The sequence below is a fragment of the Gavia stellata genome, chromosome 5 (assembly GCF_030936135.1).
Source record: "Gavia stellata isolate bGavSte3 chromosome 5, bGavSte3.hap2, whole genome shotgun sequence".
Classification (NCBI taxonomy): domain Eukaryota; kingdom Metazoa; phylum Chordata; class Aves; order Gaviiformes; family Gaviidae; genus Gavia; species Gavia stellata.
In genome coordinates this window covers 47,913,975-47,970,287 of record NC_082598.1, presented here as the reverse complement: position 1 = coordinate 47,970,287, position 56,313 = coordinate 47,913,975, and the positions used below count along the sequence as shown (strand labels likewise).

At 38.1% G+C, this 56,313-nt stretch overlaps 1 protein-coding gene across 2 annotated transcripts; it reads left to right on the top strand.

Moving 5' to 3' along the window:
* Positions 1-7,679: 7,679 nt before the first annotated feature.
* On the top strand, positions 7,680-53,398 carry GUCY1B1 (guanylate cyclase 1 soluble subunit beta 1). 2 transcript variants are annotated; one of them, XM_059817478.1, is made up of 14 exons: positions 7,680-7,715; positions 8,098-8,171; positions 25,077-25,177; positions 26,209-26,327; positions 31,233-31,430; positions 40,083-40,313; positions 41,763-41,879; positions 42,709-42,842; positions 44,263-44,460; positions 45,767-46,004; positions 46,867-47,007; positions 48,172-48,326; positions 48,642-48,768; positions 52,147-53,398. In XM_059817478.1, exons 1-14 carry the CDS (start codon positions 7,713-7,715, stop codon positions 52,168-52,170), a joined length of 1,860 nt encoding a protein of 619 aa, XP_059673461.1. In that variant the 5' UTR covers positions 7,680-7,712; the 3' UTR covers positions 52,171-53,398. The 2 variants fall into 2 exon arrangements, with proteins under 2 accessions (XP_059673461.1, XP_059673462.1); XM_059817479.1 differs by lacking the exons at positions 7,680-7,715; positions 8,098-8,171 and adding an exon at positions 23,875-23,894.
* The last annotated feature ends 2,915 nt before the right edge of the window (positions 53,399-56,313 follow it).

Genomic DNA, 56,313 nt, shown 5'->3' with positions numbered 1-56,313 from the left:
ATTATTAGTTATTATTCTAACCTCTTAAACTCTTGGGGTTTGGCATATCAAGCCAAAATAGTCTTTCTTCAAGCTACTTGCCACTGAGTCAGATTTTGCTGTCTGAATACTTACAGGGAGCAATTACATTAGAATAAGATGCCATTCTGTTCATTTTCTGAACTTGACTGGTCCATTCTGAAGCTTGATACACTGTTTTATCCTACTATTTTGCAGTAGAAACTCATACAGAATATGTATCATCAGAGCCTTGAGAAAAATCCTTATAAGGGACTAGCTCTGAGAACATTTTAAAAGCATATTTTAATTCAGATTTCCTGTAAGCAGCACTTGAACAAAACTCGAAACATTGAATCCTGCTATTGCTTGAGGTCTCCTATATCCATTCAAGATGCTTAGAAATAATTTTGTGACACAAAATGGAACCTGAAAGTCTTTCTATATATTATATATATACACCTCTCTCTCTTGCATGCGCCATATATATGCATGCACATATACAAGCATATGTATTTGTAACATTTTTAACAGCAGTGTCTCAAGGAATCAAGAACCATCCAAATCTTGGCAACTGATCTTTGCAATATTTTGGTTGGAAAATCCTGTTCTGTTGACATAAATACCCCGAGGCTAGTAGCAGTCCCATGTGGGTGCTCCTGGATTTAAAAATGTGGGAGTATTTGACTACTGACTCTTTAGTAGGCTCACGATATTAAGCCAGTAATGACTGAAGTCAGTAGGAATCTATCCATCCCTGTCATCTGTTGAATATTAAAAAACAAACAGGCTTTTAAATAAAAAGGATTTCTTTCTCCATAGCTACAGAATGGGAGGGACTCTGAGGAGTTAATTTCCTTTTGTTGCCGGGAAAGGGCTGTTGCTGGACTGGATGATGGCTATTCTCAAAGCCAGATTTCATGTAAATCTGTCATTCAGTAGGATGTTCATCATGGCAGTTCCTGACACCTTCCTAAGTGTATCTCTGTAAAATAAAATGGGCCCTAGGCCAAAGTTCTTATTACAGATCAAATTCATCTTCCAACATTACTTTTTATAACTCTATTTTTTAATACACCCTAGGCTACATAACCAGCTAGGATAGAATGGCTGTAGAATTCCTTTTTATTTCACTAACTTCTTTTCTGAAAAGTTCAAAACATTCCCATGTCTATTCTGCCTTAGTTCAGAGAATAATCCTGATAAGGTGCTTAAGTGTACACATAAAGCAATATGCTTGAATCTCAGTGAAGTAAATAGGATTTAGGCATGTATTTAAGACAACGATTCAAAAAAGTGCCTTAAAATATACTTGTGTTCAGACCTGTTCTGCAAAAAACCCCACAAGTCTATGTTTAGCTTTAAGCATAACTTAAGAATGTAGGTCTCACTGAAGCTGTTCCTCTGTTAAAGTTTTTTGCTGAATGAATATTTATTTGATAAGGGACAATTATTTTTAACTCAGCTTTTCACTTAGATCTTAAATAGTCCTTTCACTTTTTAACAAATCTTTTCACTGAAATGAAAGCCAATGGGAAAAAAAAAAAAAGGAATCGGAAAGCCAATAAGCAAATTGGTGAGATAAACAAAAGGAAGGCAATTTAACTGATATAATACTGGGAGATTTTTGCAAGGAAATAAAACAGTTGTTTTTAAGCTGATGTCTTGTATAGTATTATGTTGTATGATATTGTGAAAGTCTTCAGAGACTATGCAATGCTAGAGAAATATACAAATACCTTAGTATTATGTCCAGAAACAGTTTTGTTATTATGTGAATTTTTATTTTATTAGTTCATGAAGATTCTCTGGGGCTGAATCCTGCTCACATTTACACCATGTGATGGAAGATACGTTTTTATCACACTGCAATTTCTTTGCTAAAGAGGTGTAAATGACCCTTGAAATAAATAAAAAGTGCGTCCTTTGAATCATCACAGTGACATAGCTAAAGTAAAAGATATAGCAAAAGAATTAAACTAATTTTATTTCATTCAGGTAAGACCTGATAAGATTTCAGGGAGATGTTGGAAAAAAATTCTTATTGCTGGTGTCAGAGGAAGTGCAATTAGTGTGGATCTGATATTTTCTTTCTGAACTACTGTGCAAAGGAACAAAGGAACTCGCAGAAACTGACAAAACAGTGAAGTGCACAGATAATCGAGCCCCAAGACAGATCTACTTTTTCCTGTGAAATCTTAAAAAGGAAGAATTCAGACCTCCCCCAAACCCACTTTATTTTTCCCACCATTTTCTTTTGCATTCTCTGCAGAAACAGCTGCAACAAATAGTACAGGAGGCAAAATCAGTACTTCCAGCTGAAAGCCATCAGAATTAATGGGAATTTCTCCTGAATCTTGGCAAGGGGAACCTTTTTCAAACCCCACCCATCCTATAACCTAGCAGGCCACTCTAGCTGCTACCATTCTTTATGCCTCCTCATTGTTTTGCAAAAGCAGTGGAAGGGGAGGTTTTGTTTCCTGCAACAGCAATAATTTTTGTGGCTATTTGCCATATAGCATACAAGGGACTGTGTGACTTTCAAAGCCCTGCTCCAGTTTATCAGAAGTCAGCCTGGCAGGAACCAAATTTAACTTTGAGGCTGTTTCTGAAATGAAAGCTAGGACTTTCTTTTTTACCTCTAAAGCCTGCAAGATGTGTGCCACGACAGTCTTTAGAGACTTCTAAAATTCTCTGATGGTATGGCTGCTCACCACTGCATATGATATAAGCTTTTCTTTTTTTTTTTTTTAATTTCCCAATCCCATTTGCATGAGTTCACTGGCAGTCCTTTTCTGCAGAGCAAAGGGAGAGAATAAAACTCACTCTCTTATGTTACTCAGCATTGCTCTGATACTGAAGCACAAATAAAAGATGGAAGATAATCAATGGTTCTGGAACCTCTGCTACATCCAGATGCAACGGTTTAAATATCTGCAGTCTCCTGAGCACAAACAGTAGGATCTGAATGTTAAATATGCAGTTAGGCTGGAACATGAAGCTGGAGAGCCAGTCAAAGAAATAATAAACTGTGAAAGAATCTAAACTGAAGTAAACAACGTTACATAGTTGTGTGTCTCATCTGCTTCAGCAGATTTTTGATGCTGACAGTAAAGTCAAGTTGAGCCGGTGGTTTCCTAATAGAAACAGAAATGAGCACATTGCTTTGCAGCCCCATTATAAGGCCTCCTTTGAAGATCTGTGCTGAAATGGCTTCCCATCTTCTGAGCAGCACAAAGTTACAAATTCTTGTGCCATTACACCAACAAATGCCATGTTTATATGAGTACCCTGCACACACAGCATGTGTGCCTGCCACAGCATGGCAAATAACCTAGAGGAATACATGCAGTAACATCCCAAGGATGTGAAAAGGGGCAGATTAAATCATACTTCCACTCTTCTGATTTTTTCAGCCCAAACAAAACCTGCCAAAGAAATATCGAGGACAATAATGTTCCCAGGAGCTTTGGACTACAAGCTTATGAAAAGAAACAGCAGTCTTTCCACTGATTGCAGAAGGTGTTAGGGAAGATTTGGACATATGACTGGTTTGTTCTGCATTGCTAAGATTACATTCGTCTTACAGGAGGATGTAATAGAGCCTACAGAGTTTCTCAAATCTACAGAGGTTATTGCATTACAGAACAGCATTGACATACTGAAGGCTGTTTCAGTCATAGCTTGTCAATACCAGTATTGGAAAATTAATGTAGTGGTATAGTGAAATAGTGTATAGTGGTACAGTAGAAATGAGTCTTGCTGAAGTGATCTTAAAAAAAAGAATGCATTTCTGCACCTGAGAAGTATTATTATGACAATCCCAAATGTCAAGTCTCAGACCACTATGATTTGAAACAGATAACTAGAAAATACCCATAATTCAGTTTGATGTCAGTAAAGTAACCCAATCTTCAGTAAGTGAAATGCAGCAATACCATATAAGGCAGCATTTTTAGCCAGGATTACAGTAACAATATAAAATGTAAGAGCAAAGTCCAAAGTAAAAAATGCAACTTAATAAAATACTTTCTTTGTTTTATAGTTCTTGTGTATTAACACAAACCATATTGAACTGAATGTAGACGTTCTTGACCAGCTAGTGGTTTGCCCAAAGTTATTTTCTCAGCAACTGCCCTTTCATAGAGCATAAAAGGATCCTATGCTACTTTTTGCTTTCATGGATCTCAAAAGAATTTCCAGATGAAGTTAGCATCTCAAATCAGGAAAAACCATGTGTACCACCACTTAAAAAGTACAGTTGTTTTTCTCCTGTAATCACTGACTGCAACTCTTTTGGCTTTCTGGCAGGAAACTCCTCCTGAGAAACATGATCAGGGGGACATGAAGTGGAGAAGCTCTCTTGTAGGATTTCAGTTACAGAAAACACTTTCTAAAAGGCTCTTTTCATGCCAGCATTCCATCCCATGCATGTCTCAGTTGTAGCTAGTGCCACAGCTACCCTCCTGCTCCTGAATACCAAAAAGCAGCGGGGCAGCAGGTCATGAGCTGTACCTAGGGTACGAGGGCCCCCAAATGGGAATGAGATCGCATGCTATAGCAAATAAGCTGCACGCTTTATGGAAGTGCATCGAATACAGTCCAAATAGTTGTGTGATGTGCATAAGGACCTAACAGTCCTGATACTGATAGGGCTGGGCCTTGAAAACACAACCCAGTATTAACAGCTTAGTCTGACATGTATTTTATCTTGTTGACCTAGAGACTTTACTTCAGCTGAAATCAAATCTTGCCAAAGACCTACCAGATAGTCCTGATTCAGCAGGCATCTGGAACGGAGGCTGGTCCCTCTCAGCAAATCACTTGGTTGAATTCTTTAATTCAGCATCTTCCAAACTTTTAAAAGGGGATCCCTGTTTTAGAAAACTAAGTCAATCATTGTCTGCTTTAACTCTGCCCATGCTGTTTTCATTTCACATTTTACAAATCTCACCTTGGATGCTAGAACTTCCACTTGTATTACAATGGCTTAATCACAAGAACAGTCTGCTAATGCAACCTAGCAAGCCTGAACCAAATCAGAAGAAGAAAGGCAATTTCACAATTGTCTAAAGCAATTTTGACCTTTGCAGATATCAGCACTTTTGAAAAAGTGTCACTCAGGTACACAAAATTGCCAGGATAATCTACTTTCTGAAAACCATATCCAAAAAGAATTTTATGTAATCTCTCTGGTATCTTTTTATGAGCATGAGGGTTTACCCCATATACAGACTGAGCAAGTGGATTCCCTTGAAACTTATAAAGAATGGGGATGTTATTAACACTGATTCTCAACCGAGTTTTCTTGTTCGCTGCCTGGGATGTGCTGTCAGGACTTCCTTGACATTTTGTATCCTCAAAATTATTTTATAGGTGTGTAAAGAGGAAGACCACACATCAGAGGGTAAAACTCCCAGGTGTTGTCTTAGATCTTCCAGTAGTGTAGATTCACTACCAACCAGTATGCACACAAAGACCACAAAGGGCATGTAACTACAACATTTGTATTGTAGGATATGTTTTCCCGTTTTCCCAAAACTTCCCTCCTACCAAATAGGAAAAGTAGATGGTGACCTGATGTACTCAAATCCTAGTTAACTGGTGACAAGCTGGCCCTCCTCACCTATAGGGAAACACAGCCTTTTGTCTGGTTACAACAGCATGATTTATTACATAATTTCTGTTGCCAGTTTCCTGGAGATTGAAGAGATTCTGAGAGATTTGCATCTCTTCAGTTTTTGTTTGGTTTTCTACAGAGATATCTTCAACCAGTAGTTTGGTTATTTTTTCTAAAAAATTTCTTTCCTCCCTTCAAAATTAGCATATTATTTGTATGGTTTTAACCATTTATATTAAAACTTTTGTTCTTGGTCATACTTTAAAAATCTAGAATTGGTTTTCCCAGTAGATTTGGAATGTGTTAAACTAAGTAGAATTGATTATTATGCCTATGTGACCTAAAAGCAGATTTCCCTCTACTGTTTTCAGAATGCCTACTGAGATGACATTTGCCAAATTTCTAATGGCTATCCACCTGTAATTTGTCTCCTCACTTACTAGCAATTTTAACAGATCTTAACACAGATTCAAAAGTTCACCAAGCAATAGGTGAGATTTCAAAAGATTTTAAATGCTGTCATTTGTTAACTTACTTACATGGAAGTTCCAACACACATACTCCATTTTTGGGTTTTTTAAAATTTTTTCATGAGGTATGTGAACAGTTCAAATTTTAAACTTATTTTGCACTATATTACTAAGGACTGAACTTTTGCAATTTTACTTACATCTAGAAGCCATCTGGATCGATTAGCATTTATGGCTCTACTGACTTCACGTAGTAAGGTCTCTGCCCAAGAGCTACTACAGTAGTAGCCCATCAAGTACTCATCCTATAATTCTCCTAGATAATCTCATTATCTCTTGAATATATTTTGATTCTTTTTAAGCAAGTAAAAAAATCAGTAGTCTCCTTAGGTTTTCTATTTCATACACTGAGGCCACGTCTTTAGATGGTAAGAAGGGCTTTAAACTAAATGGGTTTTTCAAGTGCTGCACTATCTTTTTTGTTCCATGTGTATGATAACGTATGATGACAGCGTATTATTTCTCTGCTGTCCTTGGCATGTTGTCAGCAATCCTCTGCTCAAAAAATCCTGTTGTAAGGGTCACACCTTACTTGGAGAACCCTTTGACAACCTGTATGCAACAGGTTACTGATACAATGCAGTGTTTATTCACATTGGCTACTGACGAGGACTCAACAACACAAAACCAACATTACTGAAAGCACTCATTATTATGCTTTTAACTTCACTAGGCTTTGAAAAATGAATGGGCAGAAACACGTCTGCGATCATCTTGCCCCTCAGATTCTTCACTTTTTAGGGGGCATTTATCTTCGTAGAAGCTGAGTGGTTGCATTGGGGTATGAAACAACTGAGGAAGCGCTTCTGATCCTGCGAAGGCAACCACTGCAAGGGCACTGACACCAGAGCACACACTGCCCTGCACGTACCTACCTATGCACTAGGAACCTGCCAGGTGCTTTGATTAATCTTCTGACTCAGTGTCAGGCGAGTCCCAACAACTCCAGCTGGAGAAAAGCATTTGGAAATCTTTTTTGATGCATAGGAAACTCTAAGAGGTTCAAAGGGTTCCCCGCTGAGGCGAGCATCGGGGAAAATAAAACCGAGAGGGATGTAAGTATTTCCGAGGCCTGTCCCTCCTTCCCTCTCCCACACACACCGGCCTGGGGCGACAGCACACACTGTTAGCCCGCCGACCGCCGCCGCCTCAGGACCTGAGGAGAAGCAGGGCGAGCCGCAGACCTGCCAGTGCGCAAAGGGAACCCATCTAGATACCAGGGCAGCCGGCCCAGCCGGCGCCCTCCAGCTCCCCGCTGGGCGAAGGCAGCGGCGCCCCAGACCGCTCCGCGGACGGCGGTCGGCCGCGGACCCCGCGCCCGCCGCTCCCACTTCCACGCGCCCAGCCCCCGCTGCGCCGCCGCATCCCCCGGCCACCCGCAGTCCCGCCTCCGCCTCTGATTGGAGGAGAGCACGGCGGCCGCGCCCGCCATTGGATACTAGAGCAGCGGCCGCGCTCGGCATTGGTTGTCGGCGGATGCCACTCGGGGCGGTGGCGGCCGGGGGAGGTGGTGAGGCGATTGGGACCGATCTTCTGCTTCGCGGCGGTGGGGTGTCGGCGGCACCATGGTGAGCTCCGCCTGGCCTCCTTCCCTACCCGGGCGATCGGGGCTGATGGAGGATGTCTGGTCTGATCTGGTCTGATCTGATCTGATCTGGTTTGGTCTGGTCTGGTCAGGTCTGATCCGCGCCTGTCCGGTGTGGCAGGGCCCGGGCCCGGGTCCGGGCCCATGGTGGGGGGGAAGAGGATGAATCCGCTTGGGAAGAGGGAACCGCCGGTCCCCAGCTTTGTTTTGGGGGGAGACGGGGAGGGGTGTTTCGGAGAGGTTGCTTCCCGCCGGGGTGACCGACACCGGGGTGGGAGGGGAGGGGTGGGATGCTGCGGGGCGGCGGAAGGGGCTTCCCCCCCCCCCGGTGCCTGACTGTGCCGCCGCCTCGCTGTGCCCCGCAGTACGGCTTCGTCAATCACGCCCTGGAGCTGCTCGTCATCCGCAACTACGGCCCCGCCGTCTGGGAGGACATCAAGTAAGTAGTGTGTCTGCGTGTGTCCGTGCGTGTGCGTGTCCCTCCGCCCCGTCGCCGGGGCGGGCCGGGGGCCGGGGGCCGGGGGCCGGGGACGCCCGCCCGCGGGGGTACCAGGCAGGGCGGCCCGTTTGCTGCCCCGCGCGGCTCTGCGGTACCGGCAGGTCTGTGTAAACGTCTGTTGGCTGGCAGCGGCGGGCAGCGGTCCCCAGGAGATGGCTGTCAGCTGTGACAAGACCAGCACGGTTCTTGCCGCGCTTCGTCCCGTTCGGGGCCTTTCTTAACGCCGTAGAGGCCGCAGCAGAGGTGACATTGATCCCCTCCATTATATGAAGTGTATGGCAGAAGTCATGTGCAGGTAAAACGTCCCAGAGACCACGGAAGCCCTTCCTTGGGTCAGACCACCAGACGAACCGTGCAACAGTTACATCTCTTTGCGTTCCTGAAGGAACTTGACATACAGTTTTTAGCTAGTAAACTTTATCTAAAACCGGTGTGAGATTTTGGTAATGTACTCAGCTTGAAATTAAAAAAAGTCACTGATATAGACAAATATGTATAAGAATGTACATATAAGAATGATTTTTGGCCTTCTTGTTTTGAACCTGATTTCTTGTGTCCAACCCTTGCTTGTGTGGCAGTATAGCGTTTTTCCAAGGAGATAACTGTCTTCACTTTAAACTTTTGATGAATTGTGAGATTGCACAAAAAGTTTGAAGTGGATAGTGCAAACAAAATTCTGTTTACCATAAATATGGTAGTATTGATACTTGAGCAAAACTACAAGAAATATTTTTTAAAAGATATAAATGCTTACAGAGTTGGAAACTTACTTTGTAAGGCTTCAGGTAACTATGTAGTTAGAAGAAAGGGTTTAATATGATCTCTTGTTATCATGTTTTAAGGGAGAAGTAGGTTATCCAACTTGGAGAAAGTGGTCTTCTTTCAACTGGACACCTTCTGTACTCCTCTCTCCCATTTCTTTTGGGCCAATTTTAATGTTCGCGTAGCTGACTTGCCATTGTCCTAATACAATTTTTGGAGTTAAAGGACTGCTCTTGACACTGAGATTTTTGTGACTGTGACTTTTTTTTTCATTACTCCATTCATTAAGAATGTGTTAATCTTACATAGTACCATGAAATCAGAGAATCGTAGAAATGTTGATTGGAAGGGACCTCTGGAGGTCATCCAGTCCAGTCTCTGTTCCAACCAGGAGTGTAACCGGCACTAGATTAGGGCTCACCTATGACTTTTGTCTAGCTGAGTCTTTAAAATCGCCAAAGATGGAGAGTCCACAGTTCCGGTTCAGCAGACATTCACTGTTCATTGATCCCTGACAGTTAGTCTATAAATTACTTTTTGCAAATGCAGTTCTATGGATTGTGTACATGAGTCTTCAGTGAATGCCACAGTTCTGTGCTGTGAGTTAAGTGAGCTATTTAAGTTTGTTTTTCTTGCATACCTGATCTAAACACACTGATCTATTTTGAATTGTTGTAGTTTGATACTGGTTTTATGTGACACATGTCAGTTAAGAGACTTAGTAAAAAAAAAAGTGATACATACATAATTTTTTATTAAAATTATAATAAAATATTTATAAAATACAATAACTAATATTTGCTCTGTCCTGGCATACCATCCCTTACCAAGATGCCTTTGAGTATTATGGTCCACTTTTGTCCAGATTACCCACTGAACAGAATTTGTATTTAAGATTAATCCATCTGAGAAGATACAAAGTTTCATCTTCTAGTACAAGATCATGCTGCAGACTGTCAGAACCTGGTCATAATTCCTGATGTATCCTATCTCTAAGATTTTACACTCACCTAATAGAATACTGAAGATAACTGAAGCCTATGAGGAGAATTACTCATTTAACGCTTTGGAGAAATTTAATAGAAAGATATGAAATATTTTGCTAAAGGTCAGCTGTGAAAATTCAGGAAGCTGCTACATCCTGTTTTTGTCTTTCAGCTGAGAAACATTTCTGTCTTGTAGCAGCCCAACAGCTAGGGTATGCTATTAACTCACGGAGAAAATGGCTTTCTGGAAGGAAACTGTACCACACCACCATCTAAACAGAAGAATGGAACATGATCTGCAAGAAAGAGCCAACATATATGCAAGAAGTGCTATAGCTCCTTATGCAAAAGATGTTTGCAACAGGGTATTTATTCAGCAGGACTGATCTTAAAAAATAGTGCATCCTAGAGTTTAGAAACCAGCAAACAAACGCTTACGTATCTCGCTGGAACGGATTATATTGGTTGTGGTGGTTTAGGGGATGGTACAGGGTCAACTGATAGCCACTAAATGCTTAAGTACTTTAAGTTCCTGTGGTGCACTTATAGAAATGTTGTGGAAGAGATTAGATGTTTTACCTTATGTGAGCAAATGCAGACTTCTTGCAAGGCTTTGTTAGAACTGTTGATCTTTTAGGAAACAATGGGAAGATGTATACCAGTTTTGTGGTGTGCTGGGTTGAATGAGTTGAATCACTGATGATTGAATTGGAGGAGTAATTGTTGAAGTCAACAGTTTTTGGCTGTTTAAAAAAAATGAGAGGAACTTTGCACTGTTAGTGTGGTTGAATTTGCAACATGTTAAGCATTTCCATGAAGCAGAAAGGCCTCTGGGTACTTCAGTACAAAATTTGACATCTAAGCTTTTTTTTTTTTTTAATGTTGAGCTGATCACATATTGCTATTTTGTTGTAACTGAAGTCACTGCAGAAGCTGTGAATCGGCATTATAGAGTGGTGGGTGGTGATTGCTGAGTGATTCTCAAATGCCACTGGGTGAATTTGTACTTGATAGAAGTGAAACGAAAACATAGAACTGAATAAACTGAAGTAATGAAAACAGGTCATTCTTCAAAAAAAAAAGTACATTCAGAAAAGTTAAATACTGAATTGAAAGGGTATGCTCCATCGGAAGCATGAAAACTCTTGTCTCCTGTAGCTTCTTCAGTCAAAAGTGACATGCAATGAAGTTCTTAAATATAGAATTTGGGATACCAAATAGTTGAATTTGATGCTTTTATGGGAGTGATGTTTTCGTTGCCATCACTTACTGTTAACTGAGTCAGAATGATAATTTCAAGGCTCCATTTCTGCTATTTCATTTATTTTTCAACGTGCTTGTGAAACCATGATCTATCTGAAAAAGACACATACTGATTTCATTTTTAAATGTCCAGAGTGGAATTCTTGGGAAAGTTAGACTCCCATGATTTTTTTATCCACTTTTAAAATAGAGCATAACTAAACAACGGATTTTTTTTTTTACGCACCAGGCAACTTTCACAAGAGGCACTAAGTTAATGGAAAAATTACAGTATATACTCTGAATTTTTACTGAATATCAATTTTGTTGGCTCAATGGAAATATCGCTTAGTTTTGCTAAAGAGCTAGAATTAAAATGCTTAAAACCCAAAACAATTCAAAGCCATGTATTTCTGAACCAACATTGTTGATCCCAAATAGATTGAATTCAAAATAAGATGAAGAAAGCTGGCATATGAGCGATGAAAGGTAGTCTTGATTTATGGAGCCTTTATTAATTTTTTTAACCACAAAGTCTCAAAAATATGTTTCTCCTTAGTTTTTTTCTGTCTGCCTCTCATGGAATTGAGAATTTGGGCTTGTGGACAGTTTTTTCGTGAAGCCCTAGAAGCATTAGAGGGATTTAGCAAAGCTGGGTGAGAGAGGGTGAGTGAGAGCTGCTTGGGAGAGTCCTTCTGCAGTTGCTGAATTCTGCAGTAGCAGATATTTCTTAGTGGAAAGTGAAGTTGATTCAGCATAATAGTTTCTTTTGCTTATTGGCAGTTGTAAGCTGCGTGTACACTTCTCCTTGTAGTTCACTCCTTCGGTCCTTGGAAGGAGAGACTTAGGACCTGCAATACATGGAGACATGCTTCTTTGTTCAGCACTCCACTAGTTCTGAAAACAGTTATTTTCTTAGTAAATAAACTGTTACTTAGAGCTGTTAACCACATTTTTGCTGAGAAGACACTGTTGATTTGTCCCTTCCCTGCATAAGAGAGAACTTCTCTCAAATCCCTTATTTTGTTTGTTGTTACATCCACAGGACTGTTTCATATTGTGTGGCCACAATTGCAATGACTTGAAAAGGTGGTTCTCAAGACTCCTTTGGCATTAGATACCTTCAATTCCTCTGCAGCCAATATAAATGCTAGCTGACACAAACTAAAAATTGTCAGGCCTGACCATTCTTACATACATGCAGTTGTGTGCTCATGTCTGATGAAGGCCAAATTTGTACTGCTGGATGATGTGGTAGTGTGTGAATGTGATTGATAGTAAGTAATGTGTGTGGAATTACTGTCTATGTACCTGTCCAAAACAAAACAGAGAGATTATGCACATGAAAAAAAATATTAAATCCAAGGCTTACAAAGTTCTGTCTTCTCTGGTATGTATTTGTGGTGGGCATATTTAAATAGGTGTGTGGTTACACATTTTTAAAAGGGCTTCTATCATGACAAAATGTGAGCTCTTCTGCAACAGGTGTCACATCTGGCTGAGCTGAACAGCCAGTATATGTGAAATTCTGAGCACTCCATTCAGCAGCTCTAAAGGTTTAATTGTGTAACAGAAAAGCATTAACAGGGCTGTCTTCTTGAAGCAGTTCCAGGACAGTATGTAGGAGCTAGAGCCATGTTGTCAGCAGGGAATATGTACATAGTCATTTATCCTGTGTTTCCCAACAGTATCCCTCTGTGTTTGATTAAATGAATACAGGGTTTTCCCACAGACTTCTAAATATTAATTTAGGCCAGGTTAGATGCTCAAACTGCGACACTTTCAAATATATTGCCAAGAAAAGGAATGAGATTTCAAATATCATATTAAGAAATGCATTAAAATGCTTCATCACAAGACTGTAGAATAAATTAGTATTTCTCCCACATAGAGGTACGTGAAAGATCTGGTTTTGGGAAATGAAATGGCACAATCAGTCAACTGCAGTCTTCATTTTCCTTTTGTTTCTATGGTAGAAGTCCCCACAAAACCATGTGTAGCCTTATGAGCATGGAAAAACCAGAACAGAATTTGAAAATTCTGTGTTTGCAAAAAGTAACTACCTAGAGGTCAAACCACTTTTTAATTGATTTTAGAAAATAACATCTGTGTTGAAACTTGCACAGTAGCGGAATAGGCATTTTGTGCCCCAAGAGCCCTGTATCCTTTGCTGGCTGTACCTTAGCGTGGGATGCAGAAAGCAAGTAATAATCTTATTTTCCTGGTGCTCTATGCTTGGTGTAGAATTAAGGCATCATCCTGCCTTTGCCCTTTTTTGTCCTGCTTTTGTGGGTTAGGCTGGCATGTGCTGTCCACACATGCTTTTAAATGCCAAGACTCCAGGTCCGGGGAGCCTGCTGGGTAGCACAAGCTTTATATGGACCCGATGGTCTGGAAGTGCACACAAAGGAAGAGGAAAAGTCAATCGCTTGTCCTATGAGGAAGGAAATTTTTGTTGTTCTCCCCCAGACTTCACACATCATCACCTACCAAGGCTCCAGGCTAGTTGACTGATCAGAATTTGTTTCCTGTAACTGTCCTGTTATGGTTAAAATGGTGAAACACTGTGGGTTGAGAAATTATCCTGGAGCAATGTAAATAGAAAGCTTCTCTCCTCAGTTTCAAATTGGGTTCAACTGAAGTGGTAGAAAACTCTGTACAATTTGGGGGAGTGAAATAAACTGCAGGGCTATAATTTGCCTTTAGAAAACTAAACAGACACAGAAACTTCTGCATCATATCAGTAAAGGTTGACATAGGTCAGACTTTAGTGTGGCTTTTGCAGAAAAATGTAGGTGATTTAAGAATACATGTTTATTGGATAAATTTTCAAGGGCATTCCTAGTTAGGTGCATCAGTGTTGTTCCAGGTTGGCTAGTTAAGTCAGTAAAGATAGATGCTTTTATTCATTTATGCATTTAACAATGTTCTTCACTGACTTTCACTAGAATTTAGATACTTAGGAGCTCATTGACAGCATATGATATTCTGATTAATTTTATTTGCTTTTATATTACAAAATAGTAAATAATATAAAAACAAATAATAGAAAATCTACTCAACTCCACCTTTAAGAATATGTATTACAATTTTTTTACAGAGGACAGAATTGCAATTTTTTTAAACTCGCAGTATTTCCTGGGAATTTCTGGCATAGCAAAGACTATCCGTTTTTATGCTTCTTCAACGAAGCAGATAACAGAAAACCTTTTGTAGTTGCAGAATAAAGGCACTAGTTTGACTTATTGTGTCCATATACTGAGTTCAGAATGTCACCTTGTCAAACATGTTTTTTCTGCTTACTAATATGGCAAAACACAATTTACATTTGTTGACAAATCCTGTAAAAATCAAGGTTTTGGCCTGTTACTGTTGTGTAGCACAATGTTTAGATGTAATAATAATTCATACTATATTATAGTCTGCCTCTTCAGAAACCTAGAAAAATACGCACAAAAGCTGTAATGAAAGACTGTTGTTACAAGTTGTAACAATAAGCTCTTAAGGGAGGTTGGCATTCAGATAACTTGTGGCTCTGGTGGTCCATGAAGATTGTGATTTGAGCATAAAAAATAGTAAGTACCTTGCAAAAACAGGTTTCAACACCTGTCTCAAACTGGGCACCCAAAATTAATGAAACTTTTTTGATCCATGGTAGTCTTGCCCATTTAAAATGGAAATGGTATAATTGGCCTCATGAGCTTTGTTGGAGAGCTAATTAATGCTTGTGCATGCAAATAGGATAGGGATCAATTCCACAGGAAGGCTTGTTAGAAAGGAATAATTCTGTCTTCAGAGCTGGATTTGAAAACTATGCTGTAAATCAAGCCTGAGTTTATATATCAATGAATGGGATAAAATAAAATATGGAATAGTTGTGCATTAACTGAGTAGGATCTAGCCTCAGTACTGAAAGAACCAGTAGCCTGGAGGAAAAGGAACAGGTTCTGTGGGCTTATGGGTGTGACTGGTAGGTTGCGTCATGCAGGCGCAGGGAGAGGCAGGGAAATGTGGCTTGGAGCAAACTTCACTAATGTTGCTGTGAGCGGTACGTGAGTCCATCTTCCCAGCTTTCACAAAACAACAGAAAAAAGCTCATCAAATGCTTACGGCTCTTTACGAGACACTCGTTTTATTTCTTCATAGTCATTCTGGAAAATGTCATGTTCTCTAAGTTTTCAGCTGACCGTAGTTTCTATATATGTAGGGCAACCCTTTAAAAAGTATGTAAAACCGTACCATAGTCTATACCAATCTGTCTACAGCATTAACAGTGGCACTTCTGCTAGGAGAGAAGATGGATAATCATCAGCTTAGAATGTGAAGTTTTTGGAGAAACTATATTTGTATATGTAGATACATATGCATATAAATATTTGTGTGTATGTATATATGTGTGTGTGTGCATATTATATCTACATAACCACAATGTGGCCTGGGCAATGAAAAATTCAAACTAAACAGGAGCTAAGAATCAAAGATCTGTACAAAATGTGATGTTACTTACCATGTGTTGAAGCAAGTGAAAAGCCTTCCAGTTATTTGTGGTATTTCTCAACAAGGGCTGATTTGCAGGAGAACCTTGGTACCAAACTCCTTTTAAACATCTAAGTGTAGGTTTGGATGTGCCTAGGACTTCAGGTTTTTTTGATCCTGTTAATGCCTTTGGAATTTCTCCCATCAAATTGCTGGCTTTCCTATTCCTTTCTTACGTACTTCTTGGGAACTGTAGAGAAAGTCCAGGTGGCTAACAAGTGGGTTATGGATTTTACCACATCATAGACATCTATAGCTGTATATTGCAGTGGTGGTAAACAGTCCCCTGTGAATCATCTCTCCTGCTTTGTTCAACTGCTATGAGCGTGCTTGGTATTTCCCTTTCCCAGCCCACAACTGATTTACTATAAAGAATGCTTGCTTTGCAGTTTACCTAAAATTACTGATTCTTTCATGCTCAAAAATATTGCAGACATACTGTGTTGATTATGTTAATTGTCTTCTCACCATGAACACTGATGAAAAAATAGACTATTCACTAGAGTTTTTTATTGGAAGTCCATACTTATTTTGGGTCATGTAGGACTCAGTTATAATTAATTGCAGTGGTCTGTGAAAAATCATGAAAATGATTTTTCGCTGCCTCCTTAGCACTACGTGGGTTTACCCAGTGCTGAAGATGGAGTGCTCTGTTCAATCAATCTCATAACAATTTTGAAAAAAATACAGATTAGTTATAAATAGATGTCAGAAAGAGACTTTGGAAAGCCATTAGTGGTGAAAGGACAATAGATTATTTTTTTTAAACCATACACCTCTTAACATTAATGAGTGTTCATCCAGAAAGTGGCATTAAGTAGGAACATGTATTGTTTATGTTTCTAAGTTCTTATTTCATAGTATTCCAAAGTTCTAAGCAGTATTTTTTAAGTTTTCTTAAAACTGATGCTGAATAGATGATTCTTCATGCTTCTGGAGATTAATATTCACAAGATTTGTAGGGTCAGGACACTACACTTCCTGCTCCTTCAGTTCCTCACAGCAGAAAGACCTGCTTGGAAGTCAGGAGTTTAAACTGTATGGATGCCAAATTCTTTAATTCGTCTGGGAAAGACTTGGCTGAAAGGAAATGTTAGCATGTTGTGAAACATGGTGTGAGTGTTCTTGCAGTATCTCTCAGGTACTTTTCAATTTTCCCAGAACTGGGAAGTGCTTTTAGACCTGTCAGGATACCAGGTGTTATATCACTCACTTTTATAAATGAAAAGTTTAAAAGAGTGTTTTGTAAATACCATTCCTTTTAGTCCACTTAAGTAAAAGGAAGCAAAATAATACTGGCTTTATATTTTTAATAATATTTGTAGTATTTGGAGTAGTAGCAAAGAACTCGTACATTTGTTAACTGTATCTTCTAGGATTATCTTGTTTTGAAAACCTACATTAAACACTCTCATATCCAGCCTGTAAAACTCGAAATAGCTCAGAGCTCTGAAGTCTATAAATACACCTATTTACTTTACCCAGAACGTCATTTTCCTGAACAGATTCCCATTTTTATTTAATCTTGTAACTTAATATAATTTATGGTTTTCCCAGCTGGATGTTTTAAAATATCTCTGGACCATCCACAACATGTACAAGTCTATTTTCTTTTTTTTCTTTTTGGGAGGAGTGAGAAGAGTGGTTCAATATTTTTAATAATTTTTAGAAAAGCATCTTTGTGAAATACTTGAAAAAAAGATGAGAAGCATTTTGAAAACACAAATCATCTGTAAAGTAATATAATGAGCAGTGAGTTGGCCATTTTAATGTAAAAGAAATGCAAAGACAATAATTCTGGTTTCACTGATACCATCTTTAGTTCTGACATATGTAATTCTGTTTAATAGTGTTACTCTTGGAACGGAATTAAACTTGACATGCTCCTATCAGTGAGATCAGAACCATGCTGGGTTTCTAAGTGCAGTAGTGTTATTTTGCCATTAAGATTGTTTTGACTGGTCTCTTCAATATAACAAGCACTTTTTCCATCCTTGGTACACCAAGAAGAGTTAAGCACAATGGTGGCAGAAGTCCCAACAGAAACAATACCTATCATGGAAGAAGTCCTAGAGGTGGTCTTGGAACTAGCTGTTTCTGTGGTGTGTTCAAGGTGACACACCCAGGGTATGCACTTTGGACTGGAGTTTTGATAGGAAGAGAACCAGTTGTGCTTTTGGGACACTAGATGATCTGTTAAAGTGACACCAACAGCTTCTAAATAATAATAATAATGATGATGATGATGATGATGATGATGATGATGATGATGATGATGATGATGATGTATCACAGAGAAGCCTGTGCATCTTCGGGATACAAAGTAATTGTTCCATGCAGTCTTGTACCATCTTTTTTTCCCGTTGGTATCCATTACATTTTCTCAATATTTATTGCATGTAAAGTTCTGTAATGGGAAGGGTTCTTTTTCCATAAGAATTTTTTTTTTTAATTCCAGCTTTATGACTGACTACAGAGACAGGATAGCAAGTGGTACTTCACATGAGTAAAAAAGTTCTGACAGCAGCAACCTTGTTGATTATGGTTTATTCAAATTCCCTTTAAATGCTACAGTCTGACTGCAAAACTACATTAAAATCCACCTCGTGCAGAATGGGCTATATAAGACTAACCTGATGTGGCATCTTGTCCAACTATGTTGCCTGTAAAATCTCTAAAGACGACAAAAGAAATTCTTACTAGATCAAAACAGAGAAAATATTTCCTCTATGTGAAATAAAAATGTGTGCCATCTGTGGCTTAAAAATCTGCAGTGCAAGATCTGTTCTGATTTTAAGAATGGTTTTTGTTGGAATGTTTGTCCACACTTAACATTTCATCCATCTCTGTGAATTATTAACGTTACCTTTGAACTTGAGTAGTGTGTTTTCAAATACTAAACTAGTTTCACAATGGGAAAGATTTTCAAACGGCCCATTGTACACACGTAGTATCACCTGTAACTCTAATCTGTGCTGCTAGACCAACAGCAGTTTGGGGGGGTGTTAGCATGACTGATGGAGGAAAGGCTGCTTTAAGACTTGATCCTGCTTTGATCTAGTCAATAGGAATTTTTCCATTGATTTCAAGGTCAAACCTGTACATGAAAAACGTCTGTGTTATTTTCCATGGTGCAATGGTTAAGGTTCTTTTTTCCCAAGTAAACTTCCTCACATTAACCTGGATAATATAAACATTCTGGAGGAAAGCAAAGGCATTTTAGCAAAGTCTGGGCTGGAATCTTTGTTTCCCACAATTCGAATAGCTTTGTGTAATCATTCAAAATTAGTCTAGAGTAAATAAAAAGGGCTGCCAGACCATAGCGGTTAGGACAGGCATAATGTAGGATGTAAGTTTTGAACCATGAAGTATCACATCCTATGTGCTGACAACAGGAGTCAGTTTGGGCAGGAGCATTAAAAGCCTGGATTTTTTTAAAGTTTTGAACGTAAACTTACTGGGGAGCAAAACACACCCTTCTTCTGTCTGTAGAAATGTAAATTAGACATTAAATGTAAATTCTTTTCTATTTGACTTAGAAGATATTTTGAAAGAAAGGCCATATAAAAGTTAAAAGTTTGCTACTGTAGCACTACTGCTTCACTGAAGAATTAACCAGGGCTTGGGAATTTGCCAGAGCTTGTTGCTTTTGGCTCATTTCCAGTCAAGCCCTTAAGAAAGCCAGCAACATGTTATTGCTGTTAATGCCTTTGTGATCAAACACTGCGGTCTGCAGAAAACATTAGAGCTATGCTAATTTACTCCCATAATTTTATCTGGTCAAAACTGGGAATAAAGATTGCAGCAAAACATTTCAAGGGAAATGCCACAGTTTTTCGTAAAGCTATGGATTATGAAGTTTTCTATGAATGCGGTCACCCAAATGTAAGTTCTTTGCATCTAAGGATGTCATGTTATACTGCAGTTCTAATCCCAGCTCGTGAACCATCTGTCAGCCAGGAGAGGGAAGCTATTCAGATGAGAACAGTTGCAGCCTTCTGGTCTTTTAAAGTTCACATACTCAGGTTTGTAGCCGTACCTTGTTGTTCCACAAAGGCAGGTTTGCTTTCCTATGTGGTACTCATAGATTATGGAGTTAAAAACAGCTGTGTCACACTGGAGGAATTACTGTTGATGGACAGCCAACCACAGCAGCGCCGCAAAGCTGACAAAGCAGCCTCACTTTTAGTATTAGTTATAACAGTTTTCACAGCACTATCATACATTTCTTCGTATTACCCTTATTGTACCAATTCTATAGTGTAAATGTAGGCAGGTTTGATAGATTGGGTAGGGGTCAGGTAATTAGGTGAGAAAACTGCAGCCATGAGGAAACAATTTAGGGATTGCCCATTCACCTGAATGAACATTTCAATGACTTTGTCCTGTTCCCTAGACTGCTGGTGGTCACATCATGGTCAGCCTTTCTGGTGCCAATAGCTGTGATGCTATACTCTCTGATACAAGTTTATTAGATGACCTGCAGTTTTGTAGACTTGCTGAAGGACAAGTGCCTCTGTAAAAATAGAAGTGTTTTCACATTTCATTGGCCGTTTTGGGTAAGCTTACAGCAGCATTTCCCCATCACATGTGGTCTTAAGGCTAATCAAATATTTCAGAGAGAAAGACTTTTGTAAGTTCTCCCTGCTGTCAGATTACTGAGGGAGGCAGAAAGGCTTCAGAAGCTGCAGACCCAGCTCACTAAAGGCAGGGGAAGGGCTTCAGCTGACTTTGCTGAACCTCCTATCCTGTCCTCAGCCACTCGGTCTGGCTACACGTTCTGTATGCACAGCAACTTCTGTGACCAGGTGATGAAGCAGTCAGGGAAATCCATCCAGCAGAAAAATAATCCAGAAGAACAAATGTCTATCTGAATTATATTTCAGCTCAGCATCTAGCTAAATGATTAGGATATACCAGCACAACAGGGCATAGAGGTATGGAGAAGGAATTGTCATGGAAAGGAAAAAAAAAAAGTTCTGGAATATAATAATTTTCAAGCACAGGCTTTAAAAAGGCAGTTTACCTTTTGACACAGGTTTAGATCAGAGATTGTCATGGGATTTGCCATATTTGTAGGACAAGCAAAGAGATTTTTGCCCACATGGTTTTGAGTGAGGAGTGTAATCCCCTGCAGGAGTAAATATTTAATTTGACAAATTTTCTAGAAAAAAATTCCCAAAATGAGATTGGCTTTTGTTGGGTTACATTTTTAAAATTAATTTTCTATGTCTTTTTATAATAAAAAAAACCTAAGAGGCAGGACATTTTTTTGTTTGTTTTGGAGTATTAACCTGCAGTACAAGCACTGGGTCATTTTCCTGTAGTGCTGGAATGCCCAGTAAGATTGCTAATACTGAGGGAGAGTGAAGCCTTAGAGCATTGAGTTTCACCGCAGAAAATTATATCCAAGGAATGCAGATGTGATTGCTAATTCAACTATTTTTTGTTTAACTTTATCAATAAAGTTGTTTTAATGGGAAGTACATCATTAAGGATACAGAGAAGATGGCTGCTGAGTGATCCAAAGCATCTGGAGAAAAACCAAAATAGCTAAAATAATCTAAATGGAATAGGCATTGAAATAACCAGTGGTGATTTTAAAAAGCGGTGGCTCAGAGAAACTGCAGGCATTGAAGAAAAACTTTGACAAAGTAAACTAAAGACAATTAAAATAAAAAAAAAAGGAAGCATGGCTTGGCTTAGAGAAGGAAACAGGAAAAGTTCCAGTCAATGTAATTGGAAAGAAATGTAAGAAGTTTTGAAAGAGATACCAGCATCATCAAACTGGGTCAATTTTTAATAGAGAAAATTCTCACACACAAAAACTGTGTCTACTGGACTATGCAAGTATACAGTTTTCTTAAGGATGTTAATTGCTTTTCCAGATGTGTGTGTTATCCTTTGTGGTTTGGCTGAGATCAGAGAGACTAAAAGAAATCACAGTGTGTTTCAGAGATGTGGGAAAGTTTGTTTACCCTTTGCAAACTTCCCTCCACACTGTATCTGTCTTCCAATTACATATTATGTTATGAGAATCAAAGAATCAAGATGGTTTTCTTTTCTCATATTAATTTCAGTTCAGTCCTTAGGAAATGTAAACTCTACCTTCTTGTCCCTGACTGACCGTATATGCTTCAAGACAATGTTTCCCACTAACAACTCCAGTTCTCCTTCTATGTAAGAAAAGAAGGAGTATGTGGCATGGGAGCTGTTTCTAGGAATCAGTGAGACTTGATATCCTGCAGCCTGATCTGAAGTTTTCAGAAAATGGCCGGGGAAGAGGACCAGAAGTACTATTTTGGAGTATGAAAATAAGAATGGTTTAGGGAACTGTGTGTACACATACCATTTCTGCTTGCTTCTTCATAAATATACTGCTTCTTCAAGTAATAAATAAATTATTCTAATTGATTATTTCAAAGAGATAATAATGTACTTTATCTTTTTATATCTCTGAGAACGCTCTTGCAGCCAGTTTTGTCCTGCTTGCTACTGTCCATTCTTTCATTCCTTTTGGGAATTCCCCAAAGAATTTAAGAAAAAAAATCCAAACATTAAGTTTATTAATGTTTTTCATGCCAATGAGTAGAGAATTATGTTCCCTTTATGTAGAATTATATAGGATGTTTAGTCTCACCTCCCCTATAGCCTTGTCATATTACTTTGGGAAAATTGCTTATCTTGTTTTTAGTTCATTATGCCTATTCATAGAGGGAGTATATGTCAAGTAGCAGTTACAAGACTTCATTAATTAATTTTAAAAAGTAGATATAGTTTTGAAATATAGAAACAATTTTTGGTCAGCAGTAAGAATGTGATGAGCAGGATTAAAGGAAGATGAAGAGGACAAGGAAAATAATGGGTTCCAGACTTCCATTGATAAGTGAACAGTTTATCAAAGACTGATGACTACTAATTGGAGGGTTAAATGACAAGTTATTTCATTTAGGTCAATATAGTACTACTACATGAGATTGGAATCGGGTCTTATCAGCAGTACCGTTTGCCACCTAGCAGTCTTAAGATAAACAAGAGTACTTAATTCTCAGACCTCTCTCCCCTTTGAGTAACACAGAAAATGTTTCTGTTTGTGTGGCTGGATAATTCCGCTACAACTGTAAATGCTTGAACTGTTGTGCAGGCATTATTGTTTTGTATTATTTCATTTTTGAAAGAAATTTTGACAGCTCTAGAAAATTAGAATCTAAGTTTCAGTCAAAGACTTTTGTTTTGATTGATGGTTGATCATGTTATGATGATGGAGACAAAGATTTTGATGTAAAAGAGGATGTAGGATTTTACATAGTAGATTTATAATTCCCCTGAGGACCATTAGAAATTTAGAGCAGTTAGAAATACTGGCTCTTAAACTGTTATGTTTCAGCCTTATCTCAAGGAGCATTTCTGTCCTAGCCTGGTAAAAGCCCTTCATTACCATGGTACTAGTAAATAATTTTTTGCTCATGGTTGTCTTTCATTTGTATATTAGAAAAATAATTATTCCAGTCCTGAGTTCATGAATGTCTTGATTTGCATGACATATGCTTAGTTTTTTATAAAAAACTACCTCATCATCTGCCTTTTTGATATTTTTTCTAATTCTAAGTCTTTTTCTGAAGAACAACTCCCTGTACAAATTGTTTTTTTGGTGTGACATAAGAAGGTGTGATTCAGTCATTCTCTTCTAGGCTTTCATGCCTCTTTGCCTTCTTTTGTCTTTCTGAAGTGTTCTGCACCATAGATCTGTGTTTAGATGAAAGGGGATCTTTTCTTTTTAATGAGGTGGCTGTGACCCTCCACTTGCAAAGACACTATTGATGCCGTGATCATATCAGTTCTGCTGAGCCAAAATACATTCTAATCACATAAATTAGAGCATGATTACCTACAAATGTCTCCTCTCTTGTCACTATTTCTGCAAAGCAGATTGTCTCCATGGAGAGTCATTGTAGGCGAGACCACAGAAGGTGAACAGCTATTATAAAAGGTATACTGAGAAAGGAGGCTGCACCCCTTTGCCAGACGAGGACTTCAACAAACAGAGCATGGCTTCATTGGAGACCACAGTGTGTCCCCTGCAAGTTCCCCTCTCTCTGCTGAAGGAGAATGTGCCAGCGAGTGAGGAGCAAATACAGTATGTGACTTGCACTTGCACAGGGCAGAGTTGAGGCCACGTCCATTGCCACGCTCCATGCGCAGCAGGACCAGCCACACGGGGCAGCTGGCCCTTTAGGGTCCTGGGGTCTGCCTGCCCATGAAGGTGTTCCTTGTCCTCCTCCAGCAAGTTGGGACTCAGCCACCACTGCAGCACCAGTGGTCTGGCTCCTGTGTTAAGCACATGGTGTAAAACAGGGAGGCAGACACTTGTGGGACCTCCCTAGCAACTCACTTGTGTCAAATGCAAAGCTTGGAAGGCACAACAGTTCATTGCCTAGCGATATCAACTTGTTTTCCTCAGGAAAAAAAAAAAAGCCTACAGAGTTGTGCTGCCTTTTGGCCAAGCTGCTGACTCAATGTTCAAGCTGAAGAGAATAATAAATGATCCTGAAAAACAAAGGAGTCCTTTTGTTTTGGTTTTTCACTTAGCAGCAGTAGTAAGTGTCCACGTGACATATGCACAAGTCTTGTCTTAAACCGGGGGTTGAGAATTGTTTACTTTAGTGAATAAATGTGTACTTTTATTGTGCTTTAACTAAGTGGTTACACTTTACTCATGAAGAACTGACATGCAATGCAAGAAGGCGGCCTTATAAAATCCTAGCATCCTTTTTTTTTTTTTATTTCTATCTACTGGGCATGTGCAGAATTCTGAAAAAAAGGTATTTGATTAGGTACCTACATCTGGATTTTAGATTCCTCTTTGAAGAAATGTGCAAATGGTTGTTAAAAACATCCCATGCATTTTGTAAATGAAATGTAATCAAAATTGGAGGGAATGAAAACACTTGCTTAAAAAGTGTTTAAAGAGCCCATCTTGGGCTGGATTATTGGATATTCTCCTATTTTAAAATACAAATTCTGTATTTATTAGTTCAGCACCTTCTTTGTGAGGCTCTGTAATGAAAAATTGTGTTTATTTTCTCACAGCTAATTATTATTTTCAGAACATACGTGGTCTGAAATGTTTGTATTGTACCTCAATGACTCTGAGATACGGAATAGATTTATTTCTGATTTTCTATCTTAGGTAACTTCTGAAAGGTAGAACCTACAAACTGATTTTATTCAAAAGACTAATACCAAATAGTATATAATGAATTTATCGATATAGTGCTTCTCCCTCAACCAAAAAGATTTTGTTCTATTTTCTTTTTAGGAAGGAGGCACAGCTGGATGAAGAAGGACAGTTTCTTGTCAGAATAATTTATGATGATTCCAAAACCTATGATCTGGTTGCAGCTGCAAGCAAGGTCCTTAGTAAGTAAATATGGGTATCTTCTTTGCCCATTCGTCACATAAAAGATAACACCCCCAAAAAAAAACCCCATGTAGCAGAAAGAAACAGGATTTAGCACAGAGGAAGTGAAAACACAGTATTGGTCAAAGAGAGAATTTTTTAAAAATCTCAGAAGAAAGGATTTTTAAAATTTATTTAATTTATTTATATAAGGTATTTTTATTCCTTTTCGTATTTGAAGTGATTTTTATTTCTTCCAAAGTATTCCAAGTCATAGGTATACCTTAAACTGCAGTAGTACACCGCATCCACAGAGCATGGTCAGTATTACAAGCAGTCATGGAGTAAAAATATACCGCTGATAACTACCTTGCCAATACACCCAGGTTTCAACCACTGCTGCAAGAGCAGCCCGTGAATGAATCCTTGATCTCTCTGCTGAACAAGCATGCTGAGTTACAGAAATGTTTGTGGCATGGGCACATCTCATTTCATATCTGCCATTGATTTGGATTGCATTCATTTTCAATCATTGCAGTCTGGAATTTAAAAAGTACAATTATGCCCATCAGCATTATTTTATCTGCAGATCCAAGTGCGGTATGAATTTGTTCTGAATCAGTAATTAGCCAAGAACCCATAAGACTATGATGACTGTAGTCGTTATGTTGAATTGGAGCAGCTGATGTGGTTTCATGCTATTGTAAACCAAAATTAACTCCCCTGAGGCGAGCACTGCTAACAACCAAGTTTCTTTATTTTCAAGTAGTGATTTCTTATCTGTATCAAAATCTAAAATGCTATACATGCATGAAATGCACAATGCGGCAAATTCATAATGGTAATTGGTAAATCCTAATGAAATTCCTGTGTTGAATACTCATTGTTTGCCATGTGGACCCTGAATCTTGTTTTTCTCATATTGTTGACCTACTGCATCTGGGTAGAGTTTAGGTACTGTCTTTCTTATTTATGAATACGAGACTAAAGTAGTAAGCAAAGTGTGTGAAATGCAGTGTTTGGACTGAATCATATTTTCCTGTTTAACTAGATCTCAATGCCGGGGAAATTCTTCAAATGTTTGGGAAGATGTTTTTTGTGTTTTGTCAAGAATCTGGTTATGATACAATTCTACGTGTCTTGGGCTCAAATGTCAGAGAGTTTTTGCAGGTAAGAATTTTGTGCCAAATTATATCAGATACCAGACAGAAGTATGGTCTAGTCAACAGATGATATTGAGATTTGGAGATATAGTTTGTACTGTATAATCTTCCAGTTATTTGTGGAGAGGTGTCTGTAAACTTTCTTCCTTGGTATTTGAGTTCTGTAGAGCATTCCACTGCTCAGCAGTTTTGGCATTGTTTTTCTCTTTCCCTCTCAGTTAATATATTATTCAGTTACCTGATATAGTAATAATTTTCCCATAACATCTTTGACTGTTCAATTTCAGAAAAAAGGAGTGAGAAGGCAAGTAATACGGGGTTGCAGAGACATTCATAAATCTGAAATGTAATTTGAAATTCCAAAGAAAAATTTTTAACAGGAATTTTCATATGTAACAGAAGTATGGAGTACAAGAGACATGAAAAAACCCACCGATTCAAATTGTCTGTGTGTGTGTTAAGAAGACTTTCCTTCTTTATACTAACAGAAAATGTGGTCTTCAGATTCGTAGGATATTTCTCTCCTAAGTTCTCTTTGACTAATTAGAGATGCTGATTATTTCTAATTGTACATTATGAGCTAGGGCTCATACACAGCTTATCTCTAAGACATTATCCTTCATCTATGAACTGAGGGTGGGATAGAGCAGCAGTGTTTAAGTCAATTTTTATGCTTTCCTAACTGCAGAACAGTGTGATACAGCACTGTAAAACAAAACAAAATGAAAACAGTTTTTCAATAGCATGGAAGAAATGCAGTGAATTCTCTAAAGTGTGATTTCTAGAAAAAAAAGGCTTCCCTTTTTTGTCACCTGAAGATTGTTCACTTCAAAAACCACTTCAGATTTAAGATTTGTGATATATATCACTGTTGGAGAGAATTGTGTGCTGTAATGAGTTTAAAAACACTGAACTGGTTAAGGTTTCACGGGAGATTGCCCAAAAGCTGTCAAATCTCTATTGATTTTCACTGGAAATTTAGCAGTCTCTTGTCATCTCTCCGGCAATAAAAAGTTGAAAGAGCAGAGTGCATAGTTTGCTGCATTACTAGAGGATTTACTTCTGTGTCTCACTACCTGCCCCAAAACCTGGATTATTCCAGAGCATCCTAGATGTAGTCAACCCAGATTTCTTGTACAAATCCCACGGACTGTAATTGCTGGGCAGACAGACAGGGTATGTGTGTGCTCCCACATGTGCATACCATATGTGATCTGTATACTGTTGTCTGTCTGTGTCATGTGACATCCTTTGTATTTCATAGCTTCATTCACAGGTGGCTCTCAAAGCAAGCCTTCAGATAAATGTAATTTTTAAAGATGACTCATGTACTGAAGTTGCAGTTAGGGTTGAGCAAGAATAGGGGAGGAGGAAAAAAAGATGTAGTTGACCTGTTGCTCCATCACTTTGGGTACACATGGATGGGCCAGTCCTTCCCTATTCCTTTCCCTCATCCCCTTTTCCATATAGTATACTTATCTTTCCATTCTTTACCATGTGTGATGATGCAAAGACTGGACACGTATGTAGTGCACATCAAACCTCTATAAAAGCATGAACAGCTATATTTATATTATTCTAATGACAGTATTTTAACCTGCTTTGTTTGACTGTCAGTGTTAACAGATGCCATTGGCTATTTTATACTTCTGTAAATTTTAACAGGACAATGTATTACTAGCTGTGCCAGAAGTGTACTTTTTAGCTTTTTATTATGATGGAAAATCCGTGTTATCCGTGATTTATTATTTTTGCATCTTTCAGCAGTCAGATTAGGTCAGGAAACTAATTCATATACCTATTACAAAAATAGGTGTAGGTTGGTTTTAATGTGCTGAACTTCGGTCAAATTCTTAAAATATATAATAGAGTTCCAAAAGGTGCTTCTTGAAGTCTGTACTGAGTCCAGGATATACAAAATAATTGAGGGCTGCAGCTTTTTAAAGCATGTGAAAATAAATCTCATATTTATGTTCTGTTTCCCTTGACATATCAGAGAAAATTTATTTTATTCGTAGATGAAACACAGGTACTTCAAGCTTCATGAAAGAGGAAAAAGATAGCACAACTAAATCTAATATTTATACTTTCTATGAAAAACACAGGCCTGGAAAATGCAAATCGTATTGAAAGATGCTGTGCTAAAGAGAAGCAATGTGAAAAGAGGTACCTCCTAAGAAACCCAAAGTGTGCTTTTATGTTATGTTCAGTAGCTTTCTAGTGAATGAAAATCAAACATTGGAGTAGTGGTTAGTTCTCTCATTTAGGGAATCACTTACATGGCTATTTAGTTGTTCATAATTGCAGTGCAATAAATTTCAGGGACTAATTCCTCTTTCAGAAAAGTTTCCAGATGCTCTGTACCACACAGAGCTAAACAGTGTATGTATTTCAGGTGCCAATCACAACTCTTTTGCTTTTAGACAGGCCAGGATGCGCCTGATTTAGTATCACTGCTTGTTCTTGCTGGAGATCCTTTTGTGTTTCACCATAGAGCTGGTGACTGCTCTAAAAAGCTCTAGAATTCGTGACTCTGGTCCCAGCAAAAGCTCTGGCGTAGATCTGAGCAGTCTAGGAGCCAACAATTCAGGGAGATAGCTTAACCTATTATTATGTGTACCTGACTGCACCTCTGGCCCACAGAAGGTGAACAAACTATAAAAAAAGGCACATTGGTTCTTCCAGAAGCTGCAATATCAATTTAGAATGGATCAAACACAACAAAAAATAGGAGTGGGAGTGACAATGACAATGTCCAAATGACAGGATCTGGGAATGATTTCAGCTCCTCGGTCTGGAAGCACATCTCTGCTGCTTCTTGACTATCTGTTGTGGCAAGGTTCTGAATACAATAAGCTCTTTGCTCACCCCATAATCTGTATGGATAGAGAGAAAAGACACACTGGGGACTGTAAAGCAGCTGCAATACATCCTGGGGCAAGTCCCCCGCTCTTGATGATTAGAGTCAAGACTGAAGGATGTTACCACATGGGCTCACCTGTGACGCTGCTTGGACAGTCAGTAATGGGGTAGTAGCGTGGCAAAGGGGTCTTGTAGAATGGGCTACGGCCATTTGTTAGCAACACTTGTGCTGGACTTAAATGTTAATAATTAGACAATCATCTTATAAAAATTCTGTCCTTAATATTGGCCATTTCCCATAACAAACTCCTTTTGAAATTCTTCAGGTGTTGATGACTGTGTAAATGGAAGATTATTGTCTTTTCCCATGTATCTCCTTAAGAGTTTTTTTTCCAAACGGTCAATATATCCCAGCTGTTTTTGAGGCATGTGTACTGAAAGAGCAGTTCTGCACCTGATTAAGGAGATTGTGGGGCACTCCCTCTGAGCCAGTCAGATCTCTCGCTCTTTTCTCATCCACACTCTTTCAAAGCAGTCTCTTCCAATTTTATTGTCTTGAACCCTGCAAAGTTCTTACAGAATTTGCCTTGAAGTATTATACTTTATGCAACTGAATGCCCACTAACAGCTGGAATGAATTGACTCCCAGATTATTGCCTCTTCAGGTTTTAATTTGGAGGTGTTGATATAGCAACAAGAACATGAACTTGAAACAAACTGAAAAACTGAAGGAGGAAGTTCCAGGCTGAGTGCATCCTACGGAATTAATTTCTAAGAGTCTCATTTCCTCTGGAGGCCTCGCAGGAGAAGAGGCAGCTGTTACAGCACTTCACAGCTCACATGAAATCAAGTTCAGTATGCTTCCACAAATTTAATGATCAACAGATGCTCATTAAAGGTGGAGAATGGCCCAGACAGCACATTGAAAGTATTTTCACCTCACTTCTCCTTGTGCTGGCAGAAAACAATATGCAATGCCTGGTGCTAGCAGTTACCTGGGGGCGTGTCAGAACAACATTTAAAATATGCAGTAATGCTCTGGATTTAAGATGTAAAGGAGTTGTATGAATTTTACAACATAAGTAAATAATTATGTGGGTTGCAACACTATCCAGCAAGGTTGCTCTAGATTGCTTGTTCTGTGTTAAATATACAGTAAATAGCAAACTGGAGCCTTGATAATTGCTTCATAATCAAAGTCAGAACTAGTGTTGTATTCTAAGTGTGATTTTGATTTCATTGTTGTCTTTAATGTCCTTATTAGATACGCATATCAATTTATCATTTAGCTTTCCTCTCCAGATAGCAATTTGTCTGGTCAAAATTTAAAGTTAAATACATAAGATGTCCAGGACATCAGCTGGAAAAATAGAAGACCTCTTCCCTTTCTTGAATAACCTGTTTTGAAACGTTATTACAGCAGCTGTGATATATTCTATGTATTCTGTGTATTTTTTTCAATTATTCTCAAAGAAAGTATGTGTTTGGAGTTGGTCTTTTAATTATTTAAATCTTTACTTTAAACTTTCAGACTTTGTCAGGCCCTGTAAACTTGGGTTGACTGTTACGGTGTCAGAACTAGCCTGTTTCATTGAGAATCAGGAAAAAGATGCATGTTTATTCAGATGTGTATTTGTATCTGACACCTAAATTCACATCTGAAGAAGTGATTATAGGAACTAGAATTTGGAAGGGATGAAAATGGATGAGGTACAGGATTGACAAACACACGCAAGGTCTTTAATCATTGCAGTCTTCCAAAATATAGCATAGTCAAGCATGAATTCTTACGATCTAGAGTAATTTTTTTAATAGTGCTAATTTTGATGCTGTTCATTGTCCAAAATATTGCCACGGTAGATGGAAAGAACATTGTGAACTACCTGAAAAGCCTGCTATGATGACAATCCTACAAATAGTAAGGCAAGTGCAGAGGGAGTGTGATCAGTAGGAGAAAGGAAATGTTCAGATTAGACAGAATATATACTTAACTTTCTTCAGAACTAGTAAGTGAATGCCTTATAAACATGTTTTTAATTTCTTCTTGCAGAACCTCGATGCTTTGCATGACCACCTTGCTACTATTTACCCGGGTATGCGAGCCCCTTCTTTTAGATGCACGGATGCGGAGAAGGGGAAGGGACTCATTCTGCATTATTATTCAGAAAGAGAAGGTCTCCAGGATATTGTCATTGGTATCATCAAAACAGTAGCTCAGCAGATCCACGGTACAGAAATAGATATGAAGGTAATGTCTGAAGGGATGTACACATTGGAAGTTTATGTCATTAGGACAAAATCAAGAAAATCAAAAGTGAACTGATGGCAAACAATCATTTTCATTGTTGCTGTCCTCTGTGAAGCAGTGGCATCAGTACCGAGTCAGGAAAAGCCATCATTATTTGTGTTGCTTTAAGGATGGGTCAGCCATGTGCTGAGGAGGCCAGCACTAATTTACAAACATACCCAATTGGGAACAGTTCAGAACAGTATCCCCTTATTCAAAGAAGGAAATGACATGTACAGAAATCAGGTATTGGGTTATTTGCTGTTCTTTTTTCAACTTTATTTTATATTTGGCATGTATTTCTTACTGTCTACTGTGTTCTGTGAGAATATGGACATTTTGTGTGTCCTAGATTCTTCATCTGTGTGCAAACTGTGAGGCTGATGTGCCATAAAGAGACCTGGCTAGCGACCAGTGTTTTGCTCCCAGCCTGCATGCCAGCTCTGTCCCAGAACGAGGATGTGTTTGTAGGTCTCATACTACCATTGTGTGGGAGTGTGGCTGGATATACGCCTACAGCCCCAGAAGTGGAAAAATGTTCCTCAGTCACAGAGTTTACATAACATCATGTGTGCTAAGTCACTTGAGAAATGGGAAAGAGGCTTCTGCTTTGTGCCCATACAGACCAACAGAAAGATTTAATTGATCAGGACTTGCATATGTAACGATATAAAATAAGAGCTTGATCCAAGATGCAGATATAGCTAGGGAAAAACAGCAAATAAAAGCTTTTTGCTGTTAAAAATATTGCAACTGATATAAAATACTTTTCATCAAGTAGAAAAGAATCTAAGTAGGTACGGCAAGCATTCTTTTTTTTTTTTTAACTATACCCTAGTCATACCGCATTTCTAGCACAGTTTCATTGAATACTTCCTCAGAAAACCCGTTCCAGTTTCATGAGTGTATCACAAAAACATGATCTTGCTCAGATAAGAGATTTACAAAGGTATTCGTACTGCTATATTAGAGTATTTGCCTTTTAGGTTTCTTGTTGTAAGCTAGCTCAGGTTCATAGTGAATGGCTAGTTCTGTATAGTGATGGTGATATACTTGATGTCCTTGTTTAGATTCTACTTTGTAGAAATCCATAGTTCAAACTTTTACAACAGGTGTTAATAATCAGATACGGAAGGATGCAACAGAATCAAAACAAACCTCTTCTTAGGTCCCTGTTTATTCAAAGTGTTGAGACAGACAAGGAGGACCATGTTGGAAAGTTGGCTGCAAGAGTACTGAAACGTTGCTTGACAATCATTTCTTTTGGTAGCAGAGGCAGCTTACGCAGTCCTCCTTCTCTTACTGCTCAGGCTTGTCCTACGACAGCTTCTTCAGCTGTGTCTCTCCAGCTGTTGTGAAGCTATAAAATAAACTAGACTGAGGAAATGAACTGGGTTCAAAATAACGGAATGTTTTTTCTGGGTTATTTTTAGCCACATCTGTTCCTTTATGTGGTTTGGTGTTCTGTCTATCAGAAAGAGTTCTGCCAGCATAGTTGAGGGGTCATGCAGAGATAAAAGTGATAAGTGGGGCAGAGGAGAAATCTGGGTTGTGCAAAACAGCTACCAGAACAAACTTTTGACAAACTGTGTCCTCAATCTGAATGTTACTTTGTTGAGAAGATTGTATTGGACAGTACTGATACCCATCTAGGACTTCTCACAAATGATATGTTTCAAAGAGTTTTAAATGTTGATTCTAAATTTACATCTCATTTTCATTTGACTTTGTTAGGCTTTTCTGGAAATTTTATTGTTCTATTGTAATTAAATAGAAATGTAATAGTATCGGTCAAACCTATGGTAAGTGAGCACAAAGTTTAATTTAAATCCAAACTATTCTTCTGGACCGTCTGGGCCAAAAGCACATAGGTGCCTAAAAATTAGTATTACCTCTAAACTGAAGAAAGTGCATATTGTCTGTATTTTGTTTTGTCTGTTACCCTGTTTTTTCCCTTGTCCTATTAGAAAGCCATGTGCCCTCAACCCTGAACTTTTTCTTGTCTCTGCTGGTTAATAAAGCCTAGCTTTTGACACCTTCAATGGCATTAAATAGTGTTTTAGTCCACACGTATTCACAAACTTCAGTGGTAGATAAGCAGAGAATCATCAGCTACTTGTTTCTGTAAGGTGGGAGTGCCAAAATTTGCAGCTTATCCACACAGACAATAAAAGTCTCCCTCCGCTACTCCACAGGTCAACTATTAATCATTAATGGTACAGAGTGAGGGTTTTAAAGCAGCGTAAGTCTGCCACTGTGGTACCTTGCTAGTTTTACACTGTTCAAAAAAATGAGAACAGGAGAAAAAAATTGACTGACTTCTTTCATCTCAATCCCTTGCCTCATAATTCAGTAAATTAATGCTTTCATGTTTCAGACTTAGTAATGCATTGTTTGAAATAGCACAGCACAGAAAAAAAATGGAGTTGCTTTTCATCCCCTCAGTTTTTGTGGACCAATCAATGCCTCTTCTGTAAAATTTTTGGTTTGGACTTTAGCTAGGATTTTGCTTAAGAAAGAATTTTTTTTGGAACTGATAAGAGCCTCAGTGCCTAGCCCTAAGTTTCTGATGTTATTACGGGAGTTGCCTTCCAACTTGCAAGAACAGAGCTGAGATTCCCCAGTTGTCCTTCCAAATCTCTTTATCCAAAGCATTTACATAACGATTCAACACAGGACTGGTTTAGTAAGCTCTGCAGTTCTCTTTATATAAGTGTAATTTGTGTGTTGTGCAATTTGATGTTTAGTACTTTATTATATACTTTTCTTCTCTGGCTGTTTAGAGCAAATGCTTACATAAATCTGCTTGAGAGAATGCATGCTTCTAAGTCTGTGTTTTCATGAAATTTTGTTGAACTTGTCTTACACATTACCAGTTTCTCTGAAGGTGGTAGCAGATCTTAATTGTTTACAATAATACCATTTATTAAGTGGTTAGATTTTGTTTCGTGAGTTACACGGAATCACAGAATGGCAGAGGTTGGAAGGGACCTCTGGAGGTCATTTTGTCCAACCCCCCCTGCCCAAGCAGGGCCACCTACAGCCAGTTGCTCTGGACTGTGTTCAGACAGCTTTCCACTATCTCTAAGAATGGAGACTCTGCAAACTCTTTGGACAACTGGTGCCAGCGCTTAGTCCCCCTCACACTGGAAAAGTGTTTCCTGATGTTCAGACAGATCCTCTTGTGTTTCAGTTTGTGCCGATTGCCTCTTGTCCTGGCACCGGACACTACTGAAAAGAGCCTGGCTCCATCCTCTATGCACCCTCCCTTCAGGTATTTGTACACATGGATAAGATCTTCCTGAGCCTTCTCTTCTCCAGGCTGAACAGTGCCAGCTATCTCAGCCTTTCCTCTTGTGAGAGATGCTCCAGTGCCTTAATCTTCTTTGTGGACTTTCACTGGACTCTCTCCAGTAGCTCCATCTCTCTCTTGTACTGAGGAGCCCACAGCTGGACACAGCACTCCAGGTGTGGCCTCTCCAGTGCTCAGTAGAGGGGAAGGATCACCTTCTTCAACCTGCAGAGAAAACCTAAGAAATCTCATGATCACAAGAGCAAAAGTAAATATTGAGAAAAACACATTGTTTGTGTTTTGTCCCAAATTGTTTCTTTGGGTGGAGAAACAGCTAAATGGAAAAAAAATGTTTATCACCTTTCTGCAGTTTCACACAGAACTATTTTATAGATACTTACATACATATATATATACACACACATGTACGTTCTTCTGAAATACAGTAGGGCTTTCTTTTTCCGGAATGGTGTCCTTCAGGAAACATGCCTTTTCTTTTAACACTTAGGGTATGTGTGTGCTGAAGGCAAGAAAAAAAATAAAAGGTCCCAGTTAGTCTCTGTTAAACTCTGTTAGCACTGAAAGGAAGAAAATTTGTTTTGAACTTGGATTCACAATTCCAGTTGAATAGTTCAGGAAAGCCTAGGTTGACATTAATTGATTAATTAGTTCAAGTCCAATCTGCCTTATCTTCCCTGATATGTTAATCCATTTTTAGCTAAATAGAGCTAAGACCATATAATTTTTGCAGCAGGTGTGGTCCCAAGAATTGTTGCTGACTTTGAGAACACACTAAGAATATTTAAGTTCCACCAGTCTCAGTATGAGAACTAAAAATCTTCATGGTGCTGGTGACCAGCTTTGGCATGAGATCTCTGTTAGCAGCCTTCCGGCTATGCCTTCTCTTGTTTCACTTGTCAGAGGTTGTTTGTGTATAAATGAGGGTGATGTGTGAAGGTGAAGTCAGGACAGAGATTCCCTCAAGGCTACAAATGGTACGGGTCAACAAGGAATGTTGTACAATCCTACAAAGTCCAAAAATCTGTTGGGAAGACAGACTTGTGCAGCTCTGTTATTATCTGAGAGCAGACTATCAAAATCTTTCTTTTAGACAGCGAAGGTGGTTTACAATATCAAATGAGAAAAGGCCAGGGGAAATCCTTGACAAGATGGTAATTTCTGGCTGTCTCATTACTAATGGCAATATAAAAACCCAAAGCCAGAATGTGACCAGCTGGAGAGCTGACCTAAAAACTGCTTAGGTACTTGTTATGGAGGGCAAGCAGTACTGATCCGTACATTAAAATGCTAGCTGTGTATGAAGGTAAGTCAATCATGGAGCATAATCAGGCTCTAATTCTGACACGAAGGGCAGCAGGAAACTTCACTAGCTCCAGGCTCAAAGGTTCGATGCAGTGAGAGTCTCTGCCTTGAAACCAGCTGCCGAGTGGAGACATCCCCACAGTTTTAACTTCTGGTGTGCAAAGCTAAGAGTGGTACCATTTCCATGGTGAACTGCTTTGCCTCAGGATCACCCTGAAACAGCTGCAGTTAAGTTTGTCAAGTAACATTGCACAGTTGGTTTTGATCAGAAGAGATCAAGAATTTCATCCTCTGTTGACTGTTAAATGCAAAAACCTGACTTTGTATTAATCTTCACAATCTGATGGAAAAAGATCCCTGTCCAAGGACATTCTGTCCCTCCCCCATGGTGAGATACGAATGTATCTTGGGGACATGCTCGTATCTATAGAATTGAGTCTTGTTTTGTAGATACATCAGTGAAAGTTTAACAGATAGCATGTGTTCGTTATACATGCTGTATCACAGTGGTACTGCTTGATTTAATATCTTGTGTGAAGCTCACCAAATATATTAAACCACAAAGTAATTTTAAAATAACTGTTCTCTGGATTGTCCTTCCCTGAAATATTGGTGTGGCTTTTCGCTTGGCTAAGCAAGGACAAACTCTGAAGATACAGCTTCTGGAAAGCACAGGCAGGTTGGCAGTCAGATGTTATATATTCTTTTTGAAACCAGGAGAGTGATTTTTCCCTTCAGTTTTTAACTGCAGTTACTATGGTGATTGAGGTCTTAGACACGGTGAACTGATGTCACTTCACCAGTTAAGACCGCAGGGGGAGGAGGAATTAGACTTGATTCCTGGCTTTGTTGCTTCTGCCACTGAACTTTCATTTGTCAAGCATTTAACAGAGGCTTCTTCAACAATATTTAAATGATACTGAAATTCTGTGCCTTGCAAACTTTGCTTGCAGAATGAACCAATAGATAAGTTCTATTCTAGTTAAGCTTACTGCAGAGTATCTAGGGCAGGTCTTTATGCCAGATAAGTATCTGGGCAATTAGATTGGATCTGTAGGTACAAGGGTGAAGGGACAGAATTTAACATATTATGTTAATGGCCATAAGTGCTCATTTTAAATTTGCTGACAAGGTGGATGAAGTCATGAGATAGGAAGATTAAGATAGTGCACAAATGATGTGAGCAGAAAAGACATCATGAAATTACGTATCCAATGGGAAGTTATTTAAGGATGAATGAGTAGCTTTTTTTAGCCTGGAGAGGGGTATGATTGTGGCTTCTGTTAATAAGGGTCTGTGCACGGATGGCCAGAATCAAATTCAGTAAACCAGCCACGTCCACAGCACATCAGGTTTACCAGGAGTGTGCAGCTGGTGCTGTGGCTATCTTGTAGATTTGACACGTTTCCATGTGTTTGGCCTGTTGTTCATTTGCTGCACTAATGTGATGCAGTAGCACAGTGAGCATTTCTAGATGCCCTGGAGTCTGGTCAAAAATAGTGTTGCAAATGAACTTGAAGATGCCTGGGAAATTTGCAGCTTTGCACTGTTACTAACCCAGTTCTAATCTATAAAGGCTAGGAAGACAGCACACCATGTGTGATGACTGACTTCATCACTGTGTAAGCTTGTAGGATCTGTGGAGGGTCGTGTCTCAAACTTAGCTAGATGTCTTGAAGCATGTAGCAGTTCTATTTTTATAGGAGTCTTTTTTAACCAACACTTGAGTTTTGTTTATTGGTGCATCATTCATTTCTAATAAATGGAAAAAAATGGGAAGTTACAAAAAATGCGTTAGGTGCTGCGTGGTAGCAGAAAAAAACGATAAGTACAGGTGCAAGTTGGTAACGGATGACTAGCATGCAGTGACTAAAATGGTCATTAGGTGATAATATTAATTTCTCTGGAAGGTGATATGCTGTTAATATGGACATTTCCTTAAAAAATATTAGATCTTTAAAAATAAATTTTAGGACTGCTTTGACGAATGAAGACGTCATGCATTTTTTTTCCAGTTACGGCAAGAGCAACTATCTGAAGTAAGATCCAAGACTGGAAATGATCTGGAAGCATAGATCAATTCTAGTGATAATTCCACACAATTTGAAAAAGGCTACTGTGTATAATCTCAGCTATCCCTGGCCCCAATGATAGTAATAATAAATAAAACCCATGGGAGTGTGTATGAGTGATAGAAGGTAAGAACTAAGACTGTAACTGCGTTCTATCAATCCTCAGTATGGCCACAGTCTCTCACAATGTCAGGGTTAATGATTTAAAAGAAGAGGAAGACATGGAGAACCTTTAAACACTGAATTCAGAGGAAAACTAGCTCTTGATCTACTATGTTCCATTTTCCTAGACAAACCCACATAACTTGTTTTCCTCAAATGACCACTACATATTCTTCCCGAGGTTTACCTCTTATTAACTCATAATTTCCCACTTCTCTGCCACACACTGCCATGTGGATTACCAACACAGTTTCTTGAGGAAATTAGGTTTTATTGTCATTAACGTTTGAACTTGTTCATACATCCAGCTTTAGGTACCTACATTAGATGGTAAATTTAGTAGGCTGATCTTTCTCTAAATTACTTACATAAGCAATAGAAAGAGAAGACTAATGCAGCACATGGTATAGAGCACCTAAATCAGGCTCCTGCTCTGAACTGTCCTCCAGAAAAGCCTCTCTTCCCTTTAAATGAATAGTCAAATAGGAGATCAGGGAACACTACCGTCTTAAACTAAGCATCATTTAGCAATAAAACACTGTTTTGTTGGTTTACAGTCCTCTGTTTGTATAGGAACAAATAAAGGAATCAGCACTCCCCAACCAATCAGCTAGCATGGTTGACAGTCGTGGAGGAGAAACATTTAATAAACTAAACATCTTAGGGATCAAGTGCAGTGTTTGTGGATATCCATTCTGTTTTCATATTGTAAGTGTTAATCTCTGTGGTTAGACTATGTGTAAAGGGCAGAATCAGGATGCATTAGAGGTTTTAAGAAGTCTTTTTTTGTTTCAGTGGCTTTAGGATCAGACTCTACATGAAAGAATCAGGTGCAACATGTTCCAGAAAGTTGCCACTAAACAATACTGTGTAAATAGAATTGTTCTGTTCCAGTCATTAAATCTAATTAGGCTTGAGAAGAGGTGAATTTGGCCTCTCAAGGTATATTATATTATTCTATTAGTTATTAGGTTTAATTATACTGCAATACGTGACTTTCACTGCAAACAAAATAATCTCTATTAATTTCATATTTTTTACTAACTTTGAGTAAAATTACTGAAGTGTGAAATGCTATATTCAAGACACTTATTTGAGATTTGACTGATATAGATGGCTCTGGTTTTGCAGTGATTTAATTTAATATGAAATGCAGCTTGGAGAAGATTGTCATTGCTTTTAGTTTTATCTGTGGGTCCTGATCTTGAGTCATCATTGCTTGAATGCGTAAGGACTGTATATTCAAACACCTGCTCCATCCGCCTTTCTTCTGGCTGACTGCGACATGCCCATCCTCTGGTCAGCACTGTTTGCTGTTGTGTTGTAGGCCTTGCAAACAGCTTTCATCAAAATAAGGATTCAAGCGGTCTATGTAATTCAAGACTTGTTCCATGTTCATTCAAGGGGAGGGGAGAGTCCTGTTTTCTGGCACGTACCGGTAAAAGCAAGCATAACCTGAGCCTTGACCCCTGATTTCAGGATGTGCTTTTCACTCAGGCTTTATAAATTGTATTTGAGAGTTCTTCAGTATGTTGTTCATGCAAAGAGCAACTGTGGCTAAGCAAAGGCGTAATTATTCGCCTGGAATTATAAAGACTCTCTAAAATCAGAAATACTTATTAGAATATAGTATTTTTCAAGATGCAAATATAATTCTTGAATTCATCTTTCTGCTCTAAATGTATTCCTGTCTTCATAGTAGCATTCCAGTTATTAATGAGTAGCAGAGTTTCCAGTTTTTCATTTTTTCCTTCATTTTGCTAGGTCATTCAACAGAGAAACGAGGTATGTGACCACATTCAGTTTTTAATTGAAGAGAAAGAGTCTAAAGAAGAGGACTACTATGAAGACCTTGACAGATTTGAAGAAAATGGTACCCAAGAGTCTCGCATCAGTCCCTATACTTTCTGCAAGGCCTTTCCTTTCCACATAATATTTGACAGAGATCTGGTGGTCACGCAGTGTGGCAATGCTATATACAGAGTCCTTCCACAGGTTAGATGATTCTCATGCATGAATGATCATAGAGCTTTCTAATGCTAGATGCTTCACAGGTTTATTTTAAAGATGAATAAAATAGATTTAGGATTCTCTGTCTAAACAGCATTCCTGTGTAACTATATAATATTTACTACGTTGTGCTCCTCTTGTTTGAAAAAGGGCTGTGAAAATAGCGCTAATTCTACAACAGCTCTGTTCCTTATGATCATGCCCATGTGCAGTAAGAGAATAAGCATGCGCAGAGGAAACCTGATCACCCCCACAATTCAGCTGTTAGTTTGATACCCGATTCTTCCTTGTAGCTCACTCCAAGACATATTTGCTATGGAAGTGGCAGGTAACTCTTTAAAGCAGATGTGAGACAGTCAGTGCAGCTTGGCCTGGGGTTCAGGAAATTATCTTGCCCATACTACTATAGAGTGTAGCAGCAGGTACGTAGTGTATATGTATTACTTGACAGTAATGCCTTCAAATACTTAAGCTGTCAGATACACAATAACTGAAGAGCAGAATAACAGAAACTGTGGTATACTTTCTTGGCTTGTGCATCAAAAGCATCAGTATTAACTAAGATAAGCCAAACTATGTTTGTGATAAATATATATATATGTATATATATACACGTGTTCTGAACTGAATGCAGCTGCTGCAATTTCCTGTGGTTACTTACAGTAAAAGAGTACTCAGAGGTCCATTTAATGTTAGGTATTCTGTATATGAATAGAATACCTCAGTTCTTGCCTGAAAGAGCTGACAGTGTTTCTAAAAATAAGCAACAGGTAAAAGCAGTAATATGAGAGAAGCAAAAGGTAAGATGATGAAAACATCAAATGATCTTTACAATTATGTAGGCTAATGTTGCAATTACCATGTTGTTTCTGAATCGACATACTTTTAAAATGCAATTTTACATTATATGCTTTTTTCTGCAATTTGTTTTTGGTGATTTCTCTCTGAATTTTGCAGAAAGATTTGAAAGAAGAGCTTTGTAAGTAGCTCTGCCAGATTTTTCCCAAGGCCATTCACTGAACAGCTATAACTAACTCTTCAGCCTACTGAGGATGGCTATCAGAATCCTTATTATCAGAGTTGATGCTTTAGAGAACATAGCTTATTGAAAAGGGAGTTTGAAGGAGGTCACATAGGAGAAAAACGCTGGAAAGCTTTTTTTACTGTAGAGTGAGAACAGTTTGACAGATAATGAATGTGATAGTCTAACACAATTTTTGAAAGTCATCTTGCAGACTAGAATTGCGCTTTGAAGTCAATATACCTCTGATGTAAAATCCTTAATTTAAAAACCTTGTGTTTTAATGGAGAAATCCATGAAGTATGTGTTCTCTTCCATTCAGTATTGTCATCTAAGCAAATTGAATAGAATTATTCCATGTATGTTTTTATTATAAAACATAACAATCTTTCTTTTTTTTTTTTTAATTCTAGCTGCAGCCAGGAAATTGCAGTCTGTTGTCAGTTTTCTCCTTGGTCCGGCCTCATATTGATATTAGTTTCCATGGGATCCTCTCACATATCAATACAGTCTTTGTACTGAGGACCAAGGTAACTAGAGAATATAGACCTGGCTTTTCTTTAAGTAAGTATGCTTCGGAGAGCTAAGAAGAAGTGCTGAAAGCTCAGAAGTCTTCAGAGAAAATTCTTTGCACAGTAGTACTCTCAGTCCCTTTTGAGTCTTGAGCCAAGAAAAAGTCACAGGTGTGAATTCATGTGCAGCTGTTAAGTTAGAATGCTTTATAGGAATTGTGAAGTACATACACTTCATGTCTGATGCTTTCTTTGCAAGGTGCCAACCCATTGTATGGCACTGTACCAAAGTAAATGTAGAAAGGCAATTACATTTACTTTTGCTTCATAACAATATGGGAGACAAATATGAAATGTGTTCTTGCTTGAGCCCATGTGTTCTGTGTCCTTTTCTCTAGAGAGGGCAGGAGAGGAGGCGGGTGATATGAACGAATGCAGCATGTAGAGTAGCACCTGCTGTGTCAAGGAACCTGTTTATTTATAGAAAACTGTACCTGAGAGAAACCAACAAGATTTCTTAGAGATGCTCCCAGGCACAGATAGAACTTCATAGAATAGACAATACTTTTATCAAACTATTGTTAAGAAATGACGCAGAAGAAAACAAGAAGTTATGAACATGAACATAAAGAAAGCACCATACTTTATGTCTTTGAGGTAGCAAATCACAGTATTAAAATATGGGTAGTGTATGGTGTTCAAATGAGAAAATAATTGAGTTTTAATGTATGCTGTAACTCTATTCCAAACTTTCTGACTGCCTTCATAGTGAAGGCGCTTACATACATGGCCTGGTGTGTAACACACGTACCATTGCCCTTACATAATTGTGACTTTTCATCACCAGGAGGGACTGTTGGATGTGGAAAAGCTGGAGTGTGAAGATGAACTGACTGGCACAGAAATCAGCTGCTTACGCCTGAAAGGGCAAATGATCTACTTGCCTGAAGCAGACAGCATTCTCTTTCTTTGTTCACCAAGGTACTTTAAACCTTAAGAGTTCTATAATACTGATTTTCATTTTACAATTACTAGTTTTAAGAACACTTATGAGAGTAGTACTGCAGAGATTAATTGTTTCAGGTATTGATTTCATTGATTTTTGATGTTGTTGTGGTTTAACCCCAGCCGGCAATTAAGCATCACACAGCTGCTCGCTCACTCCCCCCTGCCCGCAATGGGATGGGGGAAAGAATTGGAGAAAAAGCAAAACTCATGGATTGAGATAAAAACAGTTGAATAGGACAGAGAAAAAAAAGAGAAAATAATAACAATAATGATAAAAAAATATACAGAAGAAGTAATGAACAATGCAATTGCTCACCAGCAGCTGACGGATGCCCAGCCCGTTCCCAAGCAGTGGCCATGGCCCCCTGTTTTTGTTCAGCAAGATGTCATATGGTATAGAATATCCCTTTGGCCAGTTTGGGTCAGCTATCCTGGCTGTGTCCCCTCCCAGCTCCTTGTGCGCCTGGTAGGGCAGTGTGAGAAGCTGAAAAGTCCTTGACTTAGTGTAAGCACTGCTTAGCAACAACTAAAACATTAGTGTGTTATCAATATTATTCACATCCTAAATCCCAAACACAGTACTATACCAGTTACTAGGAAGAAAATTAACTCCATCCCAGCCGAAACCGTGACAGATGTGCTTATACTGAAAAAGGAAGGAGCATTTAAATACTGGAACTTGACTGATTATTAAATAATTCAATATAAACATTGGGATGCTCTGGCCCGGTTTGTACAAATGGGAATTCCTCATGATTCCATGATTTTTGGCAAGTTTTGTCTTTTTTTTCTTACTCTGAGAGTGCTAAGAAATGTCACAGTGATTTGGTTTCCTATGTGGATTCATATATTTTTGCAGTAGTTTTAATGTAATAGAGCAGTGATGATAATAAAGAAGTGGTTGGAATGGGGGGTTGAATGAAGGGCTTCTTTAGCTAAGTGCATGTTGAGCTAACACATCAGATTACATAGTTATGATACGTTAATCTCCTGTGTAAAAGGGAGAGAATGGATGAAGACAGAAAGGGAAGAGGCTACCTTAATGTAATCTCACTTTTATTTGTGTACTGGAGTATGTGCATTTGATACGTTCATGGAACTCATCAATGAGAATTCTGTATTTAAATGCAAAAATCAAGAGCGATGTATTAACATGAATGAACACAAATAAGGTATTTCATAGAAGGGATATGGTGTACAGCTCATCACAAGCTCAGAAGCATGATGGTTGGACTTGATGATCTTACACGTCTTTTCCAACCTTAGTGATTCTGTGATTCTGTGATAATCTTTATTCTGTTATTCAGCAGCCTCCGCTGTTCATTTGAGTTTTCAATGCTCCTTTGGCAAATTTAATTGTACCCATATTATTATATATTTCTCCACGTTGCAGTGTGATGAACTTGGATGATTTAACCAGAAGAGGTTTATATCTGAGTGATATTCCATTGCATGATGCTACTCGTGATCTGGTTCTTTTGGGAGAGCAGTTCAGAGAGGAATATAAACTGACTCAAGAGCTTGAGATCCTCACTGACAGACTGCAGCACACATTGCGTGCACTGGAAGATGAAAAGAAAAAGACGGACACGTAAGAATCAAATCTTGATTTTGAGCTGAAACAGTCACAGCGATATATTATTTATAGCTACCTTCTTCAGAAAATAACAGAATCTTGGAAGGAATATAAGAGATATTCAGGGCTGGTAACTTTGGAGTCAAGAAAGAACATTCTACTTTAATGCTTCATAGGGTATTTCTTTATTTAGATTGTCAAATGTCATCTGTAGTCTAGGCTGTTACATGCACAGGTGTTTTGATAGCTCCTTCCCTGAAAAGGAAAGTTATGAGAAGTGAACTGACAATCCTTTTTGCTTTGTGAATTACGTAAAACAGTAGTTTTGTAAACTTTCTTACATGCAGTCCCTGTAGCCATGATGAATTTGATGAATGCCCAAATGTTACTATTTGGTGGAGTTCTGTAAACCAGCTGTAGACCACTTTGTATTTCTGGACTACTATGCTCACAGGTTAATAGAACAGAAAAACATATTTACAAAATATGTTACAAAGCCTTGAAAATAATCTATGTAAAGATGATGTTTTGCAATAGGCTAATGGTGTGAATTTGATTTTATAGTTACTTGTAGAAATGGATTTGGAGCTATCTAGATAATACTACTATCTAGATACAAGTACATAACAATAATAAAGTATATGCATTGGGCCCCAAATCCATTGCCTTCCTTAGTAACGAGGGACATACACCTTAAGATGGCAGTTAGAAAGTTGAAGGAATACACGAGAGTAGCGTGAAGCTCTGTGTGTGTGATTTGGATTTTATTTGCATAATTTGTAATATGAACAAGTGTTAATATGTCATATAGACTATTAATTAAAAAAACATGCACTAAACCCTAAAAGCAGCATTCTCCAAAGAAGAGGAAGCATTTAGCAATGCAGGAATTGATCGAAGGTGGAAAACTGTCTGATCTCTTCATGGCCTTTTTTGCAGTTTTTATGGTTCTGTGAGCAAAACCAGATTATATGAGCTGACGATATGGCAGAAATGCTTAAGCAATAAGCAAAAATGATCCAAGACACTATTAACAGATTGTGTAAGAAGAATTTGTAATATATGCCTCATTTTGTTGGTAATTTAGATGTATTAATGTGTGTTTGAAATGTCATGGCTTTAGGTATGCTGATGTAGATCAGTTCCTGTTTCCCAAATAACATATTCTTCAGTAAACATCTTTTATATGGCTCTTTGATGATGCGAGTGTGTTATAAACCCTATGGGAGGTACTAAGTTAATATTTGAACAGTGCTGATGTAAAGACCTTTCTCGACATTCTTTCTGTTTTGCTTGTGCCTTTCTTTTCTTACACATTTAGATTACTGTACTCTGTTCTACCACCATCAGTGGCAAATGAGCTGAGACACAAGCGTCCTGTTCCAGCTAAGCGGTATGACAATGTGACCATTCTCTTCAGTGGCATTGTTGGATTCAATGCCTTCTGTAGTAAACATGCTTCTGGAGAGGGAGCCATGAAGATTGTTAATCTTTTAAATGATCTTTACACGAGATTTGATATTCTGACTGATTCACGAAGGAATCCATTTGTTTATAAGGTAAGCAGAAGATTTTCAAAGTATTTAATCTGTGACTTTTCAATAATTTACTATCATGTCACTCTTTTTCATCCTTTGGATTTTAGGCTTTTTAAAAAAAAAAGTTATGCTCTCAGTCTTTGAACTATGTTACCTGATATTACATAGCTAAAGAAGAATATGTTGTTTATGTCTTAAATGTGTGGAGAAACATAAAGGGCTTAGTTCTCAGCACTATTTCTGCACAGTTATGCATTAGGTGAATATATAAATCTACTTCCACATTTAGCAGATCTGAACACTTACACAAACAGTTTGTGGTTCTGCTGACCCTGTGCTTTAACTTTTTCAGTCATACACCTGGGTCTCCTGGTAGTGAATTATAACTTATTATTCAGTTACTCAATGTGAGTTTCGTTCCTTCATTAGGAATGAGGTGTAGTTGCAGATGCAGCTGGTAGCAGGTAGATAGGTAGAAAGAGAGATATATGTATCCCATATATATGTACATGTGTATGCTTGTGTGTTTATATGTATAAGATTAATTCCTAGCTTCTACTAGAAACCAATTTTATGTCCTGTACCAAGTGAATCAAGGGTGCGAGTCAAAACAAACATAGTGCTCAGTTTCTACAGAAATTCAGAAGACCCCAATAGAGAGGCTCAATTCACACAATCACGGTGTCATTTTAATTTGTTAGATTGTGGGCATACAATAAATTCTCTTCAATAACAAGCAGAGATGACAGGAATTAGGGTGATTTGAATGAAAGTGAAGGGAGACTATTTGAAAGGATAAGCGGTCTTGAAGGAAGCGCTGCATCCATTCTAGTACTCTAAAGCCCACGATAATGAAGTAATTGAAAAATATGTACCTTGACAGGTGGAAACAGTTGGGGACAAGTATATGACAGTGAGTGGTTTACCAGAGCCTTGCATTCATCATGCACGATCTATCTGCCACCTCGCATTGGATATGATGGAAATAGCGGGCCAAGTTCAAGTAGATGGTGAGCCTGTACAGGTTAGTAAATATGTGGGCTTGAATGAAGAGCCCATTCTTTGATACGATGATAATGCTTTGAAATACGATAATGCTCAAGTCCCAGTCCATGCAAGCTTTGTTATTGTTAGATTTTAAGACTGATATCTACAAATAATATGAAGAGTCACATGTAGATGTGACATGTGCAGTTCCCAGACCTTAAAATCTAATTATTGTGCTTAACCTTTTAAAAGACTCATTAGGTCCACGTCATTTATGTCTGTTTTCCGATCATTTCAATCTAATCAACAAATTCCCATTGCACATCAAGTACAATTCATTGTCTTCTTAATTTCAAGGAACAGAACAATAATATTGCCTCACTGATACTTTTGATCATGCTTCAGATCCTCATGTCAGCATGAGAAAATACTGCATTAAAAAGAAAAGTACAGTTCCATAGGCAGTTACGGCAATGATTACTGGCAGCAATGTATATTGCTGGAAGTTTACTCATTGTGGGATTTTATGAAGATGTTGTGGTATTAATACAGAACTGGGGGGGCTGTATTGACCTGTCCTCATCAGAAGGCTGTGAGAGCAAAATAAGTAATGCGTGTGATGCATATTTCATTTACATGAACGTTATTGGTCTAACACCTAGCTTAGATCTGTGTACTTCACTTTGTCACTGGGCAAAGAAGTGAGAAGATTTGATTTGGGGCTTTACAATAAGTGTAACATGCTATAAGAATGAGCTTCTCCAAACCCCTGTCCTATCTCTTGAGCTTTTAAATGCAAAATACCATGATGTTTCCTCTGAGAAGCATCTTTTTTTCTTGACCTACACCACTACAGCATCCATTTCTGCATCTTCTGAGTGCTCATTAAACACAGACCTGCGGAATATGCCTCTCTTGCCCCTTTTTTCAATTTCACAGTACGTAATAGCAGCATGGCATGGTGCATGCTGGAAAAATATGGAGTTTGTTCTTTCATGTGAGAGACAGAGCCATGACGCTGCACTACAATAAAAAAAAGTGACACAAAACACAAAATGCCAGGCTTTGAAGAAGCAGGAGTGGCACACTGAAAAAATAAACTCTAATAGATAGAAATGGCATTAATACCTGTATTTAGTCAGAAGCATCAGATTAGTTACATTGATTTTGAATATTCACACTTTATTTTTTCTCTCTAAAGATAACAATAGGAATCCATACTGGTGAGGTAGTCACAGGTGTCATAGGCCAAAGGATGCCACGTTACTGTCTCTTTGGAAATACTGTCAATCTAACAAGCAGAACAGAAACTACTGGAGAAAAGGGAAAGATCAATGTCTCTGAATACACTTACAGGTGAGTGATGCAGTGTTTTTATTGGTGTTGACATCTTAAAAGAAATCACTTTGTCAGCATAATGTCAAAGTGTCTTTGGAGTTGAAAGTCACAGGATTCCTGCAACACATTATTTAAGTACATGAGTTCTCATGAAACTGTACGGCAGACTGCATTATGATAAACCATTATTGGTATGCAAGCATAATAATGATCTAGAGATAGACTTTACTCTTGTTAATTTGCTTACATATCTGTAGCACGTTTAATATTTTATACAGTGCGTGGCATGCATGCATAGTACATACATTTACATGTTTTCTCTTTCAATTTCAGGTGTCTTATGACACCAGAAAATTCAGATCCTCAGTTCCACCTGGAGTACAGGGGTCCAGTTTCTATGAAGGGTAAAAAAGAACCAATGCAGGTTTGGTTTTTGTCCAGAAAGAGTACAGAGACAGAGGTATGACTAACCAGAGTGTAAATTTTTTTTTTTAAACAAGGCATAAACATGACAAATTTAATCTAAACCACTGAGATCCATTTACATTTGCAAAACTAAATGTTCCCTAGAAAAAATGAAGAGTTTTGTACAACACTGTTTCATTAATGCGTTTACTATCTTGACAGCAGATTAAAGTCCTTGATTATTTGTCTTTGCAGTTTGTGCAGTCCCTGAAAGAATACTTTTGTGTTTTAAAAAGTCCTTGAGGGAATGCCAAGTGTTTAAATATTTATATCTCCCTCTTCTTACGGATTTCTCCACTGTGCTAGATTTTGCAATATAATGTCTGTTTCTGTTTAGCTGACATGTCTAGTTATCAGTGCTTCAAAATTCACCATTTGCTTTCTTACAGTAACTGAATAAATGTGCCTTCAAATACTTAGGCAACAGTCCAGCAACTACTGGCAGGCAGGTTCACACCTGATGTGTATGGTGATCTGTTAACCGCAGATGGATCTGCTTTTTCAGAGACTGTTGCATGATAGAGGTCTTGCTTTAGAAATATACAGGGTGAAAACTGTTTCTTCTAAATGACATATGAGCCTAAATCCTTTTCTCAAAATAATGTAGGGTAAAGCTCTTCAAGCACTGAGTGGTCTTTAAGCTTATGCCTCAATTTCAGAAGTCTGGGCATGTATTAAGCAAAATCTCATTAAAAGCCACTGAGATCTAGACTCATAAGGGTGCAACAAACTTAGACACTTAATCAGGTTACAGTATGCCAGCTGATTTGCCATAGCTGAGCAGGTGCATACATTCCACCCATTGCCAACAGGGGGGAAAAAAAGGGTAAAAGTAATTTACATAGCTTGAATTTTGTCCTGAAGGAATAAAAAAAGAAAGAGTTTTAAGCTAATGTATTTAATCTTCAAAATACACTTGACTAAAATAATGAAGGTCATCAGTTACCTTGGCTGAAATAATTCTTCTAAGTCACAGGAAATTAATTATGCGTCTGAATACTCATGTGCTTCTGAAAATGAAATTTATGCTGTTAAACTGGTTGGGCTCTTTAGGAGATCTAATCTAGATTTATTGCCAGTGGTACCCAAGTATATGAATACTGGCTTTTTAATGGTAACTCCCAGTATTAACCCCCAGGATTAAATTTCAGGGGAGACCCTGTACTTTAACTCTGCTGAAGTCTGTATTTTAGTATATATTACTTACAATAATATTCTGGGTACTACTTTTGAGAATGCTTTTCTGTTTTTATTCTGTATCAAGATTAACTGTAATTTCACATGGCTACCATTCTTTCGTGTCTATAGTTGTATTTAAAATATGTTTTAATCAAACACCTTTCACTTTTTTCTGCATTATAAATTATGTCCTATCATTTGTAGCAGGGCACATTGTAATTTTAAATGTAAAATTTCAGAGTGGTACAGAGTCAGGTGGGTATTTTCCTTGTTTTAGCGTCACACGTGTTTAATATGAATATAGGGTTCAGATAGTTTAGAATTTTAAATCCTGCAGTTTCCTTTTAGAGATCTCGTACAACAGTTGGCTTTGTTAATCCTCACAGCAGTCTTGAGAGGTACTTGCTGATGCTATTATCTAGTAATCGAGCTTTGTAGAGGGGGACATGGGGGCAGGAATAAACCTGACAGAAAAATACTGTCAGCCTGATTTTCTAGAGCACTTAAGACTCACAGTTTAAGCACACTCAAAAAGTCTCTCTAATTTTTGTTATTTTTTGTTAATTCTGAAATTCAGATATACATGTAATTCCTATAGATAGAAGGACTTCTCCCATCACAGGTATCTTTTCTAAATTGTAGTAAGTTTGGGAGAATAGGAGACTAGAAAGATACATTCATGATTGGAACTGATAATCATTTTGTCAGAGGTGATTTTGAAAAGTGAAAGAATATAATCCTCTAATATTTTAATTCTTTTTCACTCCCTGCACAATTTAATCTGTCCATACATAAACAGATGCACTGAGTTTTACTCCTTTAAGATTTTCTGAGCTGTTTGCAGTTTCTCTTTGTCTTGTGAAGGTACTCTTCATGTTATTTCTGGCACTTTATAGGCTGCACATAATAGTTGTAATCCAAAAGCAGAAATCAGATAACCAACTTTTTATGTTTGATTGCCTTAGAGTAATCGCCTTGCTTTAGGCAAGGGTGTAGTCTTGGTTTTCTTTTCAGAATCTTACTCTCTCTGATCTTTCAAACACATACACATGCTAATGTATTATCATGTGCAGTGCCATTAATTTCAGGGGGACTGTTCCTAATGATAAATATGGCATGTTAACACATACTCAGAAACTAGGTGGTAAATTTCCTGAAAGGTCACTCCAGAATATTGCAAGAAGTGGCTTACAGAAGTGAACATGAAAATATTGCTTAAATCATCCTGAAGATATTTCTGCTGATTATTCTTTTACTGTGAAGTTTTCTACCTCCAGTATCTTTACATCTAGGATAGCTTGACATTAGCGATATATTCTCCTTTTCATTATATCCCTTAGAGAGTGATTAGCTCAGCATTTGCTAATCTATCAGCATAATATTTTACCTTGAAGCCCACTAATTAATATATGGTGAGGAAAGAGGACAAAATACTTACAGCTGGCATAGAGATGTGAAACCAAGGCTTAAAATATGCTGTCTCTCTGCTAGGCCTGTAGAAAATGATAGGGTTGGAGCAACTCAGCATACCTCAAACTTGGTTTCTAAGTTGGCATCTCTAGTATCAGTCACCATGAGCAGTAGTTACTTCTGAGAAAAACCTGATTTATAAGAATCAGTGTTGGAGTGCTGCTCCTTTACTGTTTTCCACTTAAGATGCTTCTTCCATGATACCATTACAGCAAAAATTAGAATTGCATCAGAAATACACATAGAACAAAAGCAACTGTGACCAATTACTCATTTTGCATCCGCTTGTTTGCATATTACAAGATAAATTATTACTATCATTGTTATTTTAACAGAGGTTCAGCTGCAGCTTCTCTCTTGAGAAACAGATTTGTTGTAAAAAATAAAGCTTGCAGAGAGCCTCAGATGTCTGACTGCAATTTCCATCATTCCCCACTTTCAAATATCTTTCTCTTCTGTCCTGTCCCCACATTACTGATGGGAACAAGTTAAAGTATCTCAGTCAGAGCTGGGAGTTCATTAGGGAATGTAGGAATTACTACATTCCTACATACAACACATATGGAATAAATATGTGCATTACCTGTGCTGTGTTTTATTATTTTTATTATTTACTGATATTGGTTGCAAGTTGTGAAATGTATTTTGTCACTGCATTGACCCACCATGTTGTTGCTTCAAAGAAAATCCCTTACTTCTCAAATTCTACTTGCATGCACTCAAGGAAACAAAGCAAGATGCTTCCTGAGCTGAGGGAAGAAGAGGACACTGGATAGGGTGCAATACTGTCTCCAAATAGGGTACCAGGCAGTAAGGTTGAGTTATGGATGTTATTTCACATCATATCTCCCATTGCCATATGCAGTACCATTGTCATATGCCCTACTCCTGAAATCATACTCACCATTTTTCTCCAGGCTTGCTTGCTTGCTGGTTTTTTTTCCCTTAATGCTTGATATTGTTACATCTCTGCTATGAGCATGTATTTCAAACTTTCCTTTTTTTGATATGCATTTTTGCACGGCAGTCATGTGGTCCTTCCTACCACCAAGATAATATTGAATAAAATTTTGTAGTATGCACGCCACAACTAACCACTTCAATCTGACGCTTCACATCTTCATCTTCATCTCTGAAGTATAGTGGTTACGTGAATCAGTGACATTTCTGGAAAGATAGGTATTTCAGTTGTTGGGCAGAACAATGAACCTAAAGAACTATTTTTAAAAGTAATACCTAAAGCATCATTATGAAAATTATTGTATAAATGTTGTTTATCAGATTTAGTTCTGCTATTACCATGCTTCCCATTCATTTTGTGAATAACACTTGATGCACTGTAAATTCCTGGTTAGAAAAAGATTCCTCTTTTGATATCATCCTGCATTTAGCCTTTGTAGACACTATGTAAACATTTTCTATATTGAAAGGGGACAGTTGTTTGTCTGATACTGCCATTTGAAGCATGTGCCAATGTAGTTCTACTGAAACGCTGTTCACTTGCAAAGTATTTCTCATTGATTTCTATTAATTAAATTAGGTTGTCATGTTAATAACAGATTGCTGGACAATTTTGGACCACCTGTAGTGCTTAGATTCTTTTCTGATGGAGCCCCCAGAATTGAAAGGCATGCTGCTGGGACCTGGTTGCCTTTTGGTTTGGTCTCTCTAATTTTCAGAAATGATCTTATTTTATTCCTTGGGAGGACCTGATAATATTTGAGGCATCATGGCATAATTAAGGGATGTAAAGCTTGTAAGGCAGCATAGTGTCTTTTATCAGCTGATATAGTTAGTAAAAGTGGACAAGGTTTCAGATGCATAGCCCTTCCATAACTTCAACATACAGTGCATTTTTATGTGAATAATATCCGTTCTTATCTGACTGATTATTTCTGAATATTTACATTACAAAATAGGATAGTGCAATTACTTTGTGTATAAAAATTGTCTATATCTAGTATACCTTATCAGCACAGAAGATATATGTATAAATGTTTCATGTTAATGTGCAAAAGATATTACAATAAATTATTTTTTCCACTGACTTATAGAAATTTTGGGATTTTCTTTTCGGTGAAAGCTGTATTTCATTGTTTGATACAAAACAAGTATGTTCTCCATTCCATAATTTGAAGTCCAAGTTTAAATAATCTATCAAGTCATTATTCCAGTGTTTGCAAATGTCCAAGAGTCTCCTACATTCAGGTTAATGGACCACCCACATTCAGGTTGATGGATCACATCCTCAGGTTAAAATAGTGTTCAAAATGTGTAGATTAATGCTCCAAAATTAGTAGATGAGTTACAAAAATGCATACATTCTTTTGAAACTCTTGGACAATATTTAACAATCAAAAATGATTGCTGTCTGCTTTGAACATGATGTACATTACCAACCAAAGCTTTGGGAATGGGAAATGAAGAGAGGAAGCCACATGTGTTCCTTTCCATCATCTCGCTGTCGGACAGCAACGCATCCCAGCGCTCCATGAGAGATTGCCCTCGCTCCAATAGATACACAACAGCAATTCGCACTTGAAGTTGATCAAGCTTATGAAAACTTTAATGGTGACTCCTAAAGACATGGGATTTGTGACAGCTGTGTTGTGCATTGACATAATTCATGCAAATGGCTGTGAAGTTACTGAAGTTTCTGTATTATGCTTCAAGCTGATGGAAGATGGCATGCCAGAAAACTCAAATAATGCTCTGAGTTTATATTTTACCTTCTCAATCATTTCAAAGTATTAAAGCTCCTGTTAAGCTACTCTGTAATATAACAAATTTCTTAAAGCACTAGAGTAATAGCTCATATATTGTGTTCATAAAAGAGCTTTTTATCTCAAGGAAACCAGTACTATTTAGGCACTTACTTAACCATTCTTATTACTAAAACTGGTCTTCAGTTAAATGCCGCATTCAGCTACTAAACTTATACTGTGGTTACATATTACTCTCAGATAAGAGTTAAAAACTTCTGCAGGTATTTAATTCTTTTATGTGTGCTCTATTGCCTCCTTTAATTTAACTATAGTGATTTACTTTTTCAGTAGAAGCTCTCTAGCTGAAACATGAGGCAGAGTAATTACCAACATCTGTTTCAAAGGCGTTTACAAATGCATCTGTTTTATTTTAGTGTTTTTTATAAAAAAGTTGAAACAAGGAGAAGAAAGGAGAAAGCAGCAATGAAATTGCAAGTTACGGAATGCTTAATCTTCTGGATCATATGCTTTCCTTTCAATTCAGATACACAAAAGAATTTGGGTTTCTGTGGTATTATTAACTAAGGCTGTGGTCATGCAGGGGACTCTGCTACTCTACTGTTGTCTTAAAGTTGGCACTGTGGTTGGCTTCCATAATGCAAGGCTGAGTAGTCTGATTGTTGCTAGTGTTTCTTGGATACTATACTCCTTTCTTCACCTAATACAGGGCTTAAAAAACATCAGAAGGACTCTCACTGCCTTCCGTAAATTTTGAAGCAAGCTTATTAAGCACATACTGTCAATCTTTAGAAGTTACATTATAAAGATTTCCGCAACCAATGAGACCATTTTATAAAATGGCACATATTTCTAGATGCTGATCTTTTCACTGACCTTCCCCATATGGAATTCTATCAAAACTTCATTTTTTAAAATTTGTATATGGGTAGGAAAATATGTGTGTTTACTTTTTTAGCAAAAATATTATCAATTCTAGCATAGTAAGAGGGATGAGTTATTACTATGTTTACTTTTTAATCACCAATCCACTTCTCACAAGCTCTGTTTGAATGTAACAAGTTATGAGCCTAATGGAGTCAATTTTTATTTATGCTTGTGTGCCATAAAATAAAAACTGTGAATCCAGTCCTCAGTGGGAACAAACTCTGGGAACATAATTTCATGTTTGATAATCTTGGGGGAAAAAACAGAATGATAAACAATGAATGAAACACTCATTTGGATATCTATTTACAGTATTATCACAACAGTTATTCTTGTATTTTTTTACTTACAAAAAAGAAACTAAAATGTACTACTGTGGTTAGGGAACTCGGAAAGCTTTATAAATAAGAACAGCTTGAAAACTGTCTTGAATCTTCAATAAACGGGAAGGGCATGGGTGGAATACTGGTGTTTTTAATTCCATATATGTTTCTGAAAAGTTACACATGGGGACAGACCAAACAATAAGCTACAGAAGCAGAACTCCATTTTCTTTTAGGAGAGTGAGGGCTTGCAAACTTTGCCATTCCGGCAAACACATCTACAGATGTCAAACTTGGGATGTAGCTGGCAAGTGCAAACAAGTCAGCAGCTAGAGCAGACGACTGAATGTCAGGACTGCAGCTCTGATCTCTCTGATATCACAAGCTATTTCACAGCTCATAGTTCAATTCTTTTCCTTCTTGTACCCAGCATCAGCTTAGCTGTAGTGATCTTGGAGGTACAGCATCTCTCCCTTGCCCCCAAATTTGGTGATGCATTATTCATGAAAGTAGTGGCCTTTATCCTTACTGCTGTGATTTCTGTTGGGACTATCCACTAAGTCCAGCTGAACACATACTTAAATTTTGCAGGACCTGGGGACTTTTTTTCACCTTCACTACAGGTTTGTAGGAACAGGAGACTTCAGTATGTGTCTTAAGATGTGGGTGCAGTAATAAAAACTATTGCCCAGAAGACTTGTAATTCACCCTGCTGCTATTGGACTATATTTTGTTTGTTTGTTTGTTTTTAGAGGAACTGCAGGGTTTTATTCCTGCCTCACAAAGGCATCATTGGCAGCAATGATTTATTAGCACTCAGAAAAGTCAATTTAGCTCTTACATATATATATAAAAAATAAGTATTTTTTTTGTAATATATATACACACATATAAAGGACGTCCTCTAGGAAGGAGTCA

Bases quoted from the DNA above. Each gene is read 5' to 3' on its own strand.
- GUCY1B1 (XM_059817478.1), top strand. The intron at 8,172-25,076 runs GTAAGTAGTGTG...TTTTCTTTTTAG, and splicing joins GCCGTCTGGGAGGACATCAA to GAAGGAGGCACAGCTGGATG. The intron at 40,314-41,762 runs GTTAGATGATTC...TTTTAATTCTAG, and splicing joins TATACAGAGTCCTTCCACAG to CTGCAGCCAGGAAATTGCAG.